A 72,089-nucleotide genomic window follows, 5' to 3' on the forward strand; every position below is an offset into this window, starting at 1 on the left:
ACCTAGAAAAGCACCAGAAGTAAGTACAACCTTGATACTATTTTTATGTTTTAAGAACAGAAATACACTATATATATATATATATATATATATATATATATATATATATATATATATATATAAAGAGCAAAAAAAGCCAGCACAGCTCGTTTAAAAAGTCTTGTTGCCTGGGTGCTAACAGCAAAATAGTAATGTATATCTGGAAACAGGCGAGCACACACAGGTCTTAATTGAAAAACAAAAGGTGTTTATTAAACAAAAAACTGACGTTTCGGCTAGCACTCTAGCCTTTCTCAAAGTACATTTAGTGTGCATTTGTACTTTGAGAAAGGCTAGAGTGCTAGCCGAAACGTCAGTTTTTTGTTTAATAAACACCTTTTGTTTTTCAATTAAGACCTGTGTGTGCTCGCCTGTTTCCAGATATATATATATATATATATATATATATATATTACACAGGTTTCCATGAGTGACACAACTGACAACACTAAAGAGCCTTTAAACTTCTCTCTCTTATCCTCTGTGCTCCCTGTGTTACAAGGAATGGTGGGCATGTCCCAGTGGTCCTACTCCAAAAGTACAGTAGGGTGTGGGTAGCCAGTTTCAGCTGTACCTTCATACAGGGAAACAAACTGAAAGTCCGTCATGTTGGCTGCCCATCCACAAGTTGGGCATGTTGATTGCTGCTGGGCTATTTGGGGATATTTTCACTACGGTTAAGGGCACATGCTAAGATTCGGGGAGATTAGTCGCCCAGCGACAAATCACCTCTTCTTCTCCCCGAAAAGCGTGTGCACTTACCCTAAAGCAGAACAAAAAGCAGCTTTGATATAAACATTACCTCCTGTTTGTACACGTGTACAGCATAATGCCCAACACTTCATCTTTGCACTATACACTATTGTTTACCAATCTAGTAGAAAGTGCACTAATATAAAATAAACGCAAATGTCCATGTATTTTACCAAAATTCCAGTGTAATAGTGGTGACCACTAAGTACTAAGCCCGACACCAAAGACTTTTTAGTGTTTATCATTCCCAACTGCTTCTACAGGACAATATATGAAAACCAGGGCTGACAGTAGATCCCATAATTTGTAGACACCACAGCAGCGGCTGTGCCTGATGATATTATTGCTAAAGCCATGAACTTCATCTGAAGTACATAAGGTAATCAAATAATTCAACATATGGAAAACCATGTCCATCCACAAGTTGGGCATGGCTGTTTTTCTACAGTGCTGCCGGGCAAGGGCAATTAATTGCTTCTTTTACGTATGTAGATGCAGAAGCAAGTGCTGTACCAGGCAATGGACAAAGCCACTCAATTAAACAAGACCGAAGCTTCCACATCTCTTCATCACACCAACAAAGTCAAACCAGTCCTGCTCATCTGTTTTTGATCTACAGTTCCAAGCACACAATGATTTTATGGTTTCCTGGGATTTAATTAGCTTCGATTAGACATCCCTTATAATCACCTTATAATCAAGGGTTAAAGCATGCTGGGAGTTGTAGTCTGTATCATCTGGGGGCCCCACATTAAGATACACTGCTGTATAAGCCGAGCAAGGGGGTTTGTTGCAAAGTTGGCTGGATACAGGCATTGCTAGCAAAATAAATCATCTTTGTGTAGATTTAGATAAGAACACATCCTGATATCTGAATGTTTGACAGCACAATTCCCATTTGGGAGCTGTTCTTATTGTTGTGCTTGGCAGATCCATCAGATTAATCATTTATTACATCTTTACATCATAGTGTTTTTAAAAAATGCACATTATAGATGGCCAGGGAATACTTTCCAAATGATTTCGTTCCTCGGCACACCACTTAAGCTGGCCATAGATACAAAGATCCGATCAAATCCTCGAATGATTGGACTTCCCCATCTCCCAACCTGCCACCAACCTCCAGTGTAAATAAAGTAGTAAATGAACATTCAGACATTCTGCCCCTGACAGCAATCGTACGAAAGTTTATGTGCGACAAAAGCTAGTGACAGTCTCCCACTCATATCGTAAGATCGGCAATACACGCAGAGATATTATCGGCAGCCGACAGAAATCTTTTAACCTGTCCGATCTGTCAAAGGACCGATCTCCATGGGAAAAAAGTCAGGACTCTCCACACACGGTCCGAAAATCGGATTTTTGTGTCTATGGCCAGCTTTACTTTTGCAGGGTGCATCCAATCACGGGCCGCTTCCAAGCCGACTAGAACAACTTCTTATGAAAGGGAAATGAAGCACACAATTGATTTCGGCTTTTGCCTTTAAAGCATTTATTGCAGCAGAAAAGTGGCACAAGCTTTCAGGGACAACCACTTACTCATGGAATACTTTGCTATGAGTCCGTTGCATGTATAGTGATGCTGAGATGTAGTAAAAGAGATATCTGGTTACTAGGGTCCTACTTAAGGTGGCCATAGACATAACAATTACGATCTTGGAAAAGATGTTTCCAAGTCACATGACTTGGGGCAGCTGGGAAATTGACAATATGTCCAGCCCCATGTCAGATTTCAAAATTGAATATAAAAAAATCTGTTCTTTTGAGAAATGGATTTCAGTGCAGAATTCTGCTGGAGCAGCACTATTAACGGATTCATTTTGAACAAAAAATTTTTTCCCATAACAGTATCCCTTTAAAATAAACAATGCTAATACAGGATAACAAAATAGTAACAAGAAAGTAAAACGTAGAGGAATGTTAATAAAACACAGTCATATTACACATTTTAGGAGGACATTAATATTGCTATTTTACAACTAAAAAAAATAAAGACTATTTGTAGTTTAAAGAAATAACTCTATGCTTGGCAGGGTTTAATATATTTTCTAACATTGTCCCTGGAAGGATGAGCAGCGCTGCTTAATTGCCTCTTAATAAAAACACCAACCTGCCAGGTGATAATCCATGGAATCGGGCTGTGTAATAAAGAGTCTTATCAAAGGGAGAGATCAGTATGGCAGGTCTAACCTACCATTGTGAAACACTGTTTTATCAGCTAAATAATAAAACACAAAAGTAATTTCCCAAATTTTTGCTTTTATTAAAAAAAACAAAAAACAGTTTCTACTTGGAAGGTCTTATTACAGAGATGGAATCTTTCCCCAGAGTGAAGGACACTGCTTTGCACACTCGGAATACAGAAAATATTAACTAGCTCCTTGCTACAGGGTGGAAAGAGTAGGTATGGAAGGCTTCTTACAGCAGTGGATATTGAAAGTGATGGAACAGACTTAGGGTCAAGGCACACAGGCAGATTCCGGGAGATTAGTCGCCCGGCGAGAAATCTCTTCTTCGGGGCGACTAATCTCTCTGAAATGCCTCCCACCGGCGATTTACATTCTAGCCGGGCACTCGGATCGATTCGTTTTCTGAAGTTGCCTGACCAGGAAACTTCGGACGACTTCAGAAAACGAATCGCTTCGATGTACTATCCCGCCGATGATTTCGATTTAAGCCAGCTGGGAGGCAGTTTGGGGAGATTAGTCCCCCTAAAGAAGAGAAGATTTGTCGCCGGGCGATTAATCTCTCCTAATCTGCCTGTGTTTCCAGACCCTTATTGTTTCAACTTTTTGGGTAGAACCGCTGCTGACAATTCTGAAGTGTGTCCCGGAGCACTACACCCCACTACATTCTTGTTATCAGATAAGGACTGGCCAACCATTTGTTCTGGTGCCCCAGGCCACGATCAGACGGGATTTTTAGTTCCATCTGATCGAGATCTGGCCGACTTTCGGCCAGATCTCGATCGGGGAAGCCCGTCGGGGGCCCCCATACACGGGCCAATAAGCAGAAGGACTTTCAAGTAAATGGAGGGCACTCTGGGCTAAATGATAATTGCCCCTTTATAGAATTCATTTATATAAACAGATAACAGTCCCCAAAAAAAGTCCAACCCAAAAATAAAGTATATTGTGCCAGATCAGAATACTATATTTTTTTTAGTAAAGGAGGACTCCTGGGTCTAAAGGAACCACATTTTTAATAGAAATTTCTTTGCCTTGCCAGAAAACATGGGGATAAACTCTTGATTAAATACAGTGACCAAAGCTGTTAGCTATGTTTCCTATTGACTGAATGTTTAACAATATATATTTGAATTAATATTTGATATTTCTTAAGAAACAGAACTGATTTTCAGGTAACGATTCCTTTTCATTTAACTGCAGATAGAATTCTGCTCCTGCTCTCTTACGTGGAGAGATATAATCTCTCTGGCTTCTCTGAACTGAGTCAGCAGCTTGATATCTAATATAATTGTATTTAAAGGGATACTGTCATGGGAAAACATGTTTTTTTTAAAAAAAAAATTCAGTTAATAGTGCTGCTCCATCAGAAACTTGAACTGAAATCCGTTTCTCATGGGGCTAGACATATTGTCAGTTTCTTAGCTGCCCCTAGTCATGTGACTTGTGCTCTGGTAAACTTCAGTCACTCTTTACTGCTGTACTGCAAGTTGGAGTGCTATCACCCCCCCCCACCCAGTAGCCTTACAACAGAACAATGGGAAGGTAACCAGATAGCAGCTCCCTAACACAACATAAGAGCTGCCTGGTAGATCTAAGTACAGCACTCAATAGTAAAGTCCAGGTCCCACTAAGGCAGTTACATTGAGTAGGAGAAACAACAGCCTGCCAGAAAGCAGTTCCATCCTAAAGTGCTGGCTCTTTCTGAAATCACATGACCAGGCAAAATGACCTGAGATGCACCTACACACCAATATTACAACTAAATACACTTGCTGCTTCAGGAATGACATTTTATATTGTAGAATGAAATATTTGCAGTGTAAACAGTGTCATTTAGAAATAAAAACTACACCATAAATATCATGACAGAATCCCTTTTATGATAATTGAATGATTCCATTTTCAAGCAGGCTGGGTGGATCAGCAAAGACCTGCTCTGGGTGCTGCATGCCTCTTCCAAGGTAAATATATATTTGGTCGTGTTCTGGGTTTAAGCAATTTCACTTCTGTTTGGTACTGGTACCGTCGCCAGTGATGGGTTTTGTGTGTTCGGTATTTTCTCTGTGAGTTCCATCAGGGACAGGCAGGTGAAGGCCCAGTTATACAGATGTTCAGCCGGGATGGAGCCATGTTTCCAAACTGCACCCCTTGGAATACCTGGAAGTGAAACGTATGATTTAAGTACACTGCACTTATATTTTTTCAGATTTCACAAATTCTAAAAGCAAAAGTCATTTTCAAGTGCTATTTTCTGTATAAACGATTTTAGTTCCACAGGCTAAATCTACAAATATGTCTTGCACTTATGAGATGCACAAAATGCAATAACAAGTGGTTTCTGAAATACAGATCCTATAATCCTGTACATGCGGAGTTCCTCAGAGTACTTATCCCAATATATAGTATACAATAAGAGCTGTAAAGAAGATAACAATTTATGTCACTCTAGGGGGTATATTTATCAAAGAGTGAAGTTAATAGTGCAGTTCCGCCACTAGAGTGAAATTCCGCCACTCTCCATTCATTTCTATGGGATTTTTATAGGCGTATTTATCAAAGGGTGAACTTTAACTTTCACCCATTGATAAATACGCCTTTCAAAATCCCATAGAAATGAATTGAGAGCTGCGGAACTTCACTCTAGTGGCGGAACTTCACTCTAAAGTTACCCCTATGAGACTGTTGCTGTGCTGCCAGATATAAAGGATGCTAGACCAATTACAGGTGAAGATCTGTACACTGATCTTTTTTGTTTGTTATTCTGATTTGTATTGCATATTTCAGTACCACCAATACATTGCATTATTATGGACAACAGAGTGACTGGACGTCTAGCAGAACAGAACACTACTTCCTGCTTTTCAGCTCTCTAACTCTGAGTTAGTCAGTGACTATAAGGGGGGCCACATGGGACATTTCTGTTCAGTGAGTTTGTAATTGATCCTCCGCATTCAGCTCAGATTCAAAAGCAACAGTTATGACCCATGTGGCCTCCCCTCAAGTCACTGATTGGTTACTGCCTGGTAACCAATCAGTGGAAACCAAGAGAGCTGAAAAGCAGGAAGTAGTGTTCTGGTTATTATGTTACACATCCAGTCACTCCAGCCTTTATACATTACATTTTTGGCTAACTAACTATATTAGATACATTTTTTATTTTGCACAGACTATCTATTTACCCAGTTTTTTACACAAAACTGTTCCTTTAAGGTGTTTCATGTAAACTAAATAAGAAATGTAATAATTGTGTGTCCTGGATGCAAGTGCTATTGCTCCCCTAAGAGTTCCTGCATTGATTGTCTGCACTAAGTATGGGGCTCTCTTACACCTTGTAGCCACTGGCTAGCCTGCACATCTCAATAAAGCTCAAGCTAGGGAAATTCCTGGGATGAAGGAGTTGTTCACCTTTAAGTTAACTTTTAGTATGATGTAGAGAGTGATATTCTGAGACAAGTTGCAATTGTTCCTCATTTTTTCTGTATTATAGCTTTTGAATAATTTGTCTTCTTCTTCTGACTCTTACCAGCTTTCAAATGGGGGTCAAATGGGGGTCACTGACCCCATCTATACATTTATTGTTATTGCTACTTTTTATTACTCATCTTTCTATTCAGACCCTCTCCTATTCATATCCCAGTCTCTTATTCAAATCAATGCATGGTTGCTAGTGTAATTTGGCACCTAGCAACCAGATTGCTGAAATTGCAAACTGGAGAGCTGCTGAAAAAAAAGCTAAATAACCCAAAAACCACATATAATAAAAAATGAAAAACAATTTCGAATTGTCTCAGAATATTGTTCTCTAAAGGAACTTTAAGTATGATGTAAAGGTGAACAACCACTTTAACTACAGCACAATCTGCTATTTGGTCTTCATTCTAGTTTGAGTGCAACCTTTGGGGCAAAATGCAAATACCGGCTGTGTTTGCAACATGCTCACAGGGAAGGAGAAACACTTTTACGCTTACCTTTGATATATTTGGCCAGCATCTCTGGTTTAACCTGCACAGACTGAGCAGTTGGGTCAAAGAATAAAATCTTCCTGATCAAATCACTGTTAACTTTCTAAAATGCAAAAAATAAAATAAAACCTTCTGGAAGATTGGGAACTGACACATACAGAATAGTAGTATACATAGTAACATAGTAAGTAAGGTTGAAAAAAGACACATGTCCATCGAGTTCAACCTTTTTTTTTTGTTTTTTTGTTTATTAACTACCTATCTGCCAGTTGATCCAGAGGAAGGCAAAAAACCCATCTGAACCCTCTCCAATTTGCCTCAGAGGGGGAAAAATTCCTTCCTGACTCCAAAATGGCAATCGGACTAGTCCCTGGATCAACTTGGACTATGAGCTATTTCCCATAACCCTGTATTCCCTCACTTGCTAAAAAGCCATCCAACCCCTTCTTAAAGCTATCTAATGTATCAGCCTGTACAACTGATTCAGGGAGACAATTCCACATCTTCACAGCTCTCACTGTAAAAAACCCCTTCCGAATATTTAGGCGGAACCTCTTTTCTTCTAATCGGAATGGGTGACCTTGTGTCAGCTGGAAAGACCTACTGGTAAATAAATCATTAGAGAGATTATTATATGATCCCCTTATATATTTATACATAGTTATCATATCACCCCTTAAGCGCCTCTTCTCCAGCGTGAACATCCCCAATTTGGCCAGTCTTTCCTCATAGCTAAGATTTTCCCTTTACCAGCTTAGTTGCCCTTCTCTGTCCCCTCTCTAATACAATAATGTCCTGTTTGAGTGCTGGAGACCAAAACTGTACGGCATATTCTAGATGGGACGGTATAGAGGGATCCTAAGCAGAAAGGGCATTTGTTACATGTAATTTAAGATTTTTTTTACATTCAAAGCACTCTCTCTTGCATACTGTAGGTTACTGGTTGTTTTTATATGTAATCGGTATGTTCAATATATGCAACCATGTAGAGCACTGTAAAATATGTTGGTGCTTTATAAATATGTGTTATTAATAATAATAATTCCTCATGATAACATGAATACATATTCATAAAAATGAAAAAGGCGGAACTCCGGATAAAAGGATTGTGGTTAATTGCAACAGATAACATCTCATTGGAGCGGCCTTATTTCTGACTTTGTGTACATATGCAGTGGGCTGTGCGATTCAGATAGTATGTAATACTATGCAGTAGCTTTACTACAGATACTGAACCAATGTAAATGTATAAAAATACACATATGTATTACATTCAATTAGGGTTCATGTTGGATGGGAACACTGTAATGCAAATTCTCAACCTACCAGTTTACACTGATTCCAGCTTTCAATCTCTTCTGATTGTGCCCAATGAGGGCAGAAGATGAGCAGCACAGCTTTGAGGATACTATGCACCATAGTAGGGGGTTCCTTGTAACTCTTCAGCTCTGCAAAGGACTGGTGGTCGAGTTTGCTGACGCACTGACGCAGATCCTGCAACATGAAGCGATGGAAGAGAACAGCCGCACGCCTCTGTCCAGACACTCGCTCTGCCTCTGCAACAACACAAGCCATACAATGGTATCTGTTATAGGGATGCAGTGAATTCGGGATTCTGCCTTTTTCAGCAGGATTTGGATTCGGCCGAATCCTTCTGCCAGGCCAAACCAAATCCTAAATTGCATATGCAAATTAGGGGCAGGGAGGGAAATCACGTGACTTTTTGACACAAAACAAGGTAGTAAAAAATGTTTTCCCTTCCCACCCTTAATTTGCATATGCAAATCAGGATTCGGTCGTTATTTCGCTGAATCTTTCGCGAAGGATTCCGGGGTTCGGACAAATTCAAAATAGTGTATTTGGTGCATCCCTAAGTTATAACAAATAACACTTAAAAGGAATAAATACAGTTGTCCCTGGTCAGTCTGTTATTCTATATATGAACAATAATTATGAAAATATTATATTGTCCCTTGAGGTTTTCTTCAGTGTCAGGCCCGGATATGTGGAAAAGCCACCTAGGCCCGGGCCTAGGGCGGCAGGATTTTAGGGGGGCGGCATGCTGACCAACCACACCCACATTGGTTAAAAAACACTGGTTTTCATTTTTAAAATTTCCTGTGTGCCAATCCCCGTTGCTCCAGTCCAGATGATTTTTTGCACAAATAAAGTAGAGGGGACAGGGGCGATGAATGGCAGTGGGCCTAGGGGTGACCCACTATGTAAATTCGGGCCTATTCAGTGTAAAGAACCTGCTGTTGGTTTATCTATTTCCAATAAACTGGATTTAACAAATTTAAGAGGTACTCGAAACCATGGGGCAGATTTATCGTGGGTCGGATTGAAAATTCGATTCGAATTTTCAAGTTTTTTTATGGTAAAATTCAACTAGGGAGTTATTCAAATTTGATTCGAAATTTTTTAAAAAAAAATGTGATTTTCGAGAATTATCATACAATTAAAAAATGTCTGGGAAACTTTATTTTTCCTTTAAATAATATATTCACTCAGATTGCTAATATTGCCTCATTGATTAACCTAAAAGTAGTAAAATAATGCAAGTGTGAGTTAAAAACTTTTTACATATCAAATTGTATAAAATACACTTTTTTTGGTTAATCAGTGTTTTACTTGTTTTGTTAATGAGGCTTTTACACCTATAGGGTTAGAAACAAACTTGTGCTCTGACTATAAAGTGCTAATCCCTATTAATATGATAATAATTCCCCAATGGGGCACCTACAAGAGGTGTGAAATGAAGATTGGCTGAACCAAAGCAGAACAGTTTATTTTAGAATTGATCTGACACAGGAGTTATACTGAGCTTTACTCCGTTTGTAATATGTTGTGAGGAAAATGTCGTTTAAAAAGTAGTTTTTGCCTAATTTTTATGTCGTTTGAAAGACGATTCATAAAAGTGTCAGTAAACTGTCTTTCTTTTACTAAAATATGAAAACTGGTGGTTGAGTCTGAATTTAGGAGGATTTCTGTTTGTGATTATGGAGAAAGTATTTTACACCAGTTTACCACCACTTTTACTCCAAAAATGGGCTCTCTAGACTTTTGTGAATTCCCCCCATAGAGCCTTCATATTACTGTACATAATGTTGTTCATTTTGCTCACAGATCTCAGTACATATGCATATCATATCAATATGTTAAAGCACAGGGCTCCCTTTTTGCATGTATACATTGTAGCAGTGTTTAGGTATAAAACTGTGGCTTGCCTGCATGGCAAAAACCTGCGGTTCCCTGCGGGTTGCAGGTAGGGTTGCTACCTGGCCGGTATTTTACCAGCCCGGCCGATAAAAATGATGCTTGATGCCAATGTTATTAATAGGAAAAAACTGCAAGAATATAAGAAGGCCGGTATTTTTTTCCAGAAAAGGTGGCAACCCTAGTTGCAAGTAGAAGTTTCAGGAGCGGGTATAGATGTGGGTCGGCGGTTCTCCAGGTTTGCGGGACGCGGGTCATCTCAATAGCGAGTTTTACTCCTTTTTTCCTGATCACGCGTACTTCTAATGATGTCACTTCCAGTTTACAATGACAGCACTTCCTTTTCTTGATGGTCAGCGGGGTCGCAGATCGGGTTGCGGATAAGGTACTTGCGGGTCGGGTAGTTGGTCCAAGCAGGTAAGTACGCGGTTCGGGTTTAACAAATTGGTTCCGCGCAGGACTCTACTGCATGGTATCCACAATGGCATGAGTACAATTATTGTGTTATTTTCTAACAGGTGCAACCTTTGTGCTGGTGTTACACTGGGGCTGCTGGTGAGGGCAGCCATGTTGGGACACAAGCATGTAAATCACCCTTAATGTCCCTGGTTTTTCATTATGCGCATGCTTGTGTTTTCACACATATGTACATAAAGAGCGCTTGTGTGTCACTAAACATGGTTACTGCATCAGGAGTTAACTCTGGGGGCAGGCAGCATAGCGTTAGTTAGATATTGTTTCCCCCAGTGGGACTGCACAATCTGTTAACCCACACCACCTTGCCAGAGACAAATTCCCACCAATCGGTGCCTTTGAAGGTCCCTACAAATTCATTTTCAAATTTTGACTTCTGCCAAGTTGCTAGGAAAAAGAAGCCCTAGCTACCGTTTAGAATCATGTAGAACCTAGCAAGTAGGGTTGCACCGAATCCAAGATTCGCTTTGGGATTCGGCCTTTTTCAGCAGGAAATTCGACCAGATCCTTCTGCCAGTCTGAACCGAATATGAATCCTAATTTGTAATGCAAATTAGGCAAAAACGGAAATAGAGGGGGGCGGGCCCTGGTGCAGGACGCGCAGCCGGGCCCCCTACCCCCTCCGTAAACCCTGAACTGGCCACCGAACATGCGGCGGGCGGACTGCCGGGGGGCCCTGAGGGAGTGCGGGCCCTGGCCCCTGGCCCCGCTCACCCCTGAAATTAGGGATGGGGAGGGAAATCGTGTGACCTTTTTGTCACAAAACAAGGAAGTAAAAAATGTTTTCCCCTTCCTACCCCTAATTTGCATAGTGAATTCAGTGCATCCCTACTATCAAGCTGGATAAAATACAGAGAAATCATTGCAAAACTAAAAAATATACAACATTTAAACCAATTGCTAACAGTCATAGAATATCACTGGCTGCATCATACAAAAAGTGCATTTTTAAGATGAAGTGATTTTTATGCAGTCTGCTTTATAACGCTGTAAAGTTGGTAAAATGGTGTACAAAGAAACACTTCCCCCCCAAATGTTAAGGACTTGTTTGCCTAATGATTTATTATCTTCAGTATATAAACATAATGGAAGTGGAGAGGTTATTATAGGATTATAGCGCCATCTTGTGGCTACAATCGAATGCACTATGAGGGATATTTATTAGCACAGGAAACTTTGTTCAGCATGACAGTTAAAGAAGATTGCTTCCAGTGGTGTAATTATAGAGAAAGCAGACCTTGCAGTCGCTGAAGGTCCATAGAACAGGGTCACCTTCATCTATAATATTTAAATTATGAAATTAAAATCCCCCCTCCAGCACAAAAGCAGAGCTGTGCGAAGTAATGTGCACCAGGTCTCTCCAATTTTTTGAAGGTCTTGTTTCGCCGCTGATTGCTACAACTGATCTAAAGGTGGCCACAGACGCACCGATAATATCGTATGAAATGAATTTTCGTACGTGAATATTTGGTGCGTGTATGGTGGGAGACGAGCCGACCGATTTTGGCATTGGACTTGGATATCTTTTGGCTTGTTGATTGGCCCAGGCGGAAAATTTTGATCTGGCTCCTTTGAAAGCATCAGAACATGGGCCATTATTAGTGCTGAATCATCAGATACAGGTAGAATTCTATTGTTTCTATATGTATATAGTGAATAAAGTACCCCCTCTTGTAAAATATAAGGATATTATAAGTTACCGAGGAGTTTCATGACCATATAAAAGTACGAGGCCGAAGGCCGAGTGTTTTTATACAGGTCATGGAACTCCGAGGTAACTTCTAATATCCTCATATTTTACAACTGGGGGTACTTTATTTATTATTATACACAAATTTCAGTGAGTCATGTGACAGAAATGACATCAGAACTCACCGTTTATAACTGATGACATCAGAACTCACCGTTTATAAGGATATAATTTACAGGATATTCATGGCTTTTGTGTATTATATATATATATCTGACCATTCAGCTCTACACGTTTGTATTGAAACAAACAATCTTAATAATATTATATATTATACTTTATACTAATTATTAATGCTTAACACCAGGGCTATACTCGGAGAATTTACCCTATTACCTAGTTCTTCCAATACACTTGGAAGGCTTACATTAGACAACATAATACAGAAGTCTCCTACCTAGGATAGGCTTTTTCTGGGTATCACTTAATAGGTTCTCCTCTAAGATTTCATAGCAAGCTTCCTGAAGCATTTGTAGCATTTTTTGCAGATCTTGATACTCGTGAGCAGGTAGCTCCTTGCACTGCCCAGTGCTCAGATCCAACACTCCAAGGGCCCGTCCTGCTGAGTTGCGGATTGGTACAGCAATGTGACGCTCTCCATAGGCATCTGTTGTAATTACTTCTGAGCTATCCGCACACTTAAAGAGGTAATCCCTGCCCATAAGAGTAAACACCAACCATTAAAGGGCACCTATCACAGCCTAAATCAAACACATATTAACAATCTGACCAGTACAAGCTAAACATGTTTAATCAAACTACATATATAGTTTTTTGAAAAAACTGCAGGTTTTAAAAAAATCCATTACTTTGTCAAATGGGTTCTTTCACTGAGGGAGGCCATATTGAGACTATTACAGAGACTCTAAAATGCAAATTTCAGGTGCATGCTCAGATTGTAACACTGCTTTCAGTATTCTACCCAGAATGCCTTGTTTTAGTAAACTCCTCCACTAGAAGTGCTGCCACCTGCTAACTTCCAGCAGGTGGCAGCACTACTGTATAGCAGATAACACACAGGTTTGGCTGATTTGAAAATAGCTTAGAAGGGTTGATAAGCAAGCAAGGAATTTGAACTGAGCATGTGCGAGATTTCAGAGCTACAGTTGGCTGGGAAGATATAGGTAGGAGGAGCCAGTGAAATCCAAGATGGCTGCCTCAGCTAGAACTGCAGGGGAGATAGGGGAGATCTTGCAGAAGGAATAGTGAGCTGATCATTTACATTATACAAACAATTCTAACTGTTTTAAAAATCGGATTTCTTGAACTTTCACATAGTGTATTTACTTAGTAAATGATTTTGGTCATGATTGGTGCCCTTTAAGAAATTATATTACACAAGGAGGCATTGTGGACATAGGGTGGATCCTAAATGCACTTAAAGTAGGTACAGGTATGGGATCTGTTATCCAGAAACCCATTATACAAAAAGCTCCGAATTATGAAAAAGCCATCTCTAATAGACTCCATTTTATCCAAATAATCTATATTTTTAAAAGTGATTTCCTTTTTCTATGTAATAATACAATTGTAGCTTGTACTTGATCCAAACTAAGATATAATTACTCCTAATTGGAAGCAAAACCAGCCTGTTGGATTTGACTGTCTGTAAATTGATTTTAATGACATTTTACTGCATCAATAATTCAAAATGAAATATTGGCATCATGGGGACACTTCTGTAATACAGAAAAAGGCCAAAGGATAGTTTTAAGATTGTGTTGATATGGGAACACCTTACTTCTAGGGGGTTATTTATTAAGCTCCGATTTTTCGGGCCTTTAAAAAAAAATCTGAATTTTTCGGGATTTATTAAAGTCTGATGGTATGAAAACTCCGGATCCGAAACCCCGGCATATAAAAGCTCTTAAGGTCCTGTATAAGTCAATGGGAAAGGTCCAAAGCTCCAAAGATTTTGTAGTTTTGCCCGAACCAATTTTTTTCTGGCATTTTTCTTCATAAATAAGGTCCATTCAGGAATTCTGAGTTGCTTGAAGTTGGATATTAGAAATACTAAGATAAATTCGGACCTTGATAAATAACCCCCCTAGTCTCTTCTTTAACCTTTGAGTACAATTTGGTATTTAATAATAATGTGTTAGTATAATAAACATAGATGAACTGCAGCTCACCGTTTAAATGTTTGATTGGTTATCCTGCGGGGTATCCTGTGTTGATGCCCCAATCGAGTCAATCAATGAAAATCCAAATGCAGGACAAATCCACAGCAGTATTCTTAGACTGCAAAATCTTTTATTGGGAATGTAACCAGACACAACATGTTTGGGGCTAGGCCCTTTATCAAGTGCATAAAGGGCCTAGCCCGAAACATGTTGTGTCTGGTTACATTCCCAATAAAAGATTTTGCAGTCTAAGAATACTGCTGTGGATTTGTCCTGCATTTGGATTTTCATTGAGTATAATAAACATAGTACTGCCTACTTTGCCAGATCCAGACAGAACTTTATGTTAGTTGTAAGTGTATGGGGCAGATTTATTAAGGATCGAATATCAAATTAGAATTTTTTTTATGGTCAAAACTCTCAAATTTGAATTCTGAATTATCCAAAATCAATTCAAGTTTTAATTCAAATTAGAATTTCGAGATTTATCACACCCTGGCCCTTTAAGAACTCGAATTTGACTATTCACCACCTGCCAAGTCAATGGGAGAGGTCCAGGGACTAATTTGGCATGTTAGTAGCCTTCCTGACATTCAAGTTTTTAAGGAGAAAAAACTTGAATCGAGTTTAGTCAAATTCCATTCGATTCGCGTTTTCGAGTCTGTAAAATTCAAATTTTTTTTATAAATAACTTCCCAGTTTAATTTTGAGTATATTCGAATTTAATGGAGTTAAAAAAAACTCACATTAATTCGACATTCAACCCTTGATAAATCTGCTCCTGTGTGTATCAGAAAAAAGGAGATTTAAGCAGGAACAAATACAGGGAGGAACGATTGCCACTGGACTATATGGAGAATGCCTCACCCAAGCAAGCAATATGGCAGCTTTCCAGCCATTCCCAATGTAAATTTGTTAGCTATGCAGTCTATATTATAATACTTCATTTTTAAGAATCAAACATCTAATCAACCCAACTGATAACACGTTAATATGCATTTTAGGTTAATATTAACACTCATCCAAAGCAGAAATACTGACCTGAAAAGATTATCCCTCCTGCGCAGTGTGGCCGGGGAGTTGAACATTTCAGACAGCCCAGTATTATTGTCTGTGCTCATCATTTTGCGAAACACATAACCCTGTAACTTAAGTATTGAAAGATACATTCAGGCTACATTCCTCACTAGAATTTATATATGATATTAAAGGAACATTGAGGCTAAAGATAGAGTCAATCAAAACAGGGTCCTTTTTATATATTTGAAGTCCTTTCGCTCTATGGGCAAGTATTTTTAGTAGAGCTTTTAATAATACTGTATATATTTATCATTTGGGATCAATAGCCCATTAAACTGCAAGAATGCGGGAATTTTCAGCATTGACACCATTTGTGTAAATGCATATGGAATATTATTACTTAATTCCTGAGCACTGCTTACCTTATCTACACTGGGCTCCATTAGGTATGTGGTGATGCTGCGGATGTTGGGAGCACGGCTGTATATCCAGGCGAGGGCACTGCTTATTAGCTGAAGAATGTCCTTTATTAGCTGCACGTGATTATATGATGCGCTGAATGCATTTGTGACCCCCTACAGACACACAGGAAATTCAGGAAAATTAGACACAGAACTACAAATTGTTTTAAGCTAAAAATCTGCTTCTTGAGATGATAAAACAAATATTGTGCTTCCTTCATACAATCACGTGCCTGATAAAAGCTGATCTCATGAGTGAGGAATATATTCCTTTCCCGGGGCTCTCTCATTGTATCAATGGAAAGAGTACCAAATGCCCGTTGTTGCGCATCTATGAGAGGCAGGACAATGAGAGACCCTTTGCGATCTTCTTCAGGCCGGTCTGTATTCCAGAAGTGGATGTTTCCGTGGTATTGAACCCGAGGCACATGCTGGGGTGTCCCACTCTCCACTGCTGCAAAGCTGTATACAAGAACAAAAAACACAAGGAAGAAAAAGCAAGGGACTTTTAAAGGGGTTCTTCACCTTCCAAACACTTTTTTCAGTTCAATTGTTTTCAGATTATTCGCCATGTTCTGTCTCTTTAAAAATTCGACTTCGACCATTCACCATCTAAAACCTGCCAAATTACTGTTTTAGCCAATGGGGGACATCCTAGAACCTATTTGGAGTCAATTGGTGGACTTTGAAAAACCGAAGTTTTTTGGGGGAAAAACGATTCCAATTCAGCCGAATACATATTGGATCAAAAACGGACCTATTTGGCCAAAAAAACTTCAACTTAATTTTCAGTTCTTCTTTTTGTAATTCAAATTTCGAAGTTTTTTCAATTTGAAATTCGACCCTTGATAAATATGCCTCTTAGTTGATCCATTTCTCAGCAGCATCTCTGGAGTATTAGCAACTATTGTATCAATTCTAACAGCTGCCTGTAATGAAACCCAGAGGGGCAAATTCACTAAGCGCCGAAGCGCCGAACACTAGCGTCAATTCGTTAGCGTTGGGCATTTTCGTTACTTCGCAAATTCACTAACGAACGCTGGCGTAGATTTGCTAGTGTTACTTCGCACCCTTACGCCTGGCGAATTTTCGCTACGGACGTAACTACGCAAATTCACTAACGCGCGCAGTGTTCTGAACGCTATCTTTTACGCTAGACTTCCTTCGCCACCTCAGACCAGGCGAAGCGCAATAGAGTAGATAGGGATTGCTTCAAAAAAAGTCAAAAAATTTTCTAAGTCCCAAAAAACGCTGGCGTGTTTTCTACATTATGGGTGATAGGCTGAAAAAGATCGAAAACATTTTTGGGGCTCCCCTCCCCCCCCCTACATTTCCTGACTCATGGCAACTTACCTATACAGTGGGCACATGTGTAGGGCAAAATAAAATAAAATTTTTATTTGATGTTTTGAAGGTTTTCTAGGCATTTGTAGTGCTGATACGTATTCCTCCATTGAAATTTGAATTTGGCGCCGTATGCAAATGAACCATCGCTAGTGAAACTTCGCTTCGCTTGGCGAATCAACGCTAGCGCAACTTCGCAAACTTACGATACCCCTGTGCGCAACTTCGGATTTTAGTGATTTTGCGGAGAGCTGGCGGCACTACGCCTGGCGAAGTGCGGCGAAGTTGCGCCCGGCGCAACTTCGAATCTTAGTGAATTTGCCCCAGAGATTCTGCTCAGCAGGGACAAAGGTAAGAAATGTATCAACTAAATGTATCAATTTAGAACAGTTTACAGGGTTGGCGACCCCCCCTCCCAGAGCTGCTTTAGAAGGTGAAAAATTATACTTTACACTTAAATATTGGAAAAAAGGTGACATATAGAAAATAGAAAGTAATTGGAAAAAGTCTGGCTTTCAGGCAAACATTTTATCTGGTAATCAGAGTTGTTGATCACAGCCTTCTCTTTATGCCCTCTGCTATTAATGCTTGCAAACGGCTGCCTGGTTGCTAGCATGATTTATCCCTAACAACCAGATTACAGTTAAAACTCCAGTCCTGACAACTAGCTTTTTATTATAAAATGCAATGCATAAACACCCCCCCACAATTTGCAATTGTCAAACTACTAATTCCAGGATATTTTGTTAAGTTTCTTACCTCACACCCTTCATATCTCTTTGTAGGGACTTATTTAGTAGATAGATAGTATCATCTGCGGTACAGGCTACGTAGCGAATGACCTGTGTCCATCTTCCATCAGCTGAGTTTTCCTCCAAAAGGCCAATGTTAGCACTAATCCTTTTGTTATTGCCATGTGCCTCCGCATCCTTAAAATAAAGATCAGATGTGGTATAACTGCTATAGACAGTGTGAGGGTAGACAGAACAATACTTGAACTACTTAATCCCTTATATGGCAAACTGGGCTGAAAGGCTCCTTTAAAGTAGAAGGAAAGGTTAAAACTAAGTCAGCTTTATCAGAAAGGTCTATATAAATAAACCAGTAAACCCTCAAAGTAATGCTGCTCTGAGTATTCTGTCAAAAGAAACACCACATTTCTTTCCTTCTATTGTGTACTCATGGGCTTCTGTATCAGACTTCCTGTTTTCAGCTTAAACCTCCAGGGCTAGGGCTTGAGCATGCTCAGTTTGCTACTCCCTCCCTCCTCCCCTCCCTGCTGCAATCTGAGCCCAGAGCTATGAGTGACCAAGGAGAGACTCAGGCAGGAAGTGATTTCACATCAAGCTAATATGGCAGCTGCTATCCTAAACAAACAGAGATAGATTCTAGAATAAATTCTAGAATTCTGCAGAATAAATATAGTGTTATATCTTGCACTATCGTGGCTAATCTTTTGGCAATAAACTGCTTTGGTAGCTTTCCTTCTCCTTTAAAACCAGTGGACTGTGATGCACATAGATCAAACTGGCACACAGTTCTGACAGCATTTAAAAGTTCAGTCCAACCAGTCTGTGACAAGGGTGGGTCACTGTAATTTAAGGTGGCCATACATGATAAGATCTGTTTGTTTGGCGAGGATGCCAAACGAGCGGATCTTTTCCCGATATGCCCACCAACGGCAGGGTGATATCTGGTTAATCTGTACGTTCGGCCCATTCATCTGGTCAGCTCAGGTGATCTCTTCCTGTTACAGTTAGAGCTGCAGTATTTCTGGTCAGGTGATCTCTTCCTGTTACAGTTAGAGCTGCAGTATTTCTGGTCAGGTGATCTCTGAGGCAGCACACAGTCCATCACGAAAGAGATGTAAAAGGACAATATTTATTCAAATACTGCATATGTTCCAGTTTGGTAAGATTCTTTAATATGCCACTATGTGTGATATAGTTGCTTAAATATTTAATTCGGTGGTATAGTTTTCCTTTAACTCTAACTTCACATTTGAAGATGGTACGCTTAGATGCTAATCCAAGTAAACCTTTGCAATATATAACCATATACATAAAAATGTACCGTACACAAAAAATAAAAAAACTCCCTGTAGGTGATTATATAGGTGTTTCCCAATCAGCCCCTGTATGTCAAACAATAACACATGATGGCAACGATTGCTGATGTGGCAAGCTCTTTAATTAGTTTTCAGTAAGGCCAATTCATACTCAGTCTTTATGGTAGCTTCAAAAATACTTATATAAATTATAATATTGAGGATATTTTTTAAAGGACAAGGAAATGCCTTATAACTTCTTACCGCAGACCCCAGGATGGACCATCTCATTGGTGAAAAATGGACCAGTTTACGATACTAATCTAATGAATCTTGTTTTGTAGGGAAGCACCGAATCCAGGATTCGGTTCGGGATTTGGCTTTTTTCAGCAGGATTCGAATTCCGCCGAACCCTTCTGCATGGTTGAACTGAATACTAATTTGTCACAAAACAAGGAACTAAAAAATGTTTTCCCCTTCCCACTACTAATTTGCATATGCAAATTAGGATTCTGATTTGGTTCAGTATTTGGCTGAATTTTTCGCACAGGATTCTGGGGTTCGGCCGACACTAGCAATTCTGCTATTTACCTTATACAGTGCCTGAAACAGAGCTTTGTACACCGGCTGCAGATTTCCCCCACTTGTCTCAGCTGCCACTTGGATTTGCTGCAGCCACTTTCTCCGGGAAGCCCCTCGCAGCTTCTCAGCCTGGGAACGTTCCACGCTGGATGTCAGGTATTCCACCAAACTTTCAAACACCTCCTCATCAGGGCCAGGTAACTCTTTCACCACACCCTGGATGTAATTGCAGAATTCAGGAGCTGAGAGTCTCTGAATGCTCCTCTGAGACTGGGAGGAACTCAATGCTTCCCTTCCTGTGAACAAAGAATCATATTTCTCTGCATAATTTCCTATGATCGTTCCAAATAATGCTATCAATCAAGGTAAACATTATTTAACCAAGCTATTTGCAATAGACCTTATGGTATCTATTATCTGAAACCTAAATAAAGTCTATGCACACATATTTTATCAGCAACCAAACTGAACTAGTTAAAAAATAGGAAATTGTCAAACAATATTAAAAATAAGCATGACACTTTAGGCTTCGAAATTGTGAACTTTTTGCTTGGTTGGTCCAGCTAATTGTAATTTTATCTATTATCTGAAAATTTATCAGAAAGCTCCAACATAAGGCTATGCAATTCACATAGTGTTCTTGTAAGACAGTACTGTACCTTGTATTTCATATTAACAAAGCTAGCATAAAGCTATGTTAAAAGCAAACAAGCCTATTTTATTTAACGCTGAAACAATGACAGACAAATAAAGTCATATGAAAAAGTTTGGGAACCCCTCTCAGCCTGCATAATAATTTACTCCACTTTCAGCAAAAAAGATAACAGTGGCATGTCTTTCATTTCCCAGGAACATCTGAGTACTGTGGTGTTTTCTGAACCAAGATTTTTAGTGAAGCAGTATTCAGTTGTAATGAAATCAAATGTTAAAAACTGGCTTAACAAAAATCTGGCCTTGTAATTTTGCTAATTTGAATGCATGTAACTGCTCAATATTGATTACTGGCAACACCAAATTGGTTGGATTAGCTCGTTAAGCTTTGAACTTCATAGGCAGGTGTGTCCAATCATGAGAAAAGGTGTTTAAGGTGACCAATTGCAAGTTGTGCTTCTGTTTGACTCTCCTCTGAAGAAAACAAAGATTGTTCAGTATCATGGTTTAGGGGAAGGCTACAAAAAGCTATCTCAGTGGTTTAAACTGTCAGTTTTAATTGTAAGGAAATCAGGAAATGGAAGGCCACAGGCACAGTTGCTGTAAAACCCAGGTCTGGCAGGCCAAGAAAAATACAGGAGCGGCATATGCGGAGGATTGTGAGAATGGTTACAGACAACCCAAAGATCACATCCAAAGACCTGCAAGAACATCTTGCTGCAGATGGTGTATCTGTACATCGTTCTACAATTCAGAGCAATTTGCACAAAGAACATGTGTATGGCAGGGGGATGAGAAAGAAGCCCTTTCTGCACTCACACAAACACAAACAGAGTCGCTTGTTGTATGTAAAAGCTCATTTAGACAAGACACAGGCATTTTGGAACAAAGTGCTTTGGTCTGATGAGACAAAAATATAATTATTTGGTCATAACAAAAAGCACTTTGCATGGCGGAAGAAGAACACGGCATTCCAAGAAAAACACCTGCTACCTACTGTCACATTTGGTGGAGGTCCCATCATGCTGTGGGGCTGTGTGACTAGTTCAGGGACTACTGGGGCCCTTGTTAAAGTCCAGGGTCGGATGAATTCAACCCAATATCAACAAATTCTTCAGGATAATGTTCAAGCATCAGTCACAAAGTTGAAGTTACGCTGCAGGGGTTGGATATTCCAACAAGACACTGACCCTAAACACACTTGGAAATCTACAAATGCATTTATTTGTATTTATGATAGGATAGAGGAGGTGAGACAAAGTTGGTCATATGTAACATAAATGTACAGTATATACCTTTAGCCATCACCTCTGTTTCCATGCCTTCCTTGTACTTGAACAGCAGAGTCTCAACCTCATCTAGTCCCAGAAACCCAGAACCATCATTGTCCCACTTCACAAAGAGAGCTTGCAGCACTAGTTTCTGTCGTGCCACTAAGGCATTGTGTCGAACCTGGGAAGGTTTAAAGTAACATTTAAAAAACAGGCATTAAAAAGAAAAAAGTATGAACTACATATTATCTTGTTCAGAAATATATCATTATAAGGGGCAGTTATTGAAAACTCAAATTCGGAATAGACATTCAAATAGGGAGAAGCAGCTCAGATGCCTACATTCCAAAATGCATTTTCCTATATGTGGCTGGGCCACAGTCTTCCTCTGTTGTTGTTAGCCTTTTAATAAACTGAAACATAGGGCTTACTTTTGACAACAATGCCATCTTCTCCTCTTCTGTCTCGGCATATTCCTTCTGTATAAAGTTTATGAGCTTCTCCACAAATGAGTGGGGGGCCCCTTCTCCCAAGAAAGTCTCCATCAGTTGTACAAACTGGGGTAAATTGACCGCACTGTCATTGAAAGCACTAGCAATGCATGACGGGCCTCGGGAATTAATCTCTGACATGATGGGGTGCAAGTCTAAGAACATAAACATAAAATAGCAATTTAAAGTTTCATGATAGCGCCCCTGTCTGCAACTTTTCTTATTGCATTGCATAACCTTCCTGCAGTATTATAATGCATGATAGGCCTTGGGAATTAGAGCTATTGATAAGCATATAAAACTGCTGAATGCCCCGGGTCTCATACACAGTGGACTGGGTTTTACTGAAACCTGACTTACAATAGTGCAGTTTCTGTTAGTGTGATACATGAAGAGGAACTTCAACTGTATACAATCACAGTATCACTACAGTAGACTAGAAGCAGTGTTTTCAGAATATAGAGTTATAGTTTTTGGGTGTGTACCAGGTAACCAACCTAGACGCATCCTCGGGTTGAAGGAAATGATATCCAGGCTATTCTATTGAACTGTAGAGAACATACGAGGAGGGAAAAGTAAAGCCTAATGTGCCCAAAATTACTATAACACAAAACTACTATTCTTAAACTGTACACACCAGACCATATAGTATAAATATTCCTTAAAGTGGGAAATTGATACAGCTCACTAGTGATGGGCGAATTTATCAAGTTTTGCTTTGCCGAAACGCAAATTGGCATTTGTGAATTTCGCGGGAAAGTTGCGAAATGGCGAAAAATTTGCAAAACTCTAATTTTGACACCCACGTAAATTTTTATGCTGACGTTAAAGTCAGAGGGCGTCTGAATAGTGTTGACACGAGTGGCTTTTCCAACGTGCATCGAAACTGTTTTGACGCCAGCGAATTTTCGCTGGTGAATTTTTGAGGGAGTTTCGCAAATGTATTAGCTGCCAACCAAACTAAAAGATTTGCTGCAAATTTGCGCCTGGCGAATTTATTCGCCCATCACTACACACATCTGCACAGGCAAAGGAATTGATTAAACATTGTCAAAAGATATACCCTCTAGATAACAAGTAACTATTCAAAGGCAAACTGTACTCTGAGGGGCAGATTTATCAAAGTATAAGTATTCGAATATCGAATTGGAAGGATTTTAGAGTAAAAGCTTTGATCGAACTATCGAATAAAAATTGTTCGAATCGAACAATTCGAACGATTTTAAGCGATCGATCTAATGATTTTTATTCGATCATAAATCTACAATATCCCCATAGGCTAACATTCAATTTGGTAGCTTTTATTTGGCAAAGTATTCGAAGGATTTTTTAAAGAGACAGTACTTCGATTATCGAATGGTCGAACGATTTTTACTTCGAATCGTTCGATTCGATCCAATTCGATAGTCAAAGTACCCAAAAAATTACTTTGAAATTCGAATATTTTTGGATTTGAACTATTCACTCAAGCTTAGTAAATCTGCCCCTGAGTGTGAAGAAAGCCCAAAAATCCAGGGGTTTACTATATGTATGGTGTTTCTTATAGGCTCAAAGTGTGGTTGCTTATGAACAGAATTTAGGCCTCGGATGGTGTCTAGAGTTTTGAGGGGTTAGACAAATCGGCAATGCAAGTGTGAACATTAGATGAGGTTGCGTTTGATCAGTGATTTCTCATAGCTGTTTCATGTACAAACTAAACTACACTAACGTGTTTCACCCAATCTGCAAGCTTATTCATAGATTCATAATGAGTAAAGTAAGGGATTGAAATATTACTGGCATATTATTTGCCTCTGCTGAAGTGTCATGTAAGCAGAGAATGTTTTAAAGACCACTTATATATAAAATTGTACATGTTCTAAGCTCTCAAACGTTCTGTTTAAGAAAAAATAGAAAGAAAGGCTCAGTTTTTACACCTCTGGATTTAACTCTGGAACTTCATTATACATCTGAGAACAGCAAGGTGTCTCACCAGTAGTACAATCAAGGGCAATGACACACGGAGGGGTTTAGAAACCACATATATTTGTGGGCCATAAATCACCCAGAAATATCGATGCATTTTTGAATGATTATAAGCTTTAACTGACTTACTTGTGGCAATTCAATGCCTCTTCTACAGGAGGCATTTTTGAGACGATTTGTTACCCTTTGTGTCATTGTCCAAATAATTAAATGGAAGATAAGCCCCTAGTAATGAATAAGATGTTTTCCCATTTGCTATTTGAGTTCATTCACAATTTCTTGATATGCAAACATGTCATTACCTGTGAATTTGGAAGCTGCTGCATTGCATTCATCCTGGATTTTGTCTCCATAAGAGCTGTACTTGATGGCCAAATCAGCAGTCAGAAGTTTTCCTATAAAACACAAATCTGGTGACTCAGAAATACAAGCATCGATATGAAAACTTTTAACTACACTGTATTTAGACTCTGAGTGAAAGATTCGGAATAGGACATCAATGAATCACTGTGGACTTTGATGAGGGCAGAGACACACAGGCAGATTTGGGAAGATTAGTCACCCAACGACAAATCTCCTTTTCTTCGGGCGACTAATCTGCCCGAACTGCCTTCCCTACGGCTAAAATGTAAATCGCTGGCGGGATGGCACTCGTATTGATTCGTTTTCCAAAGTCGCCGAAGTTTCCTCGTGAGCGGCTTCGGAAAATGAATTGCCATAGAAAGGGAGATTTACATTCTAGCCAGCGGGTAGGCAGTTCGGGGAGATTAGTCGCCCAAAGAAGAACAGGAGATTTGTTGCCCTGTAGAAGAGGCGATTGGTCACCGGGCGACTAAACTCCTTGATTCTGCCTATGTGCCCTGATCGTTGGGCTATATCTAATTATTACCTCATTAGTGTGCATGAATGGACAATCAGTGATTGATCTTTAGGTAAAGAGTGGGCATTAATGATTAAAAAAGTATGTGTTGCATGTAACATAAATCATTAGAGTAAATAATGGAGTCTGAGGAAGCAAAACATTATTTAAAGGGGTTTTTAACCTTTGAGTTAACTTTATGTATGATGTAGAGAGTGAGATTTTGAAGCAATTTGTAAATGGTTTTCATGGTTTATTATTTATGGGGGGGGGGTTTATTCAAGTTTGCAATTTCAGCAATGTAATCCAATGTAATCTAAGTCCAAATTCCCCTAACAACCATGAAATGATCCGAACAAGTGACTGGAATATGAATAGGAGAGGGCCTGAATAGAAAGAAGATGAGCAATAAAATGTTGCAATAACAATACAATTGTAGCTGTACAGAGGGTCAGTGACCCTTATTTGAAAGCTGTAAAGAAAAGTGCAATTGTAAAGTTGTAAAGTTGCTTACAACTGCCCATTATATAACATACTGAAAATGAACTTAAAAACGAACCACCCCTTAAATCATGCTGTCCTAGATGTGGCGTACAGTTGCTATATAACTACAACGCCAAGCATCTCTTTCAGGCTTCAACTGGCAGTTACGTTCTGGAAGTTGCAGCGTGAAAACAACTGAAGAGTGATAGTAGGACATCCCTTGTGTAGTCATCTAATAACTTGTAACAAAACATATGGCATTTCATCTACAAGTGGTCCCTGAATCAGACTGTTTGTATAGCATTATCTTATTAAATATATTTATTTTTAACAACCATAATACATTTTAATACATGTTAAAGAAGTAAAATTAAACAGAATCAAGAGGTAATGAGATCTCTACACAATTATAATGTTCTATGGGCAGCACTGTGGTTCAGTGGGTAATACTTCTGCCTTGCAGAGTCTGCATGGCTTTCCTTTCAAATCAAGGATTGGTGTGAATGATGTATGATATATGGAAAGCACTGTGTAAATGTGTTGATGCTGTATAACAGATAAATAAATAGCATATCCACCTGACCAGGGTTTTCCATCAATGAGATGTGATTCGATGCTCCTAATGTCTGCAGCAGGAGGTGCCTCTGACTTTGTTGGGAATGACAAACCAGTGAGATGTGATTCACTACTGTCTGCAGTAGAAGGAAATCCCTCTGATTTATCTGAAAATAAATCCAAGTGAGAAGTGAATTACTGTTCCCATTGCCTTCAGAATGAAATTTCTCTACCTCGACTTGAAACAATACGAAAACATTCCACCAATTCTATATTTAATCCTAGAGTATTAATGATAAAACTTATTTATAAACCAACATATTTTAAGTCTGATGTTTTTCATTTTCGTGGATACCTCTAGAATGGAGTCACAATGCAAATAGCAGGGCAGCACAGATGTAGAAATGAGCTCATCTGCACTAACTCATTAGCAAGGACATTAAAGGGGTTGTTCATCTTCAAACAACTAGTTGTTTTCAGATAGATCACCAAAAATAACGACTTTTTCCAATTACTTTTTTTTATTTTCTACGTGTCACCGTCTTTCCCAATATTGAAGTGTTAAGTGTAATTTTTCACCTTCTAAAGTAGCTCAGGATGGGAGGGTCGGTGACCCTATAAACTGTTTTAAATGGATACATTTAGTTGATACATTTCTTATCTTTGTCCCTGCTGAGCAGAATCCCTGAGTTACATTACCGACAGCTGTTAGAATTGATACAAGAGTTCCTGATACTCCAGAGATGCTGCTGAGAAATGGATCAACTAAATGTTGTAAAATTGTAACAGTTCAGAATCTGCACCTGAATTACTGAGTTGTCAGACTCAAACACCAGAGACACCAATATTCAACTTTACATTTTTAAGATTTTGGAAAAACTGTAAAACATGCTAAGTAATTTCTGGTAGGGATGCACTGAATCCAGGATTCGGTTTGGGATTCAGCCAGGATTCGCCTTTTTCAGCAGGATTCGGATAATCAGAATCCTAATTTGCATATGCAAATTAGGGGCGGGAAGAGGAATCGCGTGACTTTTTGTCACAAAATAAGGAAGTAAGGAACATTTTCCCCTTCCCACCCCTAATTTGCACATGCAAATTATGTATTATAAAATATGCATTATGCAAATTTTGGTTCAGTATTCGGTTGAATCTTTCACAAAGGATTCGGGGGTTCGGCCGAATCCAAAATAGTGGATTTGGTGCAACCCTAATTCCTGGAGAATAATCTAAAACAATTGAACTGAAAAAAGTGTTTGGAAGGTGAACAACCCCTTTAAGACATGCTGTGCATTAGGCTACAAACAAATACCCTCCCCTTTAAGGGAGAACTAAACTCTAAAATTAAATGTGGTTAAAAATGGTATATTTTATATAGTGAACGTATTGCACGAGGCCAAAGTTTGAGCTTGTCAATAGCAGCAATGATCCAGGACTTCAAACTTGTCACAGGGGGTCACCATCTTGGAAAGTGTCTGTGACACTCACATGCTCAGTGGGCTCTGATTGGCTGTTGAGAAGCTAAGCTTAGGGCTCGTCACTAATTATCCAGCAGAAAATGAGCTTCCCTGGCTGTAATATAAGCTGATGCTACAGGTTTGCTGATTATTCAATTCTGATGCTAATTGCACTGCATAATGTACAACATTTCTAACTACTTCTTTATTTAGGCTTTAGTTCACCTTTAAACCAAACAGGGATTTTTTTGTCCATATATTCAAGCTGGCAAACTTTATCAAAGTCATCCCTGATCTGGCCATTCCTACACTATCTTTCATCGTTGTTATGTATTATTCTACCATTGTACATCTTTTCATGAGGACTACGTTTTCCCTACAGCATTGTTTAGCAAGGTTAAAATTCCCAAATGGCTGCCCTTTTATTGGCCACCACTGGGATCACCTGATTGTTGGGGAAAGATGGAAGTTATAACATGGATCTGGCCACTACTTCTGTATAAACTATAGCAAAATGGCAAAGTTGCAGTCCCCCACATTTACAAATTATCAAGAACATTGAGACAGTTTGTACATTGAGCTACGTACTTAAAAATCCCCTCCCTGTAAACAAAACAGACATTGTTTGTCTTTATACCTTTTTTCTATAGAGCTAGGCAATGCCTAGTCAGCTATTATGCCTGACTACAGTGAATGTATGGGCACTTAGACAGTTGTAGGCAAGTACAGTTATTTAAATAATATTTAAGATGTGCATGTGTTTGTGAGTAGGAGCAGCATACAACACTTCACGAAATTTGTGCAAAAAGATTAATTATATATCCAGCATTTTGGCAAGACTACATCATCTTCCCCAGTGTCTATTTTGCTCTCTCTCTCAGCTTATCCTACTAAATGATGCAGAAACCCTATGGAAAATCCAATATCCTGTTACCCAGCATATTCAAAATATGCATATTTATAAAAGTTTATTGCAAAACTACTAAGCAGCCTTATTTACTTCTAAATAATGAGATTGTTTTGGGTAGGCATCCTGGAATACACATTCTTGTTCTTGTCATTTGCTTTATCCTATACAGCAAAAGAAGTGTGTATCCAAACAGCTGATCCTTATAATCAACAAGCTTTATTCCAGGTTACATTTAAAAACCATTGAACAGGGCTCCACAAGAAACATACTTCCTGCTCTATGACAATGTGGTCACCTGATGCGTTTCATGCCTCGTTCTGGCACTTCATCAAAGGTGATGTCAGCAGTTACTCTAGCTTTATATAACCGTGTCCATTGAAACCATCAATTAAATTTAAAAACAACTTTGCATATAAACAGGTCATATCAATTCAAGCAATATTGCTATGAATTCCTATCAGCATTTTAAGGCAAGATATATCTTTTAAACTTTACTTTGTATTGAATTTATTAGAAAAAGCAGGATACCTCCTAATCACTATTCAATACTAGTGGATATCCTGTTTTAAGGGTAAATATCCAATACACTTCCCTTTGGTCAATAATTCTATCTATATCTCCTCCCCTTACTCCAAATTTAACACTTTCAATGCTTTGAAATGTAATATGTGTGAAATTCCCATGATGATCATACATAATGTGTTTCCCTATTGCTGAAAGTATTTTTTTATTTAAATTATCCTGCCCAAGTTTCTCCAAGTCAATTGGCATAAGGTACTCTCTGACTCGTTCTTTTGGGATCTGTAGGTTCTACCCACATATTGCTTGCCACAACTGCAAGTGGCTAAATATATGATCCCTCTTAGCCTACCTGGTCCTGCTTCTTGCACAGAGACTGTTGCGTGGTGTTCGCCTCCTGTTGATATTTGAGTTGTTGCTGACATTGACAAAACAGAACCTTCTTGTTCTTCTGATGACTTTACTCCTTCTTGGAAGTCAGCCCAAAAGTCTGTTGGATCCATTTCATCCAGTTCAACTACTGGCCCTAAATAAATAAAAATGATTTAATCAGAAGTGACCAGACATATAAATGAAAGCTGCTTCCAGGATAACCAAAAATATATAGGAGAGAAAAAAAACATCCCCATATCTGATTCTCACATTGCCTAGGGTTTCGTGGTTGCCATTCATCAGTTTCAGAGATTATTTTTTCATAAAAAGTTTCTAGTAAAGCCAGGACTCTCTGTCTGTCAAGAAAGCCAACCTGTAAAACACAAGTAAAAAGGTTTAAGCAAATCTGGAAGAACATACCTGTACTGTATGCTGAGTGCTACAATTATTTTATGGGACCCAATTTATTTAAAATGCAAATAATCTATATGATAGACTCTAGCCTCATCAATGAGTTTGTATAGTCCCCATGTGCATGCATGGGTTTCCTCCAGGTACTCTAGTATCCTCCCACATTCTAACAACATCCAGGCAGTTTAATTGGCTCCTGACAAAAGTGACCTTAGTACAGGTATGGGATCAATTATCCGGAAACCTGCTGTCCAAAAAACAGAAAGGTCGTCTCCCATAGACTCCATTTTATCCAAATAATCCAAACTTTTAAAAATGATATCCTTTTTCTCTGTAATAATAAAATAGTCACTTGTACTTGATCCAAACTAAGATATAATTAATTGGAAGCAAACCCAGCCTATTGGGTGAATGAATATGGCTAAAAATTTCATATTTTATATATTAAACTTATTACACAAGGCTAAAGTTTCAGCTTGTCAATAGCAGCAATGATCCAGGACTTCAAACTTGTCACAGGGGGTCACCATCTTGGAAAGTGTCTGTGACACTCACATGCTCAGTGGGCTCTGATTGGCTGTTGAGAAGCTAAGCTTAGGGCTCGTCACTAATTATCCAGCAGAAAATGAGCTTCCCTGGCTGTAATATAAGCTGATGCTACAGGTTTGCTGATTATTCAATTCTGATGCTAATTGCACTGGTTTCTCTGCTGCCATGTAGTAATTATGTGTATTAATTACTAATCAGCCTTATATTGTGACATTTCTATTCTATGTGTACTGTATATTGTGAGTGGGTCCCTAAGCTCAGTAAGTGACATCAGTACAGATCATGTGCAGTGAATCAGCAGAAAAGAAGATGGGGAGCTACTGGGGCATCTTTGGAGACACAGATCTTTACTGCTAAAGGGCTGTGGTTGCCTTGGGCTGATACAGAAGCATAAAACATGTACAACATTTATAGCTACTTCTTTAGTTAAGCTTTAGTTTTCCTTTAAGGCATGAAGATCCAAATTATGGAAAGATCTGTTATCTGGAAAACCCCAAGTCCCGAACATTCTGCATAACAGGTCCCATACCTGTGTATGATTATAATAAGGCCCTTCGATTGTAAGGTCCACTGTGTAAGGAACTGATGTAAATGATGCATAATGTTTTATAAAGCACTGTAGAATATGTTGTCTCTAAATACAGACATTGTTTCAGTAAATGTGGTGCACTATATCATACACATGACCTAGCCTATTTATTGCTGCTAATTGGAATGTTGTAGGCTTCTGGATGATTTCGAACAAAATGTGGCCTTGTTTATTTTATTGCATCTTGTTTCTTGTAAGTTGGAGGACCCTCTGCAGTTATATTCCACTACTGGCATACTATATGTACTAATGAGATGTTTTACTCATATTTCATTAAAAAAAAAAAAACTCGAGGCAGCATTGAAAACTTACTGGTCAGTGGTCACTGTTACTGTCTCTGAAATATAAAGTAATGCTAAATAGCATATTCAGCTCGGAATGAGTGGATTCTGGTGTTTCTCGTGTACTATCCGTCTGTAAAAACAAAATGTGCAACCAACCTTTCCTGGGTCACATGCAAAGAAGAGATCAGAAAACATTTGTCTCCAGATGTCATGTCGAATGGTTTCACGAAATGTATCTGCGCATTGTGAGAGATGTTGTAGGAACTCCTGAAATAAGTCTGTACTGAAGCGGCAAATGAATGGATGCACATACTGAAGAGAGAGAGAGAAAGCAACTAGTTTATGGCATGGCTTGCTGAATTCTAACACTACTTTTTTCTACGCTTAATGAATACCACCACTGGTAAAAACCACATTCTTCTTATGTAGTAAAAAGAGTCCTGAGTATAACAGCCATCTTAATATGAGGAAGAGTATCTTTTAAATTCAGAATTAAGATGTGTCCCTGCAGCAGTTGAACTGGTAGATACAGACCATTCAAAAATGTCTGGATGTATGTAAAAGAGAGGGAAAGCTAATTTAATAGTTACATTTTATCCCCCTACTCCCCCACTTGTGCCAGCTGAATCAAACTGGAATTCTGGAGGAATGCTGCATTGTGGGTAAAAATATGGCGACTTACATACTAAAATTGCACTTCAAACTTGACTTGGCACTATATATATGTAGAATGAAACGGCACTCACCAATCTCCCAATTATTCACCGGGTGCTAACCAAAATTAATCAACAAAAGTCCAGAGAAAGCACTGTGCATGATGCACCATGCACGAATAAATATATTTTGATACACAGCTGATTGTCATGGCCGTGAGTGCTTTCTCTGGACTATTGTATATATATATATATATATATATATATATATATATATATATATATATATATATATATATATATATATATATATATATATATATATAAATTTATAATACTTTTGACAAAGCCTGTAAAGTTGTCATTCCAATATGTATGGATTAGAAAGAGGGGGATGCACCAGGCTACTTTCATAAACAAGGCCCCAAAACGTGATATGTCAGCAGCTACCAGGACAACACAGGAAAACAATACAGTTCATTTCAAAGTAAACAGTACGGGTCAGTTTTCTCAAAATGTGAAATTAGAGCTCACCACTTTCTATTCATTCCTACTGGATTTTTGCATATGTATTTGTCAAATGGTGAACTATAACTTTCATCAATTACTAAATACACCTGTATAAATCCCATAGGAATGACAAGGAATTGGGTACATTTTCCTGTGGTGAACTCTCACATTTTAATAATTCTGCCCCTAAATGATCTTCTAAGACACACTGGGTAAATTTGCTCATGGACAGTTACCTATAGCAACCAATCAGTGATAAGCTTTTTTAAAGCCAGCTGCAAGTAGAGCAATGAAAGCAGCAATCTGATAGGTTGCCATGGGTTACTGCCCATAGGCAAATTTGCCCAGTGTTGATAAATGAACCCCAATGAGGCATATTTATCAAATATCGAAGACAGAGCTCCGCACAGTTCTGCAGAGGGCATATTTATCAAAGGGCAAACTTTTAATTTCACCTCTTGATAAATATACCCTAAAAATCCAATATAATTAAATACAGAGCTATTTTTAGCTTTAGATAAATATGCACCTATGTCTTATTTTGTTCATGAAAATAAGAAAGTTGCAACCCCACAAATATTGAATTTACACAGCAACTCAAAATCCATAGGCAAGAAATACAGTTATTCTTTACCTCCACAAATTCCTCTTGATTTAGCATATGCTCCATTGTGCTCACTGTATCCAGCTCCTCTTCATAAGCTACAGCACAAATTAATTAAACATAACAATAAAGCAAAACAATTGATATTTATTGCAGCATTGACATTTTCTTTAATAATCTACTGAAACAGATCACTGTTTCAAAGAAAAATATTGAGGGTGATCGGTTACCTTAAAAGCAACCTCACATTCATCCACAGCAACACCAAGAGGCACATTTATCAAGGGTCGAATGTGAGTTTTTTTAGACTCCCTTAAATTCGAATATATTCGAAATTCAACTGGGGGGTTATTTAATTTAAAAAAAATGGATTTCTAAAACTCGGGTGAATTTTACCAACCCGAAAACTCTAATAAAATGTAATTCAAATTCGACCAAAGATGATTCGACATTTCCTCGACAAACATTTCCAAATGGTCACTGGGCCTCTCCCATTAACTTATACAGTAATGCCAATTCTAATTCAAATTCTTAAAGGGCCAGAGTCTGATAAATCTCGAAAATCGAATAACATTTTTTTAAAAAAAAAACTTGAATCAAGTTTGGATAATTCCCTAGTCAAATGTGACAGTTTTGACCATAAAAAGCAATTAGAAAAATCTCATTTGAATTTTTAATTAAATACTTAATAAATCTGCCCCCAAATATAATGGTACAGTCATGCTTGTGGTGCAGATATTTTCTGGCTGGAAGAGCAGAATGCAACTTATCCCAGGGTGCAAGCACTTCTTAAAGGGATACTGTCATGGGAAAACATGTTTTTTTCAAAACACATCAGTTAATAGTGCTACTCCAGCAGACTTCTGCACTGAAATCCATTTCTCAAAAGAGCAAACAGATTTTTCATATTCAATTTTAAAATCTGACATGGGGCTAGACATATTGTGATTTTCCCAGCTGCCCCCGCTCATGTGACTTGTGCCTGCACTTTAGGATGGAACTACTTTCTGGCAGGCTGTTATCTCTCCTACTCAATGTAACTGAATGAGTCTCAGTGGGACTTGGCTTTTACTATTGAGTGTTGTTCTTAGATCTACCAGGCAGCTGTTATCTTATGTTAGGGAGCTGCTATCTGGTTACCTTCCCATTGTTCTTTTGTTAGGCTGCTGGGGGGGGGGTAAGGGAGAGGGTGATATCACTCCAACTTGCAGTACAGCAGTAAAGAGTGATTGAAGTTTATCAGAGCACAAGTCACATGACTGGGGGCAGCTGGGAAATTGACAATATGTCTAGCCCCATGTCAGATTTCAAAATTAAATATAAAAAAAATGTGTTTGCTCTTTTGAGAAATGGATTTCAGTACAGAAGTCTGCTGGAGCAGCACTATTAACTGATGTGTTTTGAAAAAAAACTTGTTTTCCCATTACAGTATCCCTTTAAGTAAGAACCAAAAGACATGCACCGGTGTCCCATAGCACTTTAGCACTTGTGTATAGTAAATGTGTTATAGTGTGCTTTAGTGTCAAGCTACACAAAGCCCTACATGTCCCAGCTGTTGTGGTTCTGTCTATTACATTGTATGCCCAACATCCAGCACAGTGTGAATTCATTAATGGATAAAATAAAATCTCCCAGCAGCTGCTTAATTGTACACACCTGCTTTTTCATCCAATGGAACATGAGCTATTACTTCTGAAAAAGATTTTAAGGCACTTTGTACCTGCAAAGAAACAAAATATTCATGCAAAATAATAATAAGGCTGATAGGCTCATAGGTTGTTAGTAGCTACTATGATAGTTGGATACAATACTTATTTTAAAATTATGGAGGTGGGCTTATTTTCTTATCTCATTTTCAAGATTGTGTGCAGAATGGGCAGTTTAAAATAAGTAATTTCATACAATTTGTTGTATGTGCTGGCCTCAATGTTTGCACATATACACAATTGCATAGTTTAGATGTAATATTGGTGATGGATGATAACATACATGCACAGATGTGATTAACAGTTGATCAGAATTGCTCTGTCCTATAGGAATTAACAGACTACCTGTAACAGCCCTACACAAAGTGCAACGTAGCTACTGCCAACCACTGTAAAATATCCCATCCTCCAAACACCGGAAAAGGGTACATTGAAATTATGCATCACTGAGGACCCGACCAGGCCTTCTTTAATTTAGCAGAAGATGAGTCTAAAATCTCCCGTTTTTCCATAATATACTGCACTCACCAGCACAAGAGGTATCCTTCTGCTGACATCCAGAGTCCATTCTTGGAACTGCAGAGCCAGAACTTCTCGCCTCTCGTGCTTCACCTGAGATCGGATGCTTTCTATTTGTGCTCTCTGATGTTGGACTTCCCTCAATTCTTCCTTTAGTTGACCAAGTCTAATAAAAGGGCAACGTTTGGGGATGCCTTGGTTAGAATGGGAAGGAATGCACAAAGAGCAAAAAGACAACCAATAATCAAACAGACAAGACATGGGGCTTGTATCCCAGTACAAAATATTGTTGCGGGACAAAAGCATCAGAAATAGAACAGGATAAAATTGTAAACACATTGGTCCAGCAAACTGGAAAAATACTCACCTGTTGAATTCTAGGTCAAAAACCTGTTCTTTGAGATCAGCAAGAACTTCTTTGAGGCCTTGTACATAGGAATTGCTTTGAATGTCGCTAACATAATCAGGATTATGCCTCATGAGATGCTCTCCAAGATATAAAATAGGGTCAAATGGAATAGAATTGTCTTCTAGAACCTTTCTTTTCTCTACTTCCTTAAGAAGAGCCTCCACCCCGGGTAGAATGGAGGGCATCAGCTTGTCAAGTAAGTAGGCCCTGGTATGCACAGTTGCTTTATCTTGACTAAACCAATCTTTGGCCTGTTCATCTGGAGGATTTGAATTCTTTTCTTTCTTTTCTTGTGCTCTCTGGAGTTTTAGATTTTCTAAGGTCTTCTGTTGCAGCTTTAGTCCTCTGTCTTGCATTTTGTCTAAAAATATTGTTCTCCAATCACCACCTCTCTCTTGAGTCTGAATGGCATTGCTATCTAGATTTTCACTGCTGCCCAATATAGAGGTATAAGCACTGTACTCACTTTCTGTATCCATATTTCCCTAAAAAAATAAAATTAAACGGTGTCATTCATCTATATGAAAACATCTACAGTAGCAAATTCCACTTGTAAATTTCAAACCACCTTTATCGTTGCACTCTCTAACCTGATACCCTCAAGCTCCCTACAGCCACTGCTGTCCAATACAAATTTAAAAATGATTCCCTAGAGTTGGATACACTCAGCAAAACTATCAGATTCACCCATATTTAATCAATCACAGGGTATTAACATGTTAATCAAATCAACAGGCAGTAAACAACTTACCAGAATTCAACTACTCTGAATTCAGCTGTGTTTTAAATGATTTTTTCCTAAACCTTCAAATTTTAACAGGGCATAGCTTTAGTCTTGGGATCTAAATGTTTGCCATGGGCACAAATACTTTGTTCCAATGGAGCGTTTCAGCCATTAGACAAGAACATTGACTCGGGTTTCACTCCCAGAAGTTTCTTTAAAGAAGTTCTACCCACAAAACACGCGTATATCATTGTCTCATTTAATTTTTTTAATTTTACTCTACTACAAGTTAGATAATGAAAGCAAAGCCCCAAATGCAAGTGCACTCAGGGGCTTAACTATAGAGGAAGCAGACCCTGCGCCTGCAGGGGGGCCCAGGAGGTATAGGGGCCCCACGAGGCCCTAATTCATATACAGTTTCAATAAATATTGGTAAAACAAGTCAACTGCTAAAAATTTTGGGGGCCTGAAAAATGATTTGCTGTGGGGCCCAGTAATATCTAGTTACGCCACTGAGTGCACTAAGATGTGCAAAATTGTATCCTTTAGTGCTCATACGATGAACACTTGCATTTGGGGGTATACTGTCAGGAACAGAAGCCAGAGTGTGCTGTAAGTGACCAGACCACCAGGGAGCCTTAGCGAGATATTTAAGGCGTATGAATCAAGGCGGAGGCTAGGCGTGAAATAGACGAGCAGATAGCAACTAATGCTTAAAAACTATTATTCAGCAGAACAAATATAAATGTAGGAACAGGCACAGGAAAGTTAAAAGTCAAATTCAAAGTAAACTTTATTGTCATCTCAGCAGTATACGAATATACAGTGAGACGAGACGACGTGGCTCCAGCTAGTCATATCACAAAAAGGCACTTAAAATTACACAATAAATATGTAAACATGAAATGTGCAATATATAGACAGAAATTGGATAAATACATGTGTTATATGTATATATCCAATATTGGATATATACATGTGTTAATGAAGGTAGGTAGAACAAAAGGTAGACGGGGTCTCCCAAACCATGAGTAAAATTCAAAAAATCTTTATTGCCAAGCTTGTATTAAAAACAGTTAACAGGTATCCTTCATGAGACTTATCTCCTAGACCAGGGATCCCCAATCTCTTGAAACCATGAGAAGAAGTTGGGGAGCAGTGCTAGCATGAAAATGTTCTTTTAGTGCCAAATAAGTGCTGTGATTGGCCATTTAGTAGCCCCTTTGTGGATTGTAAACCTACATTGAGGCTCTGTTTGGCAGTGAACCTGGTTTTTATACAACCAAAACTTGCCTCCAAGCCTGGAATTCGAAAATAATCACCTGCTTTGAGGCCACTGGGAGCAACATCCAAGGGGTTGGAGAGCAACATGTTACTCACAAACTACTGGTTGGGGATCACTGTCCTAGACTATGACATATACAAGCTTGCAATAAAGATTTTTTGAATTTTACTCATGGTTTGGGAGACACCCTGTCTACCTTTTGTTCTACTAATCTATATTGAATCCAACTGGCGTGGAGACCAGCCTGCAGGGGTGCCAACACAGATAAAGGTTTGCTGGATTACAGGGAGCAGCCCTGAGCACCTGACATGTAAGTGCTCTTAACTAAACTCATGATTAAATGAAGGTAGACACTGGTACATCAAGGCAAAGCAGGGAGAAAAGTCCAAAGCACAGCACTGAAAGAGTTAATGAGCACAAAACCCAGGAGCATTAGCAGGGCAGAGCTGCAAATAGTTAAGCATCCAAGGGTTAACGCAGGATATTTACCCAGTTTTTATACTGATCTGTTCCTTTAAGTATGGCAAACATTTTAACAAAACAACTGTAGTCTGAGGACACACTAGCAGCACAACCAGATGGTTTTCTTTTTTGGATGTGTTTTGATAATGCCATGTTACAACTGGAAAGGGGGCCGACCAGGCAAGGGGTGCCTATTAAATGTCTGAAGAAGGGGAGCATTGATTTATGTACAGATATGGGATCCATTATCTGAAAAAATTTTTATCCACAAAGCTCAGAATTACGTAGATGCTATCTCCCATAAACTCCATTTTATCCAAATAATCCACATTTTTACAATTTTCTTTTTTCTCTGTAATAATAAAACAGTACTTCATCCCTAGTAATATTAAATGAATCCTTATTGGAAGCAAAACCAGATAATTGGGTTTATTAAAGAACTAAAACCCCTTTCTAATGTTGCAGAGTCAGAGCAGCGGAGCTCACGGGGGCCATCTCTAGCCGCTTTGGTAATCTTCGGGTATTCGTCCGGCGCTTCGATAATTTTTGTCACTTGCTGCACATGCGCAGTTGTAGCGAAGTGGGGAAATGCTCCAACTGCTCATGCGCCGATAAGGAGCTTCTTTACTGAGATTATCGAAGCAGCTAAAGATGTCCCCCGTAAGCAACAAGGGGTAACTACCGGCTTAGGGGTATTTACTTGTGTTAACTCTTGTGCAGGGGTTTTTTTTATTAGAAAGGGGGTCTTGTTCTCCTTTAAGGTTTAAGGGCCCAAATTACAGAAAGAGCGGTTATCCAGAAAACCTTGAGCATTCTGTATTACAGGTCCCATACCTGCACATGAAAGTCAAAGCAAATCTAATTTATTACCAGGGCTTACTGGAAAAGTTTCTTTGCCCATAACAATCATAAGGCATTATAGGGATCATATATTAGAGATATTTGCTTCCTGCGCTCTTTGCACTTCTATATAGCTACATTCTCTGTTCAGTTCTTCCTGACTTCTGTTCTATATTGGGTGTGTCCAATTGAACACCTGCATTGCGTCTGAAATTAAGTATGAATTCTTGGAAAAATCAGTTCACTGTAGGGAAAAAAAGGAGATTGCCCTTGAAATTGCTCACTGCGTCTGGGTAAGTTAATGCGCCCTTAGGGATCTTACAGACGAGCGTCTGAAGCTGCGCTCCCAGGAGTAGACGCAATCAGTTATTTTCAATGGGACTGTACTCACACAGGCGCATGGAGGTGCCGAACACAGGTTGAGACGCAACATGCTGCATTTTTCCTGCGTTCGGCACCTACATGTGCCTGTGTGAGTACAGCCCCATTGAAAAAAACTGAATGCGTCTATTCCCGTGCTCCCCTGCGGCTGAACGAAAAAAAACGGAACGCAGGGGAGCGCAGCTTCAAACGCTCGTCTGTAAGAGCCCTTATACTATAATTAGATCTTTGCTTTTCTTTTCTAAAGGTAGTCATACACTATAAGAGCTGCTCGTTTGGCAAGGTCACCAAATGAGCGGATCTTAACCCGATATGCCCACTAACGGCTGGGCAATATTGGATGAATCTGAACGTTTTTGGCCTGATATCGATCGGGAGGACCTGTCGGGAGCCCACACATGGGCAGATAAGCTGCCGAATCGGTCTAAAGGACCCATATCGGCAGTTTTAATCTGCACGTGTATGGCCACTAGGGTTGCCACCTTTTCTGGAAAAAAATACCAGCCTTCCTATATATTTATCTTTTCCCCCTATTAATAACATTGGGACAAGGACGTTAAAACACCGGCCAGGTGGCAACCCTAATGGCCACCTTAACTTATAGGTGGCTGTTTAAATCCAATTGCTGATTGGTTGCCATGGGCAACTTCTCCAGAAAACTCTCCAGATTTTTATCTCCAATGTTAGTAAACATGCAAAGCTCACTCAAATAACTGATTCCAGTACAAACACAATCTAACAAAATAACTGCCTTTTGCACAAATTCTGCATGTAGAGAGACATGATGTCTGTTGAGTTTAATAGAGTGACCTCTAATACATCTTCTAGGCAAAAGGAGCCCCCCTATAGATATATTGGATGTAACTGTCAGTGAATATCTGACACCCAACTGCTGCATGAAGACAGAATGAAGAGAAACAGATGCTGAGAGAGGACTAGTGAACATAAACTTGATTATTTCAGAAATGGTACTGAATTTTTAATTGATTGTATTTAGAAAGTTTCTCATTTCCGTATGCTGACGCTAATATTAAATTTTCATTTTCACGATAGTTCCCCTTTAACCCATGTGTAATGATATGAGATTATCGAGTTAGTGGATAGTGATTAAAAAGACCATAACCCTTATTTTACGGCACCAGAGACACTTACCTTTAGTTATTTATGTCTGAAATTCTTTATAGCTTCTTCTCTCCGTTTATTTGTACTCAGTCCAGTAATAGACTAATGTTGTTCCAAGCTAAGGCTCTACACTCCCCTGTCAGTGTGTTTGACAGCACGTTGCTAGGAGACAGCCCAGGAAACAGGAAGCACCGTCTCATTGTGAAGCTGTGTATTCAGCCAGTGTCCAGGCCCTGTTACGTTGCTGTTGAATAAAACCTCTAGAGGGCACCTGAGAACTAATAATGTAGAAGGCACAGAGCACATAAGATGAAAACATTTCCTCGGCACAAATAATCAAGATGCCTTCTCTCTAATTCATTGTTGAGCACGCTTTATAAGAGCTAAGAGCATTCAGAATTGTTTAAAATTGTATTTTTCTTTCCAATTCATAACAAGAATTCTTTTTTGCCGACTAGACTGGTAAAATACTGGTCAGTTGGGCACCCTTTGTGTACATGCCACAAGGGCACAGTTTGATGGGAAAATTGCAAATAATAAAAATATATTCCAAGGTGTTTAACCCTTTATATGGTACAATCTTGCTTATAGCTAATACTACAGCTCCCTTCTAAACATCTATCTACAGTGAAACCTCGTGTAACGGTTGGCACCCTAAATCCAGAACCGATGCCAAGAACCTTGGTCTCGGCTCTTGCTTCCGCCTGTAGCAGCCGCCTTTGGCTTCAGGAGGAGCCCTCGGCTACTCAGATGCTGCCAGGTCTTAATAACGAGAGGTGCCAGGCAAGGGGTTCTGGGGAGACAAAGGGGCACAACTGTAAGCGAAAGTCTCTGGGCAGAAGGTCGTGGTACAAGGCGTTAGACAGAATCGTAGTCAGATCAGGCCGGGTCGAGACAGGCAGAGAGTAAACGTAGTCAGGCAGGCAAGGGTCAAACCAGGAAGTCAATCAGAGGGTTAAGCAGAATCGGAGTCGGTAATCAGGCAAGGGGTCACGATACAGGAGTTCAGGAGCGTCAATAGCCAGGCAGGGGTCAAAACAGGAATCAATCACAGGATAAACAGAAGCTCAATAGCACAGAAGCACCAGGAACAAGATCCGATAACGGGCAGTGTGAGAATGAAAAATGTCCCTTTAAATACAATTGAATTTTCACGCCAATGCGCGCTGGCATCATTAAGCCAGCGCACCTTTAAACCAGGAAGAGGCGTGCGCGCGCCCTAAGAAGCCGGCGCCTGCGGTGAAGACTGATGTGGCGGACGTCATCGCAGAGGGGGCGGCAGGCGTCCCTGCCTTCCCCCCCACTAGACCACCAGGGTAAGCTGTTACACCTCGATTTTAAGTCCCCTGATTTTAAGTTTTCCCGCATTTTACATTTTTTATTTGTGGTCCCACCAATTTATATATATAATGCATTTCAATGGGTGCATTTCCCTGATTTTAAGTAATGTTTTCCTGGATTTTACATTAAAATTTTGTCCTGATGTTCCCAAAAACTGCTTCTATGAAGGTTAATATTTATAAAATAAAGAGGTATAAAATACTAACAGATGTATATTTTGCGATGGTTCTGCCTGTAACTGGTCAATTGCCATGAGTGTGGCCCTTATACAGTCCTGCACCAATCACTTATTGCTTTAGGTTGTGTATGTGACTGGCAGAGAGTCTTGCACATGTTCCCCATAGTGTAACATTAAGGGGCAGATTTATCAAGGTTCGAAGTGAAATCGAGGGAATTTTCGAAATTAAAAAATTTGAAGTATTTTTTGGATACTTCGACCATCGAATAGGCTACTATGACTTCGACCTTTGATTTGAAGTAAATTCGTTCGACCATACGATAATCGAAGTACTGTCTCTTTAAAAAAACTTCGATACTTCACCAACTTAAACCTGCCGAAGTGCTATGTTAGCCTATGGGGACCTTCCAGAGCATATTTCTACGTTTTTTTGTATTCGAAGGAAAATCGTACGATAAAATCGTTCAAATCGTAAGATTCGAAGTACGATCATACTACGAACAGAATACGATCGTACGATGCAAAAAATCCTATGAATTCAACTTCAAATTTCGTAGTATTCAATTCGATGGTTGAATTTCGAAGTATTTTACACTTCGAAATTCGACCCTTGATAAATCTGCCCCTAACACTGCAACGTTTAACCCTTGTTATTGACACACTTAATAGTGTATCTCAAAGTAAAACTCACTCCTGTGCTTATATCCTTTCAGTACTTGAAGAAAAAATTACTTTAACACTTTTCCCTCATTTTACATTTTCCTGGATTTTACATAATTTTTTCCTGGTTCCCTGAAATACGTAAATTAGGGGTTCTACTGTATCTCATGTCTGGGGTTGTTACTATTTCCTGAAGCAAATAACAGCCTGTCTAAATTCTTAGATTTTGCCCCTATTAATAACCTTGGCAAAATTCATTAAACAAGCCGGGCGGCAACCCAAAGCCACGTGTTTAATAGCAACTTGTGGTGAGACAAGAGATATCACCCTGGAATAGAAATACATTAATAATGTCCCTCCTATACCACGTAGAAATCATTTTTTTCCAAGGTCCTTTCTTTTTTACTTACCCAAGCAGCATTGGATTTGGGGGTCCAGGGCCCACTGGGGTTGATATACTTTCTGTTTAAACACTCTGTTGGAGTTCCCACTAAAAAAATAAATTCTTATTGGATGTCCATTTCCCACAGTTTTTGCTTACTTGCTCCACCCTCTATAATTCCCTGTGTGTTTGACTAAGATTAAATGCAATATTATGCACATTTTTAGACATAACAGTTCTAATTCGGCCAATATCATACTTGTTTTATCATTATTATTTCTGTACATTTTACTTACATACCTGGGTTACTCTCATAATCTGCACAGTTCTGGTTTCTCTGGTGTATAAACGTGGTCTTTTTATTTGTTTGAAAAATGATTAAGCCCACCAGCTGGAGGGCAACTGCTTCTCTGCAAGTATCCCACGAACAATTATCATCAATTTACCCTATAAGTCATGTACCAGTGTGAGAAACTGGAGTAAATGTCAAAACTCCATCTAGAAATCTCACTCTGCTTTTACAAGTGTGTTCTCATCCCATCATTTATTTAGCCGGATTGACTAATAATAATAGCTGCTACGTCTGACATGGTGGTCTATACAATTCTGGTACCAATTAACATTATGTTTTCATCCTCTGGATGTTTAAAAAGAAACATAGCCACCAAAGACACTGGCCACTATACAATTATGCTGTCATATGGGTGGGGGGGATAGTCTAAACTGATTTTATAGATGCTTTTCAAAGCAGACTCCTCGCTAGACTGGAACTGGGCACAATGTAGCCGGGTAAAGGAAATCAAAAGGCAAGAGGCCTTGTCAAAAAGTTTATAAGCCCACTGGCATTAAACAACACCAAGGAAGAATTTATTAAGGACATAGGTCTGTAACTTGAACAGATCTTCTTGTGGCTTAAAAGACACCATATCTTAGGGGGTTATTTATCTGAGTCTGAATTGATCTCAATATTTTCTGCTACTGCTTAAATCCACTCAAGTTTTTTACACTTATTTATTATTACATATTCCCGAAAATTTGCTTTGCAGGGAAAAAAAAAAAATCAGATTTTCACAATTTGTCTTGGATTTTTCACCCGAAAACTTCGGGGTATTTCACGAAACCAAGCTCACATCAAAAAATCATTGGGACTTCTCCGATTGACTTATATGCAACCTTGACAGGTCTGAGATGCCATATTTTCTGATTCTTACTTTTTCCATTCTCTTGGTATAATAAATTCTGAAAAATTCATGATTTTTTAAAAGTTAGATTTTATAAAGAAAAAAATCACAAATATTTCGTGATTTTTGCATTCGAATTTTAGTAAATAACCCCCTTGGTGATTACATTAAATTTTAAAAGTGTAAAATGTTTGTGTGTGCATTTTGGGTGTAAAAGGTGACCACAAATACCATGTATACCCAACCTTAATGGTGCAGTTCCCTGATAAATAAAGTTTTATTACTATTTTTATTTTTTTATCAGTTGGGAGAAAAAAAGTGATGTTAAAACTATTTAAAAACAGATTTTATAAACATCCACAAAAGTTAAATTCATTCTATAATAGAGACAGTTCCCCTTTAATATGGTTTAAATAATGATTATTCATACAATGTATTGTGTTCCAAATACACAAACCTGACAAAATGAATTGTGTAGCATTGAAGATAATCCACACGGGTGTTTCGCCCGCGTTCCTCTGTGCTTTATTTTTATTTGTTCCACTGCAGGGGAGCACAGAACAATATGCAGTCTAGTTTTCCTAGGAGAACGTAGGGCAAAATGCCCATGTGCAGTGGTTTTAGGGCACTCAGGTGCTGCCTTCGTAGAGCTTTTGGTTAATGAATGAATGTTTGAAAATTTGACATGGGAGTCACCTTAGACACCCTTTGCTTAGTTTGTCATGGTTTAGGAACGATTTACTAAAATTCTAATTTTTTTTTTCATGAATTGAAAAAAATGATCCAATAACATATCTGGCAAAAGTAAGTGAATCGTCCTCTCAATATTTGGTGGGACCCCCTTGCGCAGCAAAAACTGCAACTAAACGTTTGCGGTAACTTGACTTGAAGGACATGCAGAACAGCTTCAGCTCCTAAATGTTGGTGGATTTGCTCACATTAAACACTTGCTTTAGATCTTTCTACAACATTTCAGTTGGATTAAGGTCAGGACTTTGACTTGGCCATTCCAGAACATTCACTTTATTCTTCTTTAAGCACTCTTTGGTAGAACAACTTGTGTGTTTAGGATTGTTGTCCAGTAGCATGACCCATTGGGGATCATTTATCAAAACTGGGCAAATTTGCCCATGGGCAGTAACCTATGGCAAACAATCAAATTGCTGCTTTCATTGTTCTACTTGCAGCTGACTTTAAAAAGCTAATCACTGATTGGTTGCCATAGGTAACTGCCCATGGGCAAATTTGCCCAGTGTTGATAAATATCTTGAGATTCAGTTCACGGACAGATGTCTTGACATTTTCCTTTAGAATTCTCTGGTATAGTGCAGAATTTATTGTTCCATCAATGATGGCAAGCCATCCAGGCCCATATGCAGCAAAACAGACTCAAACCAGAACACACCTACCACCAGGGCTGCCATCAGCGGGGACAAGTGTCCCGGGCCCAGCCATGAAGGGGGCCCGGCAGGGCAGCACTTTTGAAAGAGCCAGGCCCCCCCCTTGAGAGTGCCAAAGCTTTGCGGGCATTTTTGAAGTCCCGAACAGCCGAAATGCAGAAAAGCCGAACAGCCAAAGTGGTGAAAATACCCAAAGCCACGAAAACAGCTGAAATCTCGAAGCGGCGGAAAGACCGAAGCCGAACTCCCGAAGCGGCGAAAAGACCTGAAGCCACAAAAATAGCCAAAGTGCCGAAAAGACCCAAAGTCACAAAAGGAGGCGAAGTTGAAGTACTGAAGCCATGAGTTCAATTCTACTGAACACCAATTTGTGTTTTTTTTTAATCCCCTGGACACCAATGTATTATTTTAATACTCTAAAGGCCCTTGCCACCAATGTTTTTTAAAAAATATTCTTTGGGGCCCCAACTTTTTTTTACTTGTAAGGGGGTTCCTGGCGCCAATGTTTTTTTAAAAAAATATTTTTTTCGGCCCCAATTTTTTTTATCTTGTACAGGGCCGGAAATAGGGGTAGGCAGAGTAGGCACGTGCCTAGGGTGCAAAGCTGGGGGGGGCGCCAGGCACGTACCTGCTCTGTCACCTACCCCGTGTCCGGTCCCGTCTCTCCCGGACTGTCGCTCTTATCTTTCGCGTAAATGCGCTACTGCGCATGCGCGCTGGAGCCAAGTTTCGCGCATGTGCGCTGAAGCCAAGTTTTGCGCATGCGCAGTACTGAGCCGGTGCGGTGGCCCGACAGGTTGCGTAGGGCGCCTGGCTAGGTTGGCCCAGCTCTGATTTTGTAAGAGGGGCCCTGGCACCAATGTTTTTTTTTAAAAAAAATATTCTTTCGGGCCCCAATTTTTATTTTAACTCGTAAGGGGGCCCTGGTGCCAATGCTTTTTTTTTTTTTTTTTTAAGTATTAAAATAATACATTGGTGAGCAGACTTTGGGTCTTTTCACCGATTCAGGACTTCAACTTTGTCTATTTTTGAGACTTCAGGACTTTTCGCTGCTTCAGGACTTCAACTTCATCTATTTTCGTGACTTTGGGTCTTTTCGCCGCTTCAGGACTTCAACTTTGTCTATTTTTGTGACTTCAGGTGTTTTCATTGCTTTAGGGCTTCAACTTCGTCTATTTTTGTGACTTCAGGTCTTTTTGCTGCTTCAGGACTTCAACTTCGTATATTTTTGCAACTTCGAGTCTTTTTCCTGCTTTAGGACTTCAACTTCATGTATTTTTGCAACTTTGAGTCTTTTCATCACTTCAGGACTTCAACTTTGTCTATTTCCGGAGTGTCTAGTAGTAAAGGCAATAGTAACTGACAATAAATAACAAACACAGAGAGTAGAGCTACACAATCAATCTCACGGCTTTTTGTAGCGTCGGGTGCCGGCTGTGACTCTGTCTGCCCAGGTCCAGTTCTAATTCCAATACAAACTTCAGCAGCACTCCGGTATAGTGAAAAATTATTTATTTGTGCAAGTGAGGCAACGTTTCAGGCATAACCAGCCCTTTATGTATTGGAATTGACGATAAAAAACAAATACCCAGTCACAGCTGACACAAACCTGCCACTAATGAAGTTACATTTTCATCGCTTAACATAAAATTTCCACTAACGCCCCTATTTGAATAAATCTCTATCCAGTGTCTAAATAAATAAATCTCTATCCAGTGTATAAATAAATAAATAAATCTCTATCCAGTGTCTAAATAAATAAATAAATCTCTATCCAGTGTATAAATTAATAAATAAATCTCTATCCAGTGTATAAATTAATAAATAAATAAATCTCTATCCAGTGTACCAGTGTATAAATTAATAAATAAATAAATCTCTATCCAGTGTATAAATTAATAAATAAATCTCTATCCAGTGTATAAATTAATAAATAAATAAATCTCTATCCAGTGTACCAGTGTATAAATTAATAAATAAATAAATCTCTATCCAGTGTATAAATTAATAAATAAATCTCTATCCAGTGTATAAATTAATAAATAAATAAATCTCTATCCAGTGTATAAATTAATAAATAAATCTCTATCCAGTGTATAAATAAATAAATAAATAAATCTCTATCCAGTGTATAAATTAATAAATAAATCTCTATCCAGTGTATAAATAAATAAATAAATAAATCTCTATCCAGTGTATAAATTAATAAATCTCTATCCAGTGTCTAAATAAATTAATTAATAAATCTCTACCCAGTGTATAAATAAATAAATCTCTACCCAGTGTCTAAATAAATGAATAAATCTCTATCCAGTGTCTAAATAAATGAATAAATCTCTATCCAGTGTCTAAATAAATAAATAAATCTCTACCCAGTGTCTAAATAAATGAATAAATCTCTATCCAGTGTCTAAATAAATGAATAAATCTCTATCCAGTGTCTAAATAAATAAATAAATCTCTACCCAGTGTCTCAATAAATAAATAAATCTCTACCCAGTGTCTCAATAAATAAATAAATCTCTACCCAGTGTCTCAATAAATAAATAAATCTCTACCCAGTGTCTAAATAAATTAATAAATAAATAAATCTCTACCCAATGTCTAAATAACTAAATAAATCTGTATCCAGTGTAGAAGTAGTTGGAGCTGCAGCTTTTCTGGATCTGGATTCAGCACACGAGCTCCAACAGCCAATATTCCCAATGAAAACGGAAGAGCAGCTGGACCGCCGCACGTTACGGCCTCATCACTATTGACCCGCCGGCCTAGCAGTGAGACAGTGGGAAGTGGGAGGAGCCGAGTGACGGCTGACAAGTGCGCGCCTGCGCAGTGACACATCTCTACACACATACATGAGTGCTGCTGCTGTTCCACTGTGTGTGACTAGGCGGTGGTTGTAGAAGGAGGAATCATTATGCGCTCAGTTTTCTAAGGATTTGCACTTTGCGTCTCTTCAGGAACGTCGAGGCGTATTTGTGACGCGGAGCCCCACGCGCTCTCCTTGAGCTGAATATGTCTGAGCAGCCTCGGCTCTCCTCTTCTTCCTCCTCTCGCAGCTTCTTATTGTGCTAATGGCGTTGGTTACAGTGCAGAGATCCCCCAGCACCACCTCCTGCCCCTGCGTGTCGGTGAGTGATAATGAGAATAAAAATAATAATTTCCTTTATATCCTCATTGTCTGCTAATTCCAGGGCTTCCTGTCTGATATACAATCCACCGGCGCCTTACTGCGCATGCGCCAAGTCTGCTGCTTCTTCTTGTCTCCTCCCCTCAGTCTCTGGCACCTCAGGGTCACACTGTGTAACACTTCATTCTATAGCAGCTGCCAAGCCCACCCTGTCAGTAGAGCAGTGTATATTATAATGGGACTGTAGCCATAGACACAGCATTGGGTGGCACACAGACTGCCAGGGATTCTCTCTTGAGAGGGTGAAGCACCCAGGAGACATCATTTCCATAGAAAAGGCTGGTACAGTCACGTCAGTAGTTGTTACGTTGCTCCATGTGGGATTCGCTAATGTCTGGCTTCATGAAATGACACTTTCTTTATTCCCAGCAACTCCTGTCCATTGAGGGGCTGTTGGGAATTGTAGTTCAGACTCATCGGTGCCATGTTTATAACTTGTCCGTTCTGCCTCTTTATTTTTATATACAATCGTTTTTTACACATAATGGTCTGTGCTTGGCATTGGGTTGCCACCTTTTCTGGAAAAAAATACCAGCCTTCCTATATATTTATCTTTATTCCCTATTAATAACATTGGGATCACTGACCTTCCTATATATTTATCTTTATTCCCTATTAATAACATTGGGATCACTGGCCTTCCTATATATTTATCTTTATTCCCTATTAATAACATTGGGATCACTGACCTTCCTATATATTTATCTTTATTCCCTATTAATAACATTGGGATCACTGGCCTTCCTATATATTTATCTTTATTCCCTATTAATAACATTGGGATCATATCACTGGCCTTCCTGTATATTTATCTTTATTCCCTATTAATAACATTGGGATCACTGACCTTCCTATATATTTATCTTTATTCCCTATTAATAACATTGGGATCACTGACCTTCCTATATATTTATCTTTATTCCCTATTAATAACATTGGGATCACTGACCTTCCTATATATTTATCTTTATTCCCTATTAATAACATTGGGATCACTGACCTTCCTACATATTTATCTTTATTCCCTATTAATAATATTGGGATCAACCATCATTTTTACCGGCCAGGACCGTAAAATACCGGCCAGGTGGCAACCCTAGCTTGGCATGTTAGAGCAGCTGCCAGGCTTACCTTTAAAGAACTAAACCATAATAATAATTATGGCTAAAAATGTCATTTTCTATAGTGAACTTATTTCCCAAGGCTAAAGTTTGAGCTTGTCAATAGCAGCAATGATCCAGGACTTCAAACTTGTCACAGGGGGTCACCATCTTGGAAAGTGTCTGTGACACTCACATGCTCAGTGGGCTCTGATTGGCTGTTGAGAAGCTAAGCTTAGGGCTCGTCACTAATTATCCAGCAGAAAATGAGCTTCCCTGGCTGTAATATAAGCTGATGCTACAGGTTTGCTGATTATTCAATTCTGATGCTAATTGCACTGGTTTCTGTGCTGCCATGTAGTAATTATGTGTATTAATTACTAATCAGCCTTATATTGTGACATTTCTATTCTATGTGTACTGTATATTGTGAGTGGCTCCCTAAGCTCAGTAAGTGACAGCAGCACAGAGCATGTGCAGTGAATCAGCAGAAAAGAAGATGGGGAGCTACTGGGGCATCTTTGGAGACAGATCTTTACTGCTAAAGGGCTGTGGTTGCCTTGGGCTGGTACAGAAGCACAAAACTTCATGTATAACATTTCTACCTACTTCTTTAGTTAAGCTTTAGTTCTCCTTTAATTGTGCTTGCCGTACTTGGAATATACATGCATGTATACCACAGAATTGGACACTTCTTTGATATGCACATGTGTAGGGCACAATGCCTGGCACCAGCTCAACTTTGGGCAATAGTCAGCCTGTTAGGGTGAAGCTACAAGGAGCTACTTAGTGGCAGCTACTTGTCACAGCTTCAAAATGCCAGAAAATACCCTGCCATAGACAATACTGGGAATTGCCTCTGCTAAAACACACCTAGTGGCGATTATCAGTAAATGATCAGCATTTTCTATTTTTGTAGCTGTGACAAGTAGCTCCGTGTGTCTTCACCCTTAAAGTTGCTGTCAAACTTTATTTTTTTTCCCATCTGAGGAGCAGGTATCTGAGTCTGCAGCTCAACTAAATGAAGCATTTTGGGCACCATTTAACTGCTAATTGTCCCAATTAGTTATAAAACAACACAACTAAAAAAAACAACAGCATTTTGTGTACATCTTATGAATCAAAAGAGCAACGTTCTTGTTTTACCTTGACAGATATGATGCATTTGTTGGCTATTTATTCTGCAGCCTGTCTTTTAACCATCAATTTATTTGGTAGTTAATTTGGAAAACACTCCTCCAGTCACCAGTAGATAGTAATTTTCTTTTCCGAGCACCGCCCTATTGTTATGAGCATGGAAAATGCATTGTTAAAAAAAACAAACTACATTTTCTATAGAAACCTCTAATAATTACAAGCTTCCTTTCATATTATATTTTTACCCTGTATATGCAAATCCATTCATGCACAGACAATCCTTCTTCTAAGGTCTTGTTCACATCAGTGTTTTTTCCTGTGCTCCCCTGTGTTCCGGTTAAAATCGTTCAACTGTAGGGGAGAGCAGGTCCAGATGAAGGCAATTCTTCTTTATAGGGGTGGTTCACCATTAAAGGGATACTGTCATGGGGAAAAAAACATTTTTTCAAAATGAATCAATTAATAGTGCTGTTCCAGCAGAATTCTGCACTGAAATCCATTTCTCAAAAGAGCAAACAGATTTTTTTATATTCAATTTTGAAATCTGACATGGGGCTAGACATATTGTCAATTTCCCAGCTGCCCCAAGTCATGTGACTTGTACTCTGATAAACTTCAATCACTCTTTACTGCTGTACTGCAAGTTGGAGTGATATCACCCCCTCCCTTCCCCCCCCCCCAGCAGCCAAACAAAACATTGGGAAGGTAACCAGATAGCAGCTCCCTAACACAAGATAACAGCTGCCTGGTAGATCTAAGACTAAAGCTGGCCATAGATGTTGAGATTTTTAAAAGATCAGATCCTGATCGTGAGACCAATATCTTCTCAGAACGATCGTACGAATTTACCATCAACTAAAAAGACCAATTTGGCAGGAAAACAAAGGGGAGCTGCCTGCTTGGCTCTGCAAACATAGAGAGATTGCACTGGGGTCGACAAAGATTTTTTGACCTGGCCGATCAATTTCCCGACAGATGTCGGCCGAAAAATCGTAAGATGTACGATCGTTCGAATACCACTAACCGCACGATAATTTCGAAGGATTGGTCGGACTTCCCTAAAATCGGTCGTTCGGCAAGAAGAATCGTCGCGTCTATGGGGACCTTAAGAACAGCACTCAATAGTAAAAACCCATGTCCCACTGAGACCCATTCAGTTACATTGAGAAGGAAAAACAGCAGCCTGCCAGAAAGCATTTCTCTCCTAAAGTGCAGGCACAAGTCGCATGACCAGGGGCAGCTGGGAAATTGACAATATGTCTAGCCCCATGTCAGATTTCAAAATTGAATATAAAAAAAGCTGTTTGCTCTTTTGAGAAATGGATTTCAGTGCAGAATTCTGGAACAGCACTATTAACTGATGCGTTTTGAAAAAAAACATTTTTTCCCAGGACCGTATCCCTTTAAGTTAACTTTAAGTATGTTACAGAATGGCCATTTCTAAGCAACCTTTCAATGGTCATCTTGATTTTTTTTTTTTTTTTTTTTAAATTAATTGCCGACTCTATCCAGATTTCAAATGGGGGTCACTGACCAATTCTAAAAACAAAACAAATACGCTTTAAATCTAAAAATGTATTGTTATTGCTTATTACTTATCTTTCCATTCAGGCTTCTCCTATTTCTATTCAAGTATTTTATTCAGGTAATTTGGACCTGAAATTGCAGACTGGAGAGCTGCTGAATAAAAAGCTACATGGCTCAAAATCCGCAAATAATAAAAAATAAAAACCAAATGCAAATTGTATCAAAATATCACTCTCTACATCATACTACTAGTTAACTCAAAGGTGAGCATCCCCTTTAATGTTGGGAGGTCTGTGTAAGTGCTGAACGCAAGTAGAACAGCTGCGTTCCACCTGCGTTTGATGCTTACACGCATCTTCTTGACCGCGCATCATCTTGACGACGCCCCATCAAAGAAGAGTTGAATGATTTAACCTGGATGCAGGGGAGCGGAGGAAAAAAAACGCATCTGTGTACGAGCCCTAACTGTGCTTTGCTAGTTAACTGGGGCTCCAAGTAGTTGCGATGACGTTCAAATTTGTGTATGTGTTCCGTTAATATGAGAGCTCTGCAAAAGCTGTAACTTTCATAACATTTATATGTTATTATAGATTTGTGAAGCCTAACACTGGGCCCATAAGAATATAAAACATTGCTCCTGTTTAGGGGTACATCATCTATTTTGATAAATGTACGGTCTATGTAGTGTGTGTGGTGTCCTTTTCCTTTATGGCAAATTCCAGGATGCAAACTTGGAATGTCACATATGACATCAATGTGTTTTTTTTTAAAATTTTTTTAAATATGCATTTTAGCTTGGAACTATTCAGGCTGCATGTCCTTCCAAAGAGGTCATGGACAAAAGAGATATTTGGGGAATTCAAGGCTACCAAAGCTAGAACAAGTATTCATTGAGATACTTGTATTTTTATATCCATTTATTTATTCATTCACTGCTTTCTTTTTATTGCATTATTTTTCAAGAGGTCAGAGCATAGGCAGAGAGTTGCAGAATGACATGAGCTTTTTAGGCCTCATTTTACATATTAAGGGGCCCATTTACTTAGCTATAGTGAAGGAATAAAATAAAATAAAAATGTGAATGTTTTTTTGGCTACTTCGACCATCGAATTAGCTACTTCGACTACGACTTCGAAACGAACTATTCGAACTAAAAATCGTTCGAATATTCGACCATTTGATAATCGAAGTACTGTCTCTTTAAAAAAAACTTCGACCCCCTAGTTCGCCACCTAAAACCTACCGAGGTGCAATGTTAGCCTATGGGGAAGGTCCCCGTAGGCTTCCTTGCAATTTTTTGATCGAAGAAAAATCGTTCGATCGATAGATTAAAATCCTTTGAAAGAAACGATTCGTAGGATTTAATTGTTTTTCGTTTGATCTAACTATTTGCGGTAAATCCTTCGATTTCGAAGTCGAAGGATTTACATTCGGCAGTCGAATATCGAGGGTTAATTAACCCTCGATATTCAACCCTATGTAAATCTGCCCCTAAATCTCAGATTATTTTGGATTACAATGAAATCGGTGCAACATCAAATCTGTACTTTTAAAAATCGCTTTCTCATGAAAACCACACCAAAAAAACTAGCAAAGTTCTTTTTCTTTCTTTTTTTTTGGTACGTCGTTTCCTACAGCATTAAGGACTGGACTCAATCTTGCTCTAATAATCATCAACTCTTATAATTGCTGTCATTTCATGTACTATTTGCCTACAATCCACCTTTCATTTGTGGACCTTTCCCAACATTAGGCTTGTGCTGACTCATTAATAATTTCATGGCAGCCAGTAGCGCTCTTGGCTTCTGTCCTAGCTTTTCATTGAGTGATTAGGGCCCAGAGCTTGCCAGGAAGTCTTGTCTGGCTTGTCATACTCATGTAGGTGCTTTTTTTAATGTTCTCTCAACTTACTTCATTTGAGAAAGGACTGCTGATCTCTCGTAAAATACATGATTAATAATGTTCAGATGGTTGTGACTTTTGATGTAGGAATTAGGAAATACTTTGGTGAGTTTTTTACATGCCCACACCTCTCAACTGTCCCGTTTTTCACAGGGCAGTCCCGATTTTGACAGCTCAACCGGCAGTCCCGGATTGTTACTGAAATGTTCTCTATAATCTCCTGCACTGAACAGCCAGAAAAAGATACAACGTTTCTAAAACTTAATTGGCTTTTGGTAGAGATCCCAGAATATGTGGGCAGGTGCACTTAGATACTTCTGTAACCATTTAAGATAAGCAAAGAAACAATTGCAACAATTTAAAGTAAGCAGGTCTCTTGGGGAAACTGTGACTTGCAGCTTAAAGAGCAACGCACCTTCACTAGAAAACTGTAATACCACAGAAATGTGTTCAAACTTTCATAACCTGCCAAATTTAGTAAAATAACCATGGTAATTTGAGGGTGTGGCCACAAAATGGGCATTGTCAAAAATAACGGATTTTTCCCGTAATTTGGATCTTTATACCTTAATTCTACTAGAAAATACTTTAAACAATAACTAAACCCAATAGGCTGGTTTTGCTTCCAATAAGGATTAATTATATCTTAATTGGCATCAAGTACAAGTGACTGTTTTACTATTACAGAGGAAAAATTAAATTATTTTTAAAAATTTGCATTATTTGATAAAATGGAGCCTATGGGAGACGACATTCCATAATTCGGAGCCTTCTGGATAATGGGTTTATATTGTAATATATACATACATTGAAGGTAGATCCCATAACTGTATTGTTTATTTATTTGGTATACAGGTATGGAAACTGTTATCTGGAAACCCATTATCTAGAAAGCTCCAAGTTATGGAAAAGTCATCTCCCATCATAGACTCCATTTTATCCAAATAATCCAAATAGTTTTTTTCTTTTTCTTTGTAATAATAAAATGCTACCTTATAAATTATCCAAATTAAAATATAACAACCCCTTGTTGGAAGCAATATGTAATATTTACGTGACTTTCCAGTACACTTAAAGGGATCCTGTCATCTGAAAACATGTTTTTTTCAAAACACATCAGTTAATAGAGCTACTCTAGCAGAATTCTGCACTGAAATTCATTTCTCAAAAGAGCAAACAGATTTTTTTATATTTAATTTTGAATTCTGACATGGGGCTAGAAATTTTGTCAATTTCCCAGCTGCCCCTGTTCATGTGACTTGTGCCTGCACTTTAGGAGAGAAATGCTTTCTGGCAGGCTGCTGGTTTTTCCTTCTCAATGTAACTGAATGTGTCTCAGTGGGACATGGGTTTTTACTATTGAGTGTTGTTCTTAGATCTACCAGGCAGTTGTTATCATGTGTTAGGGAGCTGCTATCTGGTTACCTTCCTATTGTTCTGTTGTTTGGCTGCTGGGGGGGGGGATGGGGTGATATCACTCCAACTTGTAGTACAGCAGTAAAGAGTGATTGAAATTTATCAGAGCACAAGTCACATGACTGGTGGCAACTGGGAAATTGACAATATGTCTAGCCCCATGTCAGATTTTAAAATTGAATATTAAAAAATCTGTTTGCTCTTTTGAGAAATGGATTTCAGTGCAGAATTCTGCTGGAGCAGCTCTATTAACTGATTTATTTTGAAAAAATTTTTTTTTCCCTTGACAGTATCCCTTTAAGGAATCAAGATCCAAATGATGTAAAGATCCATTATCTGGAAAGCCCCAGGTCCTGAGCATTCAGGTCCCGTATTTGTATAATTTGCAGATTGTATGCAACAAAGCTTTGATTATTTTTTTTCTGGTTATGTAAAAAGAATGGGAAGAATTTCACACTGCGCTATATATCATGTGTATTGGGTTCCAGTCTTTATATAATAGGAGCTCTGGCTTTTGCTCAGAAATGACAGATGTTTTCTTTACACTTACATGGAATATCCTTTATTTATGAAACATTTGTCTTCACCCCCTGCCTGTGTGTTTGAGTGAAATTCCAGCTCCTCGGGTGCAGCTATGATTTCGTTGTTATATGTTCTTTTACAAGCAGAGATTTTCTACTACCCTACCCCTACTTTATCATGTACCTAGAAACGCAGCAGAGCTCACACCCGACTCCCGGGAAGATGGCCGAGGGGAGAGACAGTTAGCGTCAGGTCCGGACTGAGAATGAAAATAGGCCCTTGCATTTGAGGTACACAGAGGCCGAATCAGCCCACATAGAGGCCCAAACAGCCCCCACCAGCTCACTAATTACTGACTTTCTATGGGACCTTATAGCAGCCCCTCTGGCATTTGCCAGAACCCACAGATTGCCAGTCCGGGCCTGGTTAGCGTCCATTATGAAATACACTAGCCACTGGCCAGGGTTACAGGCCGCAAATGTAAACTGGATGAGTTCTGCTTTGGCAGCATAATACGGCATTTTTGCTTTATGAATAAGGCTAAAGAGACAGTAAATGAAAGAAAAAATGTAAGTAGGGTGTTTTTCTGAGAAAATGTTAAATTTTGTTAGATTTATCAAAATGTGAGTTCAGATTTTAATAAATAAAAACTCAACCACGTTCTGTTCACTCATGCTATTCTTTTTAGAGGGATATTTATCAATGGGTGAAAACTAGAACTCACCATTTGATAAATACTCTTCCAGAAATCCCATAGGAATGAATAGAACGTGGTTGAGTTTTTATTTATTAAAATCTGAACTCACATTTTGATAAATTTGCCCCTTGATATCTGGCTCTCATCTTTTTTTTCAATAAATAGACCGCTTCCCAGTGCCATTCGGAGTAATCTCCTGCTGAATATTTCCCCTTCTGACTTTTTCCCAAACTACTGTGAATAAGTGAGCATATCGGCTCCATGTCAGACTGCAGACAGAAACTGATATTAAATGGGAAGTTTATAAAACTTTGCTTTCTGTTAAATCTGCTTAATCTCTTATTGTACTGTATCAGGTTTTCACCTTTCCAGCTGGGTTGAAAGTCCTTTTTCGGATCAACTTGTACTTTGAGCTATCTTCCATAACCCTGTATTCCTTTACTTGCTAAGGCTAAGTGCACACGCTAAGATTCGGGGAAATTTAGTCACCGACGACTAATCTCCATTAAAAGCCTTCCCGTTGGCTAGAATCTAAATCGCGGGCGGGATGGCACTCTGAGCACTTCGTTTTCCGAAGTCGCCCGAAGTATACCTCATAAGGCTACTTAGGAAAACAAAGCGATCCGAGTGCCATCCCGCTGACTATTTAGATTCTAGCCGTCAGGAAGGCTTTTCGGGGACATTAGTCGCCCGAAGAAAAGGCGATTAGTCGCCCATAGAGGAGGTGATTAGTCACCAGGCAGCTAAATCTCACCAAATCTTCACATCTGCCCTAAAAAGCCACCCAACCCCTTTTTAATGCTATCTAATGTATCAGCCTGTACCACTGATTCAGGGAGACAATTCCACATCTTCACAGCTCTCACTGTAACAAACCCCTTCCCAATATTTAGATGGAACCTCTTTTCTTCTAATCGGAATGGGTGACCTTGTGTCAGCTGGAAAGACCTACTGGTAAATAAATCATTAGAGAGATTATTATATGATCCCCTTATATATTTATACATAGTTATCATTTCACCCCTTAAGCGCCTCTTCTCCAGCGTGAACATCCCCAATTTGGCCAGTCTTTCCTCATAGCTAAGATTTTCCCTTTACCAGCTTAGTTGCCCTTCTCTGTCCCCTCTCTAATACAATAATGTCCTGTTTGAGTGATGGAGACCAAAACTGTACGGCATATTCTAGATGGGGCCTTACCAGTGCTCTATACAGTGGGACCCCCTCCTCCCGTGACTCTCTGCCCCATTTAATACAACTCAAGACCTTATTTGCCCTTGATGCTGCTGACTGGCATTGCTTGCTACAGACAAGTTTATTATCTACAAGGACTCCAAGCTCCGTCTCCATTATGGATTTGCCTAGTGCAGTCCCATTAAGGGTATAAGTGGATATTGTTACATCCCAGGTGCAGGACTTTACATTTATCAACATTGAATCTCATTTGCCACTTAGCTGCCCAGATTGCCAGTTTGTCATGATCCTGTTGCAAGTGCCACATCCTGGATGGAATTAATTGGGCTGATAGTTTTGTGTCATCTGCAAACACTGATACAATACTTACAATACCCTCCCCTAAGTCATTAATGAACAAGTTAAATAAAAGTGGACCCAATACTGAGCTCTGAGGGACCCCACTAAGAACCTTACTCCAAGTAGAGAATGTCCCATTAACAACCACCCTCTGTACACGATCCTGTAGCCGGTTTCCTATCCACGTGCAAACGACTTCATTAAGCCCAACAGACCATAGTTTAGATATTTTATTTTAACATTTTGAACAAGCCTTCAAATAATTTTTTTGGTTATATAAGAGGCAAATAAAAGCATAATAGGAGGGATTCATTCTCAGACTCTCTGCTCCATTTCTGTCTGGCCTTTAATTTATCTCAGTAAGTGGGTGCCTCTGGGTGCCTGGGAATATAGTAGTGCACGCACACACTGAACAGATTGGGATCTTATGATGCAGCCATGTGAGATCACATGGAATTCCTGCTGGATTTATTATTATGTGACCCCTCCCCATCTCATTCTCATCAAAGACCCAGAATTAATCATCATGTGTCCTTTAGACTTAGGCCTGTAGCACACAAGGGATTTTAAATAAAATGCCATAGATCACTGTTGTTGGAAGTGATGCAAGTAACCTCAAAACCTTAATGGAATCAACATTTATGTGATTTTCTTATTTAGTTGCCCTTTAAACATTACGCTACTTTTCTACTCCTATTATTAATTACCTTTCTCCTTCTTTCATTTTTTATATTTTAACTTCTCCTATCCAGTTGATGAATCGTTAACTGATTTAAGGAACAAAAGTGCTTCTAACGAATGTACCTCTTTGCTCCAGGGGCAGCTGCTTTCTAAGCTGGGCCATGTGTTTACTTCCAATTTAATAACTGCCATTTGTCTAAACTGCCATAACTTGCATGGTCTGTTCCTATACATACCTAGATTTTACACCTATAAGGATTGAATTCCCCTGTGTATTTGCCTACCAATCATAACCGTTTACAAAGAGCGATATCATTTAAACAATAGTAGAACATCTGCTGTTCTAGCAATAGGAACCATATTCGGGTAGTATAATTAAAGGTCCAAAGTTTGCCCAGGCATGGTTACTCATAGCCACCAATTAAATGTTTGCTTTCAAACAGGTGTCCAAAAAATCGGCACAGTTGCTGTATGGCATGGTTCCCATGAGACACAGAAAATAGAAAGTAATTGGAAAAAGTAATTATTTCTGGTGATCTATCTGAAAACAACTAGTTGAAGGTGAACCAACCCCTTTAAGCTGCAAGCCTCAGTTTTCTCAAGAGACCTGCTTATCTGAAATAGTTAGTTATGTTTGCTTATCTTAAATTCTAAAAAATGTATGTAAGTGCTCCTGCCAGGTATTCTAAGCTCTCTGCCAAAAGCCAATTAAGTTAGAAACTTTGTATCTTTTACTGGCTGTTCGGTGCAGGAGATCAAAGAGAAAGTCAAGACATTTCACTAACAAACCAGGACTGTGGGTCGAGCTGTCAAAATCGGGACTGTCCTGTTAAAAACGGGACAGTTGGGAGGTATGATATTGGTGTATATGTGTGCATATACTATATCCCATAGTATTCATTTAAAATCAGACGTCTATGAACAATGCAGGCCACCAGCATAGTCCTGGGTACATCACTCTCACTCCCCGTAATGTGTGTGTACACACACACACGCACACGCACGCACACACACACACCCCTCAAAAAAGCAAACAGATTTTTTTTATCTGACATGGCGCTAGACATTTTGTCGATTTCCCAGCTGCCCCTGGTCATGTGACGTGTGCCTGTACTTTAGGAGAGAAATGCTTTCTGGCAGGCTGCTGTTTTTCCTTCTCAATGTAACTGAATGTGTCTCAGTGGGACATGGGTTTTTACTATTGAGTGTTGTTCTTAGATCTACCAGGCAGCTGTTATCTTGTGTTAGGGAGCTGCTATCTGGTTACCTTCCCATTGTTCTTTTGTTTGGCTGCTGGGGGGGAAAAGGGAGGAGGTGATAATCACTCCAACTTGCAGTAAAGAGTGATTGAAGTTTATCAGAGCACAAGTCACATGACTGGGGGCAGCTGGGAAATTGACAATATGTCTAGCCCCATGTCAGATTTCAAAATTGAATGTAAAAAAATCTGTTCGCTCTTTTGGAAAATTGATTTCAGTACAGAATTCTGCTGGAGCAGCACTATTAACTGATTCATTTTGAAAAAAAATTTTTTCCCATGGCAGTATCCCTTTAAGGTTTCAGGCATTTCTGTGGGATATTTTCAATGCTAAATTGCTAAGCAACTGGACTTTAATGCCACAGGAAAGTGAATCTTGCCAACTGGAAAGATGGGCAGGTTATTGTATTAAACTTATGACCATCTTAGCGCCGTAACTAAACTGTGTTGCCTTTGGATTTCACAAGGTTCTCTGGCTCAGCTTCCCAAATATGAAGGGGTTACCGCAGACAACGGTGAATTAACATTCTGCATCTATGGGGCTTACAGTGCTGCATTGAAAGGGACCCTCATAACTGTGAATAAAGCTTTGCAACTCTTTTACTTGATTGCACGGGTATTTGTAGTGACTTGAGGCCTAAAATATTCAATGGCCTAAGCATTTTCAGTGGGGTTAAATGAAACAACCCCCCTTTACTCCTCAAATATATATATTTTTTGGAAGTTCATATAGTGTTTGAGCTTTTTTTTTTTTTTTTAGGGATGCACCAAATCCAGGATTCGGGTCGGGATTTGGCCAGGATTCGGCCTTTTTCAACGGGATTCGGATTCAGCTGAATCCTTCTGCCCGGCCGAACCGAATCCAAACCCTAATTTGCATATGCAAATTAGGGACGGAGAGGGAAATTGCGTGGCTTTTTGTCACAAAACAAGGAACTAAAAAATGTTTTTGCATATGTAAATTAGGATTTGGATTCGGTTCGGTATAAAGGCCGAATCTTTCGCGAAGGATTCAGGGGTTTGGTCGAATCCAAAATAGTGGATTTGCTGCATCCTTACTTTTTTTTTTAATCCTCTTTAAGTTCCAATATGTTCTTTGTCTGAAATAGTTGAATTTATATCTTAATGACCTGTTTTATTTATGTAATGTTTCCCTTGTGATTTCGTGAGCCACATGTGTCTTTTTCCAACCACATATCTTAGTAAATCATTCAATAATCTGAGGCCTGATTGCTTCTGCACATAGCATATACCCGTGGCACTATTAGTATACACAAATCTACATGACCGTTTATGAAGATTCAGGTCCGTTGTTTACTGGTGGCAGTTTTTTTGAGGTCTATTTTTTTGACACTGACGGATCAATTTATCGTTACTCTTTTTCACTTACATATCGCTGCAATTATGTTATACATTAATAGCACACAAAAGCCTTTAAAAGGATTCTGCCATGATTTTTATGATTTTATTTCTAAATGACACAGTTTACACTGCAAATAATTCACTGTACAATATAAAATGTCATTCCTGAACCAGCAAGTGTATTTAGTTGTAATATTGGTGTGTAGGTGCATCTCAGCTCATTTTGCCTGGTCATGTGATTTCAGAAAGAGCCAGCACTTTAGGATGGAACTGCTTTCTGGCAGGCTGTTGTTTCTCCTACTCAATGTAACTGAATGTGTCTCAGTGGGACCTGGATTTTACTATTGAGTGTTGTTCTTAGATCTACCAGGCAGCTGTTATCTTGTGTTAGGGAGCTGCTATCTAGTTACTTTCCCATTGTTCTGTTGTTAGGCTGCTGGGGGGGAAAATGAGGGGTGATATCACTCCAACTTGCAGTACAGCAGTAAAGAGTGACTGAAGTTTATCAAAGCACAAGTCACATGACTGGGGGCAGCTGGGAAACTGATATGTCTAGCCCCATGTCAGATTTCAAAATTAAATATAAAAAAAATCTGTTTGCTCTTTTTGAAAACGGATTTCAATGCAGAACTCTGCTGGAGCAGCACTATTAACTAACTCACCTGAAGTTGCCTCACGAGGAAACTTCAGGCGACTTCGGAAAACGAAGCGAATCGAGTGCCACGCCACAGGCGTTTTTTTATTGTACAGGCGGAAGACACGGGGAAGCAGTTTGGGGGGTTAATCGCCCCAAAGAAGAGGCGATTAGTCGCCGGGCGACTAAATCTCCCAGACTCTCTGGATGTGACATTATCCTAAACTTACCAACTGCTGTCTTGATCCTGTTCCTTCTCATATTATTCCTCCTCTTTATCCTATATTTACTCACTCTCTTATCTCTCTTTAATCACTCTCTCTTTATCTGCTGGCATATTCCCACAATCATTCAAACACACATTAAACCCATCCTCGTCCAATCTCTCTTCTTCCTTTCTCCTCAAAACTTCTAAAGCTCCCCATAGACGCGACGAATCTTCTTGCCGAACGACCGATTTTAGCGAAGTCCGACCAATGCTTCAAAATTATCGTGCGGTTAGTGGGATTCGAACGATCGTACATCTTACGATTTTTCGTCCGACATCTGTCAGGAAATTGATCGGCCAGGTCAAAAAATCTTTGTCGGTCCCAGTGCAATGTATCTATGTTTGCAGGGCCAAGCAGGCAGCTCCCCTTTGTTTTCCTGCCAAATTGGTCTTTTTAGTTGATGGTCAATTCGTACGATCGTTCCGAGAAGATCGTGGTCTCACGATGAGGATCTGATCTTTTAAAAATCTCAACATCTATGGCCACCTTAAAACAACACATACACAATGAACTCTTACACTATCTATCTTCAACCCCCTATTAGACCCACTACAATCTGGCTTCCACCCCACAGAACCAGCCCTCCCTAAAGTAGCTAACGACTTGTTCACCGATACCCTCTCAGAATAATCTGAATGCTGAGCGTGTGTTTTTCCCGAGTGGTGTCCCCTTGATTTTTTGCTTTTACAAGAGTCTTTTTACCCCTCACTGCAGGCAGACTTTTACTAATTGGAATATGTGATATTGGTTCCTGGTGCCATAAGTATTTTCTTCCATAATATTTGTATACAGATTCTGAACATTAGTTCCTATTGGACTTCCTTGTCTGATGGTAAAAAGAACTACTGTACCTCTTTTTGATGAAACACAAATATAACAACTCTTCGGGGCAGAGACAGACGAGGAGATTAGTCAATCGGAGACAAATCGCCTCTTCTTCAGGCAACTAATCTCCCTGAATTGCCTCCCCGCCGACTTGGATCTGAATCACCGGCGGGATGGCTCTCGGATCGCTTTGTTTTCCAAGTAGCCCGAAGTTTCCTCCTTTCCATCTTCGGGCGACTTTGGAAAACTAAGCGATCAGAGTGCCGCCAGGGGAGATTAGCGATTTGTGGCCAGGTGACTAAAAGTGACCAGGTATGGGCAGTGCTACATAATTTATACCCCTGGCCATATCAGGAATAAAACTTGGTGCTTGGAAAATTAAAAGGCACTGATGTGATAGGGTAACCTTTTTTTACTCAACTAATTTCTTTTGGAAGAACCATTCTATCATGTACGGTGGATAAATAACTAATGGCTGTTGTGTTCCTCTGCTTCTCTTCTGCTGGTGACTGGCACAGCTTTGCTTTTGCTTTCGGGGTTTTCCTTGGCTCTCAACCATAACCCCATGTCCCAGTTAATGCTGACATTATCTTGCTTGCGTTACAGAATCCCCAGTTGGAAGAAAGTGACACTGAAGTATTCTGCTGTCAGTATGAAGATACAGAACTCTTTAATGGTACCAATGTACGTAGGTATATACTGTATTATAGCACCTCAACTTGATTAGACTCCATACCCCCCCCCCCAATTAAAAGTTGTTTAAGAGGTTTAGCTTTTCTATATTAGACATGGACCTCCATTGGTGCAGTACCTCAGAGGTTTGTGTTTGGGTACAGCTCAAAGGCAATTCTGTGCTGCAGTAACAACAGAGACAGGAGTAAGGCCATATCTACTAGTATCAATTTTTTAGTCTAAGGGCAGAGACAGACGAGAAGATTTGGGGAGATTTAGTCACCCGGCGACAAACGCCTCTTCTTCGGACAACTAATCTCCCTGAGCTACCTCCCCGCCGGCTAGAATCTAAATCGCCATCGGGATGGCACCCCGGGTGCTTCATTTTCAAGGAAACTTCGGGTGACTTCGGAAAACGAAGCGCTCTGAGTACCATCACGCCGGCGATTTAGATTCTAGCCGGCGGGAGGCTGTTTGGGGCGATTAGTTGTCATGAAGAAGAGGTGATTTGTCTCCAGGCTACTAACCTGCCCTAATCTCCACGTGTGTGTCTGCCCTCACGAGGAAACTTCAGGCGACTATGGAAAATGAAGTGCTCAGAGTGCCAGATTCTAGCCGGCAGGAGGCTGTTTGGGGAGATTAGTCGCCCCGAATAAGAGCCGATTTTCCGCCGAGTGACTAATCTCCCTGAATCTTCTCGTCTGTCTCTGCCCTTACCAGACAGTCATCAGCTAAATTTTGAGCTAATCTGTAGGAAAAGTAAAATCTTAAAGGAATAGTTCAGTGTGAAAATAAAAACTGGGTGAAGAGATAGGCTGTGCAAAATAAAAAATGTTTCTAATATAGTTAGTTAGGCAAAAATGTAATGTATAAAGGCTGGAGTGAACAGATGTCTAATAAAACAGCCAGAATCAAACTTCCTGCTTTTCAGCTCTCTAACTCTGAGTTAGTCAGCGACTTGAAGGGGGGCCACATGGGACATAACTGTTCAGTGAGTTTGTAATTGATCCTCAGCATTCAGCTCAGATTCAAAATCAACAGATATGACCCATGTGCCCCCCCAGTCTCTGATTGGTTACTGCCTGGTAACCAGTCAGTGTAAACCAAGAGAGCTGAAAAGCAGGAAGTAGTTTCTGACTGACATGTTACACATCAAATCACTCCAGCCTTTATACATTACATTTTTGGCTAATTAACTATATTAGAAACATTTTTTATTTTGCACAGACTATTTACCCAGTTTTTATTTTTACACTGAACAATTCCTTTAAGGTTTTCACAGCCTTTTATACTGTTTTTAAATTTCTTTCATCTGCCTCCCAAAATCCTTCCTTTATCTCTGAAACTGCCTAATTGCAGACTGTTAGATATGGATATCCTTGAGTAAATTGGGAGGTGAGAAGTCCGCATGCAGCCAGTGAAACCATGATTATGCAACCCAGAGGATAATGAATGCATCTCTTGAGTCAAAGGCGTACTGCCTTTTCGGGATCACACCAGTGATTCAAGCACAGGATACACAGTAGGGGGCACCCATTCAAAGGAGAAAGGCTCGGGTTACACAGCAGATAAGCTCTTAATAACATAATGGTGTTATCTGTTGTCCACTATTTAACCTGTCTCATATAGACTTTTTTTAAATTCCCGACCATTGCTACACAGCAGCTTGTTTATATAAACTATAGTAGTACTTATCTGTTATCTACTGTGTATCCTGTGCTTGAATGGCTGCCCCCATGGCTACACAGCAGCTTGTTTATATAAACTATAGTAGTACTTGTCTGTTATCTACTGTGTATCCTGTGCTTGAATGGCTGCCCCCATGGCTACACAGCAGCTTGTTTATATAAACTATAGTAGTACTTATCTGTTATCTACTGTGTATCCTGTGCTTGAATGGCTGCCCCCGTGGCTACACAGCAGCTTGTTTATATAAACTATAGTAGTACTTATGTTATCTACTGTGTATCCTGTGCTTGAATGGCTGCCCCCATGGTTACACAGCAACTTGTTTATATGAACTATAGTAGTACTTATCTGTTATCTACTGTGTATCCTGTGCTTGAATGGCTGCCCCCATGGCTACACAGCAGCTTGTTTATATGAACTATAGTAGTACTTATCTGTTATCTACTGTGTATCCTGTGCTTGAATGGCTGCCCCCATGACACCACAGTAATCTGCTTCTTGGTGGATCACTGCTTTTTTCATAACTTGTCGTATTATCAGACATCCGCTGAAGACTTTTTTTCTTGTCAAATCAACATTGTATGGCCCACGTGGGTAGAGGTAGTAGAGAGCTTTAAACAGGGGATTTCTATTTGGTTTTTATTGAGATAATGAGTACTGTAACTTGCACGAGCCAGTAATCTGAGGTTCAAAAAATGCTTCAATCACAACTTAAACAAGGTTAATCATTTTTTGGACTTCCAGAGCCATGGCCCCTGGGTGGTACTTTGAGCTTCAGAGTGAGAGCTGGTTGGCAGTAACACTTGGAAATACTGGATAGTTACTAAGGCAGTTCCTTTATTGTTTTGTTCTGTCTCTTACCTTGTTGTTGATTAATATGCCAACTGCCGAGGGGGAAACAGATGGTACCAGAAGAGTTAGTTGAAACGATCAAGTAACAACTGTCGCCCTAGGGAAATATTGGTAGGTCAGGGCCAAGTTTCAACGTCATACAGATTTTACAGATTTGTGCAATTAAAGCAGTGATGAAATAAGTTAAAACACTGAGGGGAATGTAATTAAAGTGGCAAAGAGCAAATCAATTTGCACAGATAAGAATAAAACTTTGCATTTCGCAATGTAATACTCCTCCTTAAACTGTTATTGACTTTGTGAATTTCCATTGCGCACTTTTATGAAGTGCTTGAAGGTGTCGTAGTCTTTTGGAGCAAACCTGTTCCAGTTTTATTACATTCACTGCGCACTGGCTCAAACTATAAGAGTCACAAACCTTCTTCCACTGTCGGAAGTGGTCGCTAAACTGTTTCCAGGTTCACAAAAGCTATATTAAATCCACGCAAAGGAAATTTTTTTTGCACAGAGGCATAACTTTTCGCATTGCAAATATTTTTTCCGTTACTAACCTCTATTACATTCCCCACACGTGTGTTAAATCTTTGGTAACCCCCGTGGCAAGTGCCTCACAGACGCCCTACCATTGTGTTGGGCCAAATATGGGAGACTAGCTGGTTAGACTTCCAAGCCAATCATCTGATTATAATGAAGTTCTAGGGGAAAACCCTTGAGGAAGGACCACATCGGCATACCACAATGGGATTCTCTTACATGCCTGATAGATATCGGCCTGTTTTTTGGCCAGACCATCTGTTGGACCAGGTTGGCAGCTTTTATCGGCCTGTGTTTGGCATATTTCATTGCCTTGTGTCGCCCTGACTGCAAAAGTCAATGTTGCAGGTTTTGTTTTGAGGACACCACACACAACAAATTGTAGCGCTCACAAAGAATTGTGGATGAATTCTGACCTAGGCACATAGTTTGTAAAAACGACACACACAAATTTAAAATGTGCGCACAAAATAATTTTTTGGCGGACATAGCCGAGAAGGAATTAGAGGGAATATTGGTTGCAGAAATCAAAAATGCTAAAACTGTTGTTTAAAAAGATACAGATGGACTTGTCATGGTTGCCGTGTGGTTTTTCTTGAACCCTGTGGTCTAGGTTGTATGTGAGCTCTTTCTTCATTGTACTTGCCTTTACTAATGTGGCATGTTCATTGTCAAACTGGGGGCCTCTCCCATGGCCCACTTTGAACCATTACATGTAAAACATACTAAAATGTATTTGTGTGGAATATCTGCTTGTTGGAAAAAAGAGTTGATTGGAATGGTTCTACTGTGGGGCCTACTGGGAGATTCCCTGGTGTCCTTGCAAGCCATTCTGTGCATGTATTGTAGCTACGTTGTGCTGGGACTAGGAGGCTTCTAGCACAGTAATCTATTTCAGGTTGGCATTACAGGGTTTTTTAAAAAATTGAAACGCAGGCTCTGCTGTCAATCTTTAGATATTAGAACAATCCTTTCACTAAGGATAACTTAATGTTTTGACTTATTTTTTTTTTAGAATGTACTTCAGTTCAGTAGTATTTCAGAACTGCACATTTACTATTGTGATTGTTAGTATGTCTGCCTTGCCATACACCTAGGGTTGCCACCTGGCCGGTATTTGCCTGGCCAGTAAAAATGATGGTTGATCCCAATGTTATTAATAGGGAAACAAGATAAAAATATAGGAAGGCCGGTATTTTTTTCCGGAAAAGGTGTCAACCCTACATACACCAGACAGACATCAGTGCTTAAAACAGTAAACCCCCCCTCCACACAAGTTATAAAAAGCCATTTATGGTCAGGGCCCCCTTATAAGTTATAAAAAAAAACAACAACTGGGGCACCAGGGCCCCCATGAAAGTTTTTTAAAAAATCATTGGTGTTCAGGTTCCCCCATACATAAAAAAAAAAAATGTTGACACCAGGGCCCCCCTTAAAAGTTTTTTAAAAAAACATTTGCCCCAGGGCCCCCCTTAAAAGTTAAAAAGAAACCTACAGGCTCCAGTGAATTTTATTTTTGTGGCCAGGGGTTTAATAATAAAAAACAAAAACAAAACACAGGACTTCAACTACGTGGCTTTGGGTCTTTTCGCGGCTTCAGGACTTCAACTTCAGCTCCATTTGTGACTCCGGGTGTTTTCACCACTTTGAGACTTCAAGTTTAGCTCCTTTGTGGCTTCGGTTCTTTTTTGGCATGATGGGTCTGTTTGCTGCTTTGGGTCTTTTTGTTACTTTGGCTGTAAGGGACTTTGGCTGTAAGGGACTTTGGCTGTAAGGGACTTTGGCTGTAAGGGACTTTGGCTCTAAGGGACTTTGGCTCTAAGGGACTTTGGCTCTAAGGGACTTTGGCTCTAAGGGACTTTGGCTCTAAGGGACTACGGAAGATGCGGCACGGCTTAGGCGACGTCAAGGTTATTTCAAAAAGTGCCCCCCTGATGGTAGCCCAAAAATGTATCTGTACCTCCACCTGTAGTGGATTGGTCATGAAAACATCCTTAACGGCAGCAATACAGCATACAGTAGTAGTTTAAAAATGTATGTTCACCAAATCAGTATTCTATAAATATGCCAACTTTTCCATGAGAAATGTAAAAGCGTAATGACTGCCATATTACATTTCCGTAGCCGTCGCTTGAGCAGCAAAACCTCTTCGCCGAGGGCCCACTATGCTCGGTGTGGTTGCCTAGATACACATATTTTGTTGGCTTCAATAAATAGAACCATATGTTCAGGAAAGTCAGTTTTACTTGTTGGCTAGAGATGATAATTTAATATGAAATAGGAGAGGTCCATAAAGAGCAAATCTGAAAAGGCAAATATTAGTGAAAGATATCTCAACTTTAATATAAATTAATAAAGTACCCCCTTTTGTAAAATATAAGGATATTATAAGTTACAGAGGAATTTCATGACCATATAAAAACACAAGGCCGAGTGTTTTTATACAGGTCATGGAACTCCGAGGTAACTTCTAATATCCTCATATTTTACAACTGGGGGTACTTTATTATAATACACAAATTTCAATGAGTCATGTGACAGAAATGACATCAGAACTCACCGTTTATAACAGTGGTCCCCAACCAGTAGCTCGCGAGCAACATGTTGCTCTCCAACCCCTTGGATGTTGCTCCCAGTGGCCTCAAAGCTGGAGCTTATTTTTGAATTCCAGGCTTGGAGGCAAGTTTTGGTTGAATAAAAACCAGGTATACAGCCAAACAGAGCTTCCTGTAGGCTACCAGTTCACATAGGGGCTACCAAACAGCCAATCACAGCCCTTATTTGACATCCCCATGGACTTTCTCATGCTTGTGTTGCTCTCCAACTCTTTTTACATTTAAATGTGGCTCACGAGTAAAAAAGGTTGGGGACCCCTGGTTTATAAGGATATAATTTATTAGATATTCATGGCTTTTGTGTATTATAAAACTATAAAGTGCAATAACCTTTACATTACCCAAGGGTAACAATTCATTGTGTCTTGTCACCCATGGTTATTGAGAATTCACCGTTTTCAGAGTGATTCCAGACATCTCCCAATACATTGTTCACCGTGGAATATGGGGAGGCACATTTATCAGAATTTCAAATTCATGAGTTTTTTTTTTTTTTAAAACTCCCATAAATTGGACCAATCGAAATTTATTATTAAAATCGAATTTTTAAAACTTGGATGAATTGAAACGACCCGAGATTCAAATCAAATTTGATCAAACACGATTCGAGTTTTTTCTCCGAAAACAAACTTGATTGTTAGGTAGGCTGCAAGCAGCTCCTGGACCTCTTGACTTAAACAGCAATTCGGCAGGTTTTAGGTGGCGAAAATTCTAATTCTTAAAGGGCCAGAGTATGTTAAATCTCGAAAATCGAATTGGAATTTTTAAAAAAACTCTAATCGAATTTGAATAACTCCCTAACAGTAACAGTTTTGACCATAAAAAAAATTTGAACATTTTAATTCAAATTTTCAATTCGACCCTTAATAAATCTGCCTCAGTGTGTGCAGCTTTGAAAAAAGAGGCGTACATGCAAGCTGGCTGCCATTTCGGGCCGTTTTTAGAAAGAAATTTTAGAACCAACCACCAAGGGGATCGATAACAGTGGGGAGGGGCTGTTCTTCGACCAGCTTTGAAATTATTGGAACTGTAATATGATGATGGCTTTCATCATGATTGTTCCTCCCGCTGACTGAGGCTCGACTAAATGTTGGAAAATGCTATTATCATCCTCTCCCTCCCCTTTAAAGGAGAAGGAAGGGTTTCCGCCAAAATGTTAGGAATCCCCAGTGATTATAACCAATTATCTAATACTGGTGCTTCTATGTGCAAAAAATTGGACCAGCCCGGGGTACTTTGAGTGAGCACCACCGATAGTCTTCCTTCTTCATGCTGGGTGCACATGCACAGTAAAGTGGAAATTTTTAAAGGAGAAGGAAAGTCGTTTAGCACTTGGGGGTGGCAAATGTTAGGCACCCCCAAGTGAATGTGTTGACCTAAAAACCCAGAGCCGGTGCTCCTATCAGCAGAAAACGGCACTGGCCGGGGTTATTCCAGTGAGCATCACGGAGCCATCCTCTTCTGGCTTCTTCTTTCTTCTGGCGGCTGAGAAATAAGAAGCCGGAAGAGGAGCGCTCCGTGGTACTCGCTCAGGTAAGTCAATACATTCACTTGGGGTGCCTAACATTTGGTACCCCCAAGAGCTAAACAACTTTCCTTCCCCTTTAAGCAAAAAGTAAAAATGTTCACTCTACTGCACACGCGTCGGCCTGGGCTCATTGGAGAATGAAGGAGCAGAAAAAGCCCATTGCTCCTTGATGGTCACTCAGGACAAAATATCCTGCCAAATGCCCCTAACTTTCCAGTTATATTAGATATTTCCCCTTTAGGTTATTGCTCTTCACATGGGTGAGAAGCATCTGAGCAAGGCAAATATTTATAGCATGGATTCTTTTTGGGGGTTAGTCTGCCGTATCTTTGCTGCTAAAGGTGCTGTGAAAATACCTAGTGGAACTGTCACGGGGCCCCCAATAAACACAATAGGGGTTTTGCTGCTTTCAGTGAGAAAATGCAGTGCCCAAACCTCTCTCTCTTTCTGTCCCGTTGAAAAAACA

At 39.4% G+C, this 72,089-nt stretch overlaps 2 protein-coding genes across 4 annotated transcripts in view; one reads left to right on the forward strand and one right to left on the reverse strand.

Moving 5' to 3' along the window:
- Window positions 1-4,839: 4,839 nt before the first annotated feature.
- Window positions 4,840-40,796, reverse strand: efcab5.S (EF-hand calcium binding domain 5 S homeolog). 2 transcript variants are annotated; one of them, XM_018248796.2, is made up of 21 exons: window positions 40,572-40,796; window positions 35,686-36,212; window positions 35,328-35,484; window positions 34,750-34,813; window positions 33,124-33,191; window positions 31,483-31,638; window positions 29,764-29,866; window positions 29,474-29,647; window positions 26,259-26,402; window positions 24,641-24,733; window positions 22,314-22,528; window positions 21,907-22,063; window positions 19,970-20,256; window positions 18,091-18,260; window positions 16,221-16,449; window positions 15,949-16,101; window positions 15,548-15,648; window positions 12,781-13,037; window positions 8,270-8,499; window positions 6,950-7,046; window positions 4,840-5,138 (listed from the first exon to the last, which is right to left on the reverse strand). In XM_018248796.2, exons 2-21 carry the CDS (start codon window positions 36,204-36,206, stop codon window positions 4,972-4,974), a joined length of 3,543 nt encoding a protein of 1,180 aa, XP_018104285.1. In that variant the 5' UTR covers window positions 36,207-36,212; window positions 40,572-40,796; the 3' UTR covers window positions 4,840-4,971. The 2 variants fall into 2 exon arrangements, with proteins under 2 accessions (XP_018104285.1, XP_018104284.1); XM_018248795.2 differs by having other exon boundaries at window positions 15,548-15,654; window positions 40,572-40,795.
- A 7,709-nt stretch (window positions 40,797-48,505) lies between these two features.
- LOC108708849 (protein phosphatase Slingshot homolog 2) overlaps window positions 48,506-72,089 on the forward strand; it is a 112,745-nt gene continuing 89,161 nt past the window's right edge. Inside the window, exons 1-2 of one of the 2 annotated variants that reach the window (XM_041583325.1) lie at window positions 48,506-48,814; window positions 64,340-64,417. In XM_041583325.1, the coding sequence (XP_041439259.1) occupies window positions 48,758-48,814; window positions 64,340-64,417 (135 nt within the window). In that variant the 5' untranslated portion in view covers window positions 48,506-48,757. The remainder of the gene's footprint in view (window positions 48,815-64,339; window positions 64,418-72,089) is intronic. The other variant, XM_041583327.1, reaches the window with a different exon arrangement.

This window comes from Xenopus laevis, chromosome 2S (assembly GCF_017654675.1).
Source record: "Xenopus laevis strain J_2021 chromosome 2S, Xenopus_laevis_v10.1, whole genome shotgun sequence".
Lineage (NCBI taxonomy): Eukaryota > Metazoa > Chordata > Amphibia > Anura > Pipidae > Xenopus > Xenopus laevis.

Coding starts and splice junctions, on each gene's coding strand:
- efcab5.S (XM_018248795.2), bottom strand. CDS start 36,206: ATGGATACAGAAAGTGAGTACAGTGCTTATACCTCTATATTGGGCAGC. Junction 20,257..21,906: donor AACAGAGGTGATGGCTAAAG/GTATATACTGTA, acceptor CTTTGTTCACAG/GAAGGGAAGCATTGAGTTCC. Junction 15,655..15,948: donor TGGAGCCCAGTGTAGATAAG/GTAAGCAGTGCT, acceptor TCAATACTTAAG/TTACAGGGTTATGTGTTTCG.